Source organism: Folsomia candida, unplaced genomic scaffold (genome assembly GCF_002217175.1).
Source record: "Folsomia candida strain VU population unplaced genomic scaffold, ASM221717v1 Fcan01_Sc030, whole genome shotgun sequence".
Taxonomy (NCBI): Eukaryota; Metazoa; Arthropoda; class Collembola; order Entomobryomorpha; family Isotomidae; genus Folsomia; species Folsomia candida.
The window spans coordinates 1,840,428-1,912,516 of NW_019091222.1; the positions used below are offsets into that span (position 1 = coordinate 1,840,428).

At 35.8% G+C, this 72,089-nt stretch overlaps 5 protein-coding genes across 5 annotated transcripts; 1 reads left to right on the plus strand and 4 right to left on the minus strand.

The window, feature by feature from the left end:
* Positions 1–2,921: 2,921 nt before the first annotated feature.
* LOC110860269 (cuticle protein 2) lies at positions 2,922–5,293 on the minus strand. The gene is made up of 4 exons (XM_022109323.2): positions 5,254–5,293; positions 5,007–5,156; positions 3,443–3,625; positions 2,922–3,374 (listed from the first exon to the last, which is right to left on the minus strand). Exons 1-4 carry the CDS (start codon positions 5,263–5,265, stop codon positions 3,318–3,320), a joined length of 402 nt encoding a protein of 133 aa, XP_021965015.1. The 5' UTR covers positions 5,266–5,293; the 3' UTR covers positions 2,922–3,317.
* A 2,703-nt stretch (positions 5,294–7,996) lies between these two features.
* LOC110860270 (cuticle protein 2) lies at positions 7,997–10,368 on the plus strand. Its single transcript, XM_022109325.2, has 4 exons — positions 7,997–8,036; positions 8,134–8,283; positions 9,665–9,847; positions 9,916–10,368. The coding sequence occupies exons 1-4, from the start codon at positions 8,025–8,027 to the stop codon at positions 9,970–9,972; spliced, it is 402 nt and encodes a 133-aa protein (XP_021965017.1). The 5' UTR covers positions 7,997–8,024; the 3' UTR covers positions 9,973–10,368.
* A 5,107-nt stretch (positions 10,369–15,475) lies between these two features.
* On the minus strand, positions 15,476–22,671 carry LOC118439118. The gene is made up of 7 exons (XM_035860157.1): positions 22,218–22,671; positions 21,492–21,663; positions 20,881–20,981; positions 20,362–20,686; positions 19,021–19,210; positions 17,349–17,746; positions 15,476–16,763 (listed from the first exon to the last, which is right to left on the minus strand). Exons 1-7 carry the CDS (start codon positions 22,281–22,283, stop codon positions 15,748–15,750), a joined length of 2,268 nt encoding a protein of 755 aa, XP_035716050.1. The 5' UTR covers positions 22,284–22,671; the 3' UTR covers positions 15,476–15,747.
* Positions 22,672–35,655: 12,984 nt separating this feature from the next.
* On the minus strand, positions 35,656–38,086 carry LOC118439105. Its single transcript, XM_035860136.1, has 8 exons — positions 37,965–38,086; positions 37,230–37,857; positions 36,954–37,154; positions 36,798–36,863; positions 36,493–36,708; positions 36,133–36,368; positions 35,892–36,057; positions 35,656–35,829 (listed from the first exon to the last, which is right to left on the minus strand). The coding sequence occupies exons 2-8, from the start codon at positions 37,426–37,428 to the stop codon at positions 35,690–35,692; spliced, it is 1,224 nt and encodes a 407-aa protein (XP_035716029.1). The 5' UTR covers positions 37,429–37,857; positions 37,965–38,086; the 3' UTR covers positions 35,656–35,689.
* A 30,150-nt stretch (positions 38,087–68,236) lies between these two features.
* LOC118439109 lies at positions 68,237–71,433 on the minus strand. The gene is made up of 4 exons (XM_035860140.1): positions 71,326–71,433; positions 70,301–70,604; positions 69,548–69,715; positions 68,237–68,571 (listed from the first exon to the last, which is right to left on the minus strand). Exons 1-4 carry the CDS (start codon positions 71,389–71,391, stop codon positions 68,258–68,260), a joined length of 852 nt encoding a protein of 283 aa, XP_035716033.1. The 5' UTR covers positions 71,392–71,433; the 3' UTR covers positions 68,237–68,257.
* Positions 71,434–72,089: the final 656 nt, after the last annotated feature.

The following is a 72,089-nucleotide window of genomic DNA, read 5'->3' on the forward strand; positions in this document are numbered from 1 at the left end:
CATCTTGATCAAATACACTTCCTAATTGCGTATAAACTTGCTTCACTTTTCTTGGAAGTTACGTTGTCTTCACGTCTCAATTTATACACGTAGACCTGGATAAACTTCCAAATTCCAGATAAGCTCTTGTCGTACTCGGTTGCAAAGACGTAGTGGGCTTTGAAAACTGTGTCAATGGCTTGAGTGGTGTTTAACGCAGCTATCGGAAGGATGCGACGATCACAAATTATGAAGAAAGAATTCAAGTCCTTCGTCGTATCTCCCAGGCAAACCAGATTCGGCTGACTTTTTTCGATTTTCCAAGTGTCTAGGATTGACTGGAGTGGAGTGCCGGTCTGTAGCATAAATAATACACTAATAAATTTAAAATATGTGTGATTTTAATTTTTACCTTAAAATACGATAATAAGAGGTCCTTGGCGTCATCAGTTTTGGAACGGCTCCCCTTTCCTTTTCCTTGAGCTGTTGGGGGGATGAGGTACAAAAGACAGAGCACAGCAGCAATATTGACGTCCAAATTTCCTAATAATTTGGAAAGTTTTATGTTATAAAAATTGTTGCAATAATTTAGTTAGCAATTTCAAGACTTGAGGCTCACCTGCGCGTTCTAAAATGAATTTCTGTAATCCTGGAGATTTTGAAATTTAGGTTGCTTTTTGAACAATTTTAGGAGCTGCTGATGGCCAGAGGCGAAGGAAGTGATGAATCTTGATGCATCAGTTCGAAATCATAATTAATCTGCATTAATTGAAATTGACTAATTAATTGCCAAAATCCTTATAATTTGCAGGGATATCATGACAGGATTAAAGTAAAACTTAAATTAGAACAACTTCCTTGCAATTTAAAATTTTAACATTACTTACCAGAAAATTGCAGTTCAAAAATTTGCTATTTTGCTTTTTTGCTGTTTTCATGTTTTCTTGCTAGATTGCATAATTACTCCCTCTACCCAACCAATATCAGACGAGTGCAAATAATGTAAAATGGATATGAACTGCTAGCGATTCAATCAAAAGCATCTAAAGATATTGCAAATTTCATTTTATATCTTATACTTGTGCCAATGCCTATTCTGAAAAATGTGTACGATAAAATATCAAGATTTACCGGAACCTATGCTGAGGCTAAGAATCCTTTTTTTGTAAAAGTATTTATGTAAATAGTTTTTATTCGGATTTAATTTGAAGATTCCACTTGATTAATACCCACAGATTACTTGAGACGCTATTTAATACCATTTGAAAGTGGGTATTAAACCAAAGCACAGAGTCAACATGCAGTCCTAAGTATTTAAAACATGTCACTTGTTCGATGGCTTGTCCCCCATTCAACTTGTGTAAAATGTATCCAACGGTTGTGTAAAATTTATAAAATTTGTGAAAATTTTACCCAATTCTTGTGTCATCCTCTTTTTTAATAAACCTTGGGCAAATTTTAGTTATTTTTATTTAGAGTATACATACCTTACTTGAAGCTTTAAATTTGCTACGATAATATATATCCTCCAATCTCGTCGGGGTATTGGATATTGATCTCGGCAGACAGATGGAGACTGGGTAAATATTATTAACTTATATATAGTATACATACTGTAAAACAAATTGCACCCGATTAGGAAATCATGTACATATTTACGGTATGCAAATTAATAAAATTCCTCAACCTCATTTGTCATGACATTACTAATTTCAAAATATGGAAAACAGATTTCGCCAACTGTCATGGAAGATTCGAATCCTAGCTTCACAGGAAGGACTTGAAATATGTCTCATACTTCGGGAGGACTAACCAGATGTTGTTTCATAACTGACGGAAAGTAATTGTCCGAAAAAATTAAAATCACGAAAATTCCTGCATTTGAAAAATCTTGCAAATTATCGCGCTCAATTTGTTTTACACTATGTACTAATCCTAAATATGACAATACTGTACTATCATCTATGCTGCATACATACATGGTAAATACTAAATAAAATTGAAGTCACAAAAAAATCACCTTCCTTCTTTTTGACATTTGTGATGCGGAGGGAATTGGGATTAGAATTAGAATTAATTAATTAGAGGGAATCTCAAGTTAATGAGTTTAAAATTTAAAATTAAATAATTTAAATAATTTAGATAATTTAAAATTTATTTCGAATTAATTAATGTGTGTGTCGCAGAGTTGAAAATCACATATAAAATTAAATAGAAAAGCTGACTACCAGGGTCGTACAGATATGCCTCACTTAAGAAAAATCAAAATAAATCGTAGAAAATCGTATAAAATGGCAGAAAAATCGTGACAGGGTAAAGCAGGCTGACTACAAATAATACACTTCCTCCAGTTCATTTCCTGGAGGAGTTTCCCCAAAATAGACCCTCGTTGAGCGGGTAGGGAAAGTCGTTGGCGGAGAAAGTTGGCAGAATTGCCCTGCTCAGATATGGCGGAAATTCTCTGCCCAATTTGCTGGATGAGGGTCAACCCCTCCTCGCCCCACACTCCCGTAGTTTCCATGGCAACGGGCTCAAAAATGTAGCGGTCCAGGAGGAAGGCGTATTTCTTCTTCTTGCCTTCCTTCGGCTTTCCTGGCAGCAGCGCCCTGGTGGCGTATGGTGTCCGGGAGATGACTCGAGGCGAACGTGTCGGCGCAGGTAAAGTCCCAGACCAGGGATCTCCCTCGTGACCAGGGTAGAGCACCCTGGGGGCTCCCTTATGCAGGGTACTTCGGCCGATCGGAGAGCTCTGGCAATCACGTCGTTGGCGGTCTCGTGGCGGGACCAACGACCTGCGCTCCGGCGGCAGGATAGGCCATGATAGCAGCGAGACGTGACCATCGCCCCACACGGGCATTTATGCAACTCACAAATATCGCAGCCGAGACGGAGGGCAACCGCGAGGGAGTTAGAATTAGCATGGTAACGCTTTGTCGTGGCGGTGGGTTGCAAAAATTATTTATTTATTTTCAGGTTAGGGAAAACTTTGAGCTTTTAGTTATTATCTAACTTTCAATGCAACTTAATCTGTTAATTTTTTAAAACAATTCATCAATACAAGTAGTAACCAAATATATTAAAGAATTCCCTTAAGAATTAAGCATAAACCATCTTTTTAATTCTTGAAATATACATAAACGCTAGTAAAACGCTCTGAAGATGTAAATTTGATAACATGCGACTTAAGTAATCAAGTACAGATTTATTTAGAAATTTAAAAAAAAATCAAGAAAAAGGATATCAATACAAAGAATGAAATAAAAGAGACAAGAAACATCTTGGAAAGTTTCCATTTCCTGGAAAGTGTTGAAAACGTTGGTACAATTGGAATTCTTCATTTATTTTCCTTTCGCTAAAGTGTGGGCAGCGAAATGAGCAGCTTTGGCAGCTTGGACCTAATCGTGGTTTAAATTGACGTATTTATAAATGATGCACATTGGGATATAAAAAATTAATTAAATACTTCAGGAGTATCTTGTGGAACGAAGTGGCCAGGCTGGGATCCACCAATGTTCCACAAGGGGTCGTGGTGAACAGCGCCAGCATTCCAGAGTGGATTATTTCCAAAAAGGTATTGTGGGGATCGCTTCCCTCTGGAACGAGCTTCGGCGTGGGCAGCGAAATGTGCGGCTTTGGCGGCTTGAACCTAGTTGGGAATAATTAAAAATCATGAGGAACATGAACTTGCACGCACTGATATTGACGGGTAGTCTTAAAAGGAAGTATTTTCCCGAAAGCTGCGAACTGATCAAACTCTAGTGTTAGAAAGTTTGACATCTGTATAAACTGTTGTATACTAGGTAGGTAGGTAGGTTTTATTAATTCAAGATTGATGCGGCCGCAGCCCTTACAATCATACATAATAATTCTTAATCATATTCTTACTATTTTTTTACAGAAAAAATAAAAACGTCTAAAAAAATGTCTAATTTAGTCAGTCCATATAATGAGTCTCTCGTACTTCATTCTCTTGTGTTAAGTAGTGATAAATATGTTTTAGTTTAGTTTCATTCAGATCTACATCAAATTTTACAAAATCTTTCCTGGTTGTTGGCAAACAATTATTTAATTTACCATTCATGATGTTACGTATTAGACTATAATTTGGGCACTCACATATAAAATAGTATAAATCTTCAATGTCTGAGTTACATAAATTACACATTGTATTTCCATCATTCTTGTAAATTATATTAACTGTTGTATACTATTTTATTATTGGCAAAGAACTTTCATCTTAAAAATTTTGCTATTTTATGACTTTGTTTATTAGATATAGTAATTAAATTTGAATCTGTTTAGGGGATTTTTAATAGTATTTCTACTTGTAATAATGTCCACTAATGCTAGACTTGCCTAACGAAATACTGGAACAAAAATTATCTATTAAAATTAGTATTAACTACATACTGGTTCGGGTGCTAAATCCGATGAAATTTTAAAATGTAAATCTAGGCGGTTAAAATGCATGTTTCGGGTGTCCTGCACCTGATTTTTATGCACATTTTTGTACTAATTTGAACATAATCAAGATTTGGATGGTTATTATTAATTTCTTTGCTGGCTAAATGAGAGATTTATATAAATGTGGAATACTTATTCTCGTGGAACTAATTGTCACCATATTCGTTCTTCTTGAATAATAATAAACAAGAAGAATATTTTGCACACATAGATAATTGCAAATAAATTGTATTCCAATTTACAAAAATAAACTCATCAAAAAAAACTTGGTTGAATATTCAAGTTTAACACGTTGAAAACAAGCTCCCATTTCCCACACGTACATGCGTAAATCAAATATTTCTTGGTAGCTTCAGACAAGTTTTTTTTTAAATGAGTTTATTCCCTGACAAGGGAAGGTCCATAAATTATGTCACGCGAGAGGGGGGGGAGGGGGCCAAGGCTCCAATGATATCGTGCATATGTGACACATGTTAAACAAGGGGAGGGGGGGGGGGGGTCTAGAAAATAACGATTTTTGCGTAACATAATTTATGGATGGCCCCTAAATTGCACGTACATACCTCCGGTGTGTCCTGTGGAACCCAGTGTGGGGCAGAAGATGCTGATCTAACAGCCCACAACGGATCCTGGTGAACAGATCCAGCATTCCAGAGTGGATTATTTCCGAAAAGGAATTGGGCCTGGGAGGCGCCGACGATCATTAAGAGAATCTACAAAAAATAATTTTAATATAACCAAATTATTTGAAGTCTCACCATGCCCCAGTCATGTTATGTGAGGAAGGGTATTTAATCGAAATTAACTTACAACTGCCTTCATTGTGTTGCGTTGTGATGGATGGAATAAAACAAATGTCACTCTGGATTAATTTTGGGTGGCTTTTATACTGGACATGACGCCATGGGATTATTTAATATAAAAAATTAATTGCTTTAAGAGATTGAGGAAGAGTAATGACTGTCATTGTTTAACTGAACCCATGGCAATTCCTGGGTTAAAAAATGATCCAGTTTTTGTGCAGCGATTGGCATTTGCAGTGATGATGGGAATAATAAAGATGCGTTGTGGAGATGCCCATTGATAGAATAACTAAAGTATGTATGTAGCAGTGTTTCTGCTGTTGAATAACACCTGCACGAAATTAGTGCACGAAAATGTTTTTAAACGTTTAATAACAACCATCAAAAATCCGGAAAAGTGCATGAAAATGCACGAAACTCATTTGCGGACAAATAATATTGAAATAATCCAATTTTTCCAAGTATTTTATTAAGTGAGAAGTCGTTGTGCTATTGTTTGATATCTTCTTCATAGCTTTAGCATTTTAGTGCAAAACAATTTTTCATTTTTTAATACGAAAAATGTATATGGGCCATATGGGTAATCAATATGGGTAATTTTCGTAGCAATATATATTTAGCAATACGTAGTGGTTAATTTATCGCTATCAAAGTAATTGTAATCGTGTGTTGCTCATTTGTAAGGAAAAATTAATACGAATGGCAGTGAAATGTAAAATGTGAGAACCATGAAAACCATGAAAAACCCACAATGTCAACAGGTCAAATATACAATGATCACATTCAATATGAATTGTGATGCATTCCAGGGTCGTAAACTTTTATATCTTCATAACGAATATTATCTCCGCATTGATGTTTTGCAGGATCCCAGGCGCAATTGACGGCTTGCAAATATCTGGCCGCACAATTACCTCCGTTTCTCCCGTAACGATTCGCAGCTTGATCCGCGGCCGAATCTGGAGTGTCGTTTCCTTGCGCCCACTCGCGCAGATTGCTTATGGCAGCAGCAGTCGCGGATTGAAGAATTCCAGCACAATGCTTAACCGCTTCATAGTTCGCTTTGCAGTGGAAATACTTATCGCAGTTTTTACAGTTTGCGTCCCTCATGAGGTTGTCCCACATGTTTACGGCAGAACAGGGATTTTGACCTTTTCCTGTTGGTAGAATAAATACATTCAATAATTAAATTTTGACAATAATGTGTATCCACTTGTGGAGCTAAATACATTAGAGATGGGCAAGATCATTATCTCAGATACCAGATCAAGATCAAAGACTACAGATAATATCTTATCTTTGATCTTTAGCTGCAGGCTTTGATCTGTCTCTTGATCTTGATCTGGGGCTGTACGAACTGTTATCTTTACCTTCTCAAATTTAAAAGTTAGAAAAACTAAAAACTCTTAATGCTAGATTTTTTACAATTCATTATTTTTCAGTAGGAAGAAAGCGCACAAATCAACAATTGAAAATATTTTCTGATCACTTGTTCTTGATAAACTCCACTTCCATTCTCTTCCCCTCGCTTTGATTTTCACTCCGAAAAATAATTCATTTCAACAATTTTAAATTTAATTTTTTATAGAAAAATATTAATTATTCATTCCACATGTGACTATATGATTATTTTCATAAAAGTCCACAAAACAATACGATAAACTGCACCAGCTGAATTTGATGAATTTGTGATTGCCACCATTCAGGTCGCAACTAATATTTTTTTCTCTAAAACAAACTTCGCTTACATTTTTAAACTCGGGCTTTTCGTCATCACCCCATGATCCGCTTGAGTACCAACAATATCGAATCACAGGAGCATTTAAAATATTAATATATAATTGGATATTAGAATAACCAACGCTTTCGAAATGGAAAGCAAGTTAAGTTTTTCCATGTTTATTTGCCGTTGGCGAATTTATAAATTAACTTTTATGTAAATTTGTACTAGAAATAAGTAAAAATCTCACTTATTTAATTATAAATTAAATTAAGTATGTATAATGCGTATTAATTGCTCTTTAAGCTATAATTAATAATGTTTATTTTTTATTAGTTTGCATCAAAGCTTGTGCTTGAGCATTAAGGCGTATGCATGAGCGAGACGCCTGAATAAAATCAAAGCGAGGGGAAGAGAATGGAAGTGGAGTTTTCTCACTCCGCCTGAAAAAAGTCGGCCGTTTTTTGAACTTTGACCTCAAATATTTTGAGTAACTCTCACCATCGCACAAACTGCCTGAAGAAACGTTAGTTGTATTGGCTTGGACCACCTAATTTTAAAATTTCAGCCAAATCGGAGGGTTACACTTCACATCATCGCATTGTTAATAAAATACTTGGAAAAATTGGATTATTTCAATATTATTTGTCCGCAAATGAGTTTCGTGCATTTTCATGCACTTTTCCGGATTTTTGATGGTTGTTATTAAACGTTTAAAAACATTTTCGTGCACTAATTTCGTGCAGGTGTTATTCAACAGCAGAAACACTGCTACATACATACTTTAGTTATTCTATCAATGGGCATCTCCACAACGCATCTTTATTATTCCCATCATCACTGCAAATGCCAATCGCTGCACAAAAACTGGATCATTTTTTAACCCAGGAATTGCCATGGGTTCAGTTAAACAATGACAGTCATTACTCTTCCTCAATCTCTTAAAGCAATTAATTTTTTATATTAAATAATCCCATGGCGTCATGTCCAGTATAAAAGCCACCCAAAATTAATCCAGAGTGACATTTGTTTTATTCCATCCATCACAACGCAACACAATGAAGGCAGTTGTAAGTTAATTTCGATTAAATACCCTTCCTCACATAACATGACTGGGGCATGGTGAGACTTCAAATAATTTGGTTATATTAAAATTATTTTTTGTAGATTCTCTTAATGATCGTCGGCGCCTCCCAGGCCCAATTCCTTTTCGGAAATAATCCACTCTGGAATGCTGGATCTGTTCACCAGGATCCGTTGTGGGCTGTTAGATCAGCATCTTCTGCCCCACACTGGGTTCCACAGGACACACCGGAGGTATGTACGTGCAATTTAGGGGCCATCCATAAATTATGTTACGCAAAAATCGTTATTTTCTAGACCCCCCCCCCCCCTCCCCTTGTTTAACATGTGTCACATATGCACGATATCATTGGAGCCTTGGCCCCCTCCCCCCCCTCTCGCGTGACATAATTTATGGACCTTCCCTTGTCAGGGAATAAACTCATTTAAAAAAAAACTTGTCTGAAGCTACCAAGAAATATTTGATTTACGCATGTACGTGTGGGAAATGGGAGCTTGTTTTCAACGTGTTAAACTTGAATATTCAACCAAGTTTTTTTTGATGAGTTTATTTTTGTAAATTGGAATACAATTTATTTGCAATTATCTATGTGTGCAAAATATTCTTCTTGTTTATTATTATTCAAGAAGAACGAATATGGTGACAATTAGTTCCACGAGAATAAGTATTCCACATTTATATAAATCTCTCATTTAGCCAGCAAAGAAATTAATAATAACCATCCAAATCTTGATTATGTTCAAATTAGTACAAAAATGTGCATAAAAATCAGGTGCAGGACACCCGAAACATGCATTTTAACCGCCTAGATTTACATTTTAAAATTTCATCGGATTTAGCACCCGAACCAGTATGTAGTTAATACTAATTTTAATAGATAATTTTTGTTCCAGTATTTCGTTAGGCAAGTCTAGCATTAGTGGACATTATTACAAGTAGAAATACTATTAAAAATCCCCTAAACAGATTCAAATTTAATTACTATATCTAATAAACAAAGTCATAAAATAGCAAAATTTTTAAGATGAAAGTTCTTTGCCAATAATAAAATAGTATACAACAGTTAATATAATTTACAAGAATGATGGAAATACAATGTGTAATTTATGTAACTCAGACATTGAAGATTTATACTATTTTATATGTGAGTGCCCAAATTATAGTCTAATACGTAACATCATGAATGGTAAATTAAATAATTGTTTGCCAACAACCAGGAAAGATTTTGTAAAATTTGATGTAGATCTGAATGAAACTAAACTAAAACATATTTATCACTACTTAACACAAGAGAATGAAGTACGAGAGACTCATTATATGGACTGACTAAATTAGACATTTTTTTAGACGTTTTTATTTTTTCTGTAAAAAAATAGTAAGAATATGATTAAGAATTATTATGTATGATTGTAAGGGCTGCGGCCGCATCAATCTTGAATTAATAAAACCTACCTACCTACCTAGTATACAACAGTTTATACAGATGTCAAACTTTCTAACACTAGAGTTTGATCAGTTCGCAGCTTTCGGGAAAATACTTCCTTTTAAGACTACCCGTCAATATCAGTGCGTGCAAGTTCATGTTCCTCATGATTTTTAATTATTCCCAACTAGGTTCAAGCCGCCAAAGCCGCACATTTCGCTGCCCACGCCGAAGCTCGTTCCAGAGGGAAGCGATCCCCACAATACCTTTTTGGAAATAATCCACTCTGGAATGCTGGCGCTGTTCACCACGACCCCTTGTGGAACATTGGTGGATCCCAGCCTGGCCACTTCGTTCCACAAGATACTCCTGAAGTATTTAATTAATTTTTTATATCCCAATGTGCATCATTTATAAATACGTCAATTTAAACCACGATTAGGTCCAAGCTGCCAAAGCTGCTCATTTCGCTGCCCACACTTTAGCGAAAGGAAAATAAATGAAGAATTCCAATTGTACCAACGTTTTCAACACTTTCCAGGAAATGGAAACTTTCCAAGATGTTTCTTGTCTCTTTTATTTCATTCTTTGTATTGATATCCTTTTTCTTGATTTTTTTTTAAATTTCTAAATAAATCTGTACTTGATTACTTAAGTCGCATGTTATCAAATTTACATCTTCAGAGCGTTTTACTAGCGTTTATGTATATTTCAAGAATTAAAAAGATGGTTTATGCTTAATTCTTAAGGGAATTCTTTAATATATTTGGTTACTACTTGTATTGATGAATTGTTTTAAAAAATTAACAGATTAAGTTGCATTGAAAGTTAGATAATAACTAAAAGCTCAAAGTTTTCCCTAACCTGAAAATAAATAAATAATTTTTGCAACCCACCGCCACGACAAAGCGTTACCATGCTAATTCTAACTCCCTCGCGGTTGCCCTCCGTCTCGGCTGCGATATTTGTGAGTTGCATAAATGCCCGTGTGGGGCGATGGTCACGTCTCGCTGCTATCATGGCCTATCCTGCCGCCGGAGCGCAGGTCGTTGGTCCCGCCACGAGACCGCCAACGACGTGATTGCCAGAGCTCTCCGATCGGCCGAAGTACCCTGCATAAGGGAGCCCCCAGGGTGCTCTACCCTGGTCACGAGGGAGATCCCTGGTCTGGGACTTTACCTGCGCCGACACGTTCGCCTCGAGTCATCTCCCGGACACCATACGCCACCAGGGCGCTGCTGCCAGGAAAGCCGAAGGAAGGCAAGAAGAAGAAATACGCCTTCCTCCTGGACCGCTACATTTTTGAGCCCATTGCCATGGAAACTACGGGAGTGTGGGGCGAGGAGGGGTTGACCCTCATCCAGCAAATTGGGCAGAGAATTTCCGCCATATCTGAGCAGGGCAATTCTGCCAACTTTCTCCGCCAACGACTTTCCCTACCCGCTCAACGAGGGTCTATTTTGGGGAAACTCCTCCAGGAAATGAACTGGAGGAAGTGTATTATTTGTAGTCAGCCTGCTTTACCCTGTCACGATTTTTCTGCCATTTTATACGATTTTCTACGATTTATTTTGATTTTTCTTAAGTGAGGCATATCTGTACGACCCTGGTAGTCAGCTTTTCTATTTAATTTTATATGTGATTTTCAACTCTGCGACACACACATTAATTAATTCGAAATAAATTTTAAATTATCTAAATTATTTAAATTATTTAATTTTAAATTTTAAACTCATTAACTTGAGATTCCCTCTAATTAATTAATTCTAATTCTAATCCCAATTCCCTCCGCATCACAAATGTCAAAAAGAAGGAAGGTGATTTTTTTGTGACTTCAATTTTATTTAGTATTTACCATGTATGTATGCAGCATAGATGATAGTACAGTATTGTCATATTTAGGATTAGTACATAGTGTAAAACAAATTGAGCGCGATAATTTGCAAGATTTTTCAAATGCAGGAATTTTCGTGATTTTAATTTTTTCGGACAATTACTTTCCGTCAGTTATGAAACAACATCTGGTTAGTCCTCCCGAAGTATGAGACATATTTCAAGTCCTTCCTGTGAAGCTAGGATTCGAATCTTCCATGACAGTTGGCGAAATCTGTTTTCCATATTTTGAAATTAGTAATGTCATGACAAATGAGGTTGAGGAATTTTATTAATTTGCATACCGTAAATATGTACATGATTTCCTAATCGGGTGCAATTTGTTTTACAGTATGTATACTATATATAAGTTAATAATATTTACCCAGTCTCCATCTGTCTGCCGAGATCAATATCCAATACCCCGACGAGATTGGAGGATATATATTATCGTAGCAAATTTAAAGCTTCAAGTAAGGTATGTATACTCTAAATAAAAATAACTAAAATTTGCCCAAGGTTTATTAAAAAAGAGGATGACACAAGAATTGGGTAAAATTTTCACAAATTTTATAAATTTTACACAACCGTTGGATACATTTTACACAAGTTGAATGGGGGACAAGCCATCGAACAAGTGACATGTTTTAAATACTTAGGACTGCATGTTGACTCTGTGCTTTGGTTTAATACCCACTTTCAAATGGTATTAAATAGCGTCTCAAGTAATCTGTGGGTATTAATCAAGTGGAATCTTCAAATTAAATCCGAATAAAAACTATTTACATAAATACTTTTACAAAAAAAGGATTCTTAGCCTCAGCATAGGTTCCGGTAAATCTTGATATTTTATCGTACACATTTTTCAGAATAGGCATTGGCACAAGTATAAGATATAAAATGAAATTTGCAATATCTTTAGATGCTTTTGATTGAATCGCTAGCAGTTCATATCCATTTTACATTATTTGCACTCGTCTGATATTGGTTGGGTAGAGGGAGTAATTATGCAATCTAGCAAGAAAACATGAAAACAGCAAAAAAGCAAAATAGCAAATTTTTGAACTGCAATTTTCTGGTAAGTAATGTTAAAATTTTAAATTGCAAGGAAGTTGTTCTAATTTAAGTTTTACTTTAATCCTGTCATGATATCCCTGCAAATTATAAGGATTTTGGCAATTAATTAGTCAATTTCAATTAATGCAGATTAATTATGATTTCGAACTGATGCATCAAGATTCATCACTTCCTTCGCCTCTGGCCATCAGCAGCTCCTAAAATTGTTCAAAAAGCAACCTAAATTTCAAAATCTCCAGGATTACAGAAATTCATTTTAGAACGCGCAGGTGAGCCTCAAGTCTTGAAATTGCTAACTAAATTATTGCAACAATTTTTATAACATAAAACTTTCCAAATTATTAGGAAATTTGGACGTCAATATTGCTGCTGTGCTCTGTCTTTTGTACCTCATCCCCCCAACAGCTCAAGGAAAAGGAAAGGGGAGCCGTTCCAAAACTGATGACGCCAAGGACCTCTTATTATCGTATTTTAAGGTAAAAATTAAAATCACACATATTTTAAATTTATTAGTGTATTATTTATGCTACAGACCGGCACTCCACTCCAGTCAATCCTAGACACTTGGAAAATCGAAAAAAGTCAGCCGAATCTGGTTTGCCTGGGAGATACGACGAAGGACTTGAATTCTTTCTTCATAATTTGTGATCGTCGCATCCTTCCGATAGCTGCGTTAAACACCACTCAAGCCATTGACACAGTTTTCAAAGCCCACTACGTCTTTGCAACCGAGTACGACAAGAGCTTATCTGGAATTTGGAAGTTTATCCAGGTCTACGTGTATAAATTGAGACGTGAAGACAACGTAACTTCCAAGAAAAGTGAAGCAAGTTTATACGCAATTAGGAAGTGTATTTGATCAAGATGTTTAAGTGTCATGAGTGCTTCAAATATTTTGATACAATTTTAGCAATTAAGGATCAGTATAAATATGTCCATATTTACGGCCACGTGAATTTTAACAGTATTATTTGTCCAAGTGAATCTTGTAATACGATGATTAGTACCTGGAGCGGTCTATGGCGTCATTTGAAAGCGTTTCATAACAATTCGAGTAGTTTAGACATAATTGAAGACTGCAATATCCAATTTACTCCTACAAATCACGAAATTAATCCTACGTTTACAAATTTTGAGCACATTGGAATAAGAGAAGAAATATCGATCGATTTAGGAGTTGAATTGATTACTGATTTGCTTCATAATTTTTGTTCCTCCTTATTGGCAAATGGAGTGAATAACTCCACTGTACACTTTGTTGTAAAAGAAATAAAGTATAGTTTTTCAAATATTTTAAATTTAATTCTCAAAATTGCGAAAAAATATTGTATCCAAGACTATGAAGAATTTTCTAGTAAAATCACAGGATTATTGTCAGCATTTTCCAAAGTAAAATCCTCATATCTGCGACAAAAGCTGACAACTGTAAATAATAATGTTATTTTACCAGTAGAAATAAGTTTAGGTAGTAGAACGGAAATGCGCATCCGCGAAAATAAGCGACAAAAAGTAATAGTGCAGGACACATTTATGTATATTCCAATTTTGAAGACACTAGAACAAACAATTAGGTGCAATATTATAGACAGTTAATGATATTTTAAGCTATCCGAAAATATTTATGTAAAATTAATTGTAATTTTTGAAGATTGTAAACGCTGCTGTGACTGAGAGCGCCGAAATTTCCCGTTTAGTTGCAGAGTGCAATAAGAAAAACTGCGTCGATAAAGCGTCGTGGACAACTTTAGTTAATAAATTTGTAGCAAAGTTAACAGAGGTGAGTCGCCAAAGCATTCTTAATATTTAATAATATATTTAATTTGCCCAATTAAATTTCAGAGTTTCTCCTACAACTACCTACCAGAAACACTTAGCAGCTGTAATAATTAAGCGACTGCATTCATTCAGACACTCGAAATCAGTGGAGGGCCTGGTGAGTGAAAATTTCGCGTATTATTTAAATGTTCTCTTGTATTGAGAATTTCTAAAAGTTGTGTAATTTTAATCTGCAGGACATTTTGTTTGATGACGTCAACCGATGTGGACTCATCCAAAATCGAAGACGATTTATCGGAATTTGAAGGGTGGACGGAAGAGTGTCGAAAAAGCGGGAGTCGACTACTTAAAATTCTGGCCTAACAAGAAAATCTCAAGACCAATTCCCGAGAATTCTGAATTTAATGAGGAACTAGTCGACGAGCTCAGCTCTACTTGCGCAAAAGACGGAGTTGGGGAAATAAAGCATACGGATACGCTCGGTCATCGTAATATCTTAGGAAATGCCGGGGATAAGTCGATCTTGAAAATTTACAGAAAATTTACAGAATTTAACTTCATGGTATTTACATATTTTTGGAAATATCTTAAACTTGTTGAAGTCGATTATTGTCTAATTTAGCATTTAAATAATTTCTCTAAAATATTTAGTTCGATTTAAATTTCATAAATAAATATGTATGCATGTGTATGTATGTAACTCAATAGTTTTCATTATACTCAAAATTTATAATTATGTATGTAAGTATGTTTCAAAATGATTTTACAATAAATAAACTTGATTGAAAGATTATTGTAAAGAAAAGCAAAAAATCTGTTCTTTTCGGTGGAAATATGCACAACATTTGGTAATAATGGAGTATACGCAATGAAAAGCATTAATACCGGTTTGAATAGCTCACCGTGTACAAAGTGGTATAGTTTATTACCAGGTGGTAGACATTTTACCACATATTGTAGTAAATCTGCTATACATCACGGTATTAATTCTATCCAGAAAAGTGTTCTTTATTACCACTTCGGATTCAATCAATTTCTTTACCAGCTGGTGGTTATTATTACCGTTTCTGCAGAGTCATATACGTGTGCATTTTGGTAATGATTTGGTAATTATTTTGTTTAGAGTGTGAGGTGGTTATCGCGGATGTTAACCGCACTAATTTAAAATAATATAAATAATTTAATATAATTTTGAAATAATTATGAATTTTTTAAAATTTTTAATTTTTTGAAATAATTATGAATTTTTTAAAATTTTTAATTTTTTGAAATTCTGAACAAATTATGCAACTTTGAACACATTATGTGAAATTTTGAAAAACATTAGATGTGTGCAAATTTTTTGAAGTTTGAAAAAAAGTATCTGAAGATAACATGTGTTTGACCTGTTGGTTCAACGGCCGACCTGTATCGATGGTCACACGCTCGTCACAAATATCGTCACAACTTGACGAAAAGTGAATTTTACACGGAAATTCCTTCAGTCTGTTGAATAAGTCATGTACTATGGTCATTTTGGTATAGATGCCGGCCGAAGTATTTTCTCAAACTAAATTTTTATTTTTCCCAACGCTTTATCCAACTTGTCACACCCCAACCTTCCCCTCGGGTCAGGATCCAACAACCCATGAATCACATTCCCCCACGACCGATATTTCGCGGCAATAATATCTCTCAGAAAACGCCTCCGCTTGGCAGAACCACTAAGCTCATGCAATTTTGTTGACGTCGACCAAAAGCCAAACTTATTTTCCTGACCTTGTACCAATTTCAAAAACACTAATCCCAAACTATATTCATCCGTTTTTGTCGTGTAGCTCAACTCCCTCTTCATCTCTGGGCTCCAATAAAGTTCCGTTCCCACTTTGCCAAAATTTCCTTCCGCCTTTATCCCCACGGCGAGGCCAAGGTCCCCAATTTTCCAGGTGCATCCCTCCGCAGGGTCACTTTTGCAAAATATATTGACAGGTTTGATGTCTCGATGGATGTATCCCTTGTCATGAATATATTTCAGTCCGACCCCGACATCATGCGCGATTCCGAGTAAATGCCCATTGCTCACTTGTGACGTGACCTTTTTACCCATAAAGTCGTGTAGGGTAAAGTGGCAGAGTTCCATTTTTATAAAAATGATGCTCATTGCTGACCCCAATGGAACCGTGTCGCCCGTCATTGTGGATTCAAGATCTTCTTCGTCAAGGATTTGACACCCGTCGGCATCATCTTCCCCCCAGCAGGCAAAGTAACGCACGACGTGGTCAAAGTTCAATTTATTCAGGACCACAATTTCGTTGAACAGATTCATTGTCTCTTTCGAAGAAATTCTTGTCGCTCCCGTGCGAGGACAGGAAAACAATTTGTTTCGGACATCGACACATTTCACGGCACAGATAGGATTCACCAAATCGGTGGAATCCTCAACCTTGTAAACCTGGCCAAATGCACCTCTTCCAACTTTTGACAAAAATTTGAGAGATGGATTTGATTTACAGGGGGAGGGCAGAGAAGTATCCTTGTCATGGTTTGCCGTTATGAAGGGATAAGAACGGTATTCTCTTGTTTTGGCTGGGGAATAAAAAATACATGTCAGGAAATTCAACAATGTGGGCAAAACCCCTTCATCCTGAAGGTTTTTTAGGCTTTATGTATCTGATTGCGCCATACAGTGCGATGGTGTGATGTGTAACCCTCGGATTTGGTTGCAATTCTAAAATTATTAGGTTCAAGTCAATACAACCAACGTTTCTTGATGCAGTTTGTGCGATGGTAGGAATTTGTCAAAATATTTGAACTCAAAGTGGAACACATGGGCGATTTCTCCCTTTGAAGGGAATAGAAGTGGGGTTTGCTTCCTTAGCTTGGTAAGAATAGCCCATTTTTCTACTTTGGCCTCAAATATTTTGACAAATTCTGACCATCGCACAAACTGCCTCCAGAAACGTTGGTTGTGTTGACTTGGACCACATAATTTTCAAATTTCTACCAATTCGGAGGGATACACTTTACACCATCGCATTCTTAGTTTTGTTGCTTTTCAAGATTATGTAAGATCAAAACCCAGCATGGGGTTGAAGAATTGCCATCAAAACCACTAAACTCCCCGGCACATTAAACCCGGTTTGAATTGAAACACGTCATTTTTAACCATACCTGAAACAGATTGCCTCCGTGCCGCGAGCTTTTTTCGGATCAAAAATAAAATGGAGGATGTAATCAAGGCTGCGACTATTAAACCGGGCGCGATGTACAAAATCATATTATCGTCCGGAGCAGGTGATTCTCTATTAGATGAATCCGTTGTGACATCCATCACGTTGAAAAAATATAGCTCATCCTCGCCACCTTCACAATCCACCACGCCGTCCTGGAATTTCTCAATAGGAATGCATTTATCGCCACAGTCAAATTGCCCTGCTTCACAATTGTACTGTTGAGCACAGAATATTTCATTTTCGTCATTTCCCCCAACACAATCCACCACCCGGTTGCAAAGTCTCGTGAGTGGGATACAGTCTCCATTCCCACATGCGAAGTTATTTGGACCGCAACTAAATTCATTACAATGCCAGAGATTTATTATGAATTTTAGATTGTAGTTAGGGCATCCAGAATCGGAAGATTTTTGAAAAACCGGTTTTCGATTAGTTCGGTTTTTCAAATCTTGATAAAACCGGTTTTCGATTAATCGGATTTTAAAACATTTTTAGCAAACCGGTTTTCGATTCTCTGCCAAACCGGCTTTAAACCAGTGTTTCAAATCGGTTTTAGAGCAAGTTTGAAAAAGTTTTCAAATATATTAAGGCAAAATTTAATACGAAATTAAAATTACATATATATTTGGGGATCAAATGTAGTATAATAATTAATTCTTATCTGAACAATGAGAAATATTAAGTATTAGCTCCGAAACAGTTTGTTTTATTAAAAACGGGTTTTGCGAGCGTGTTAAACCGTTCTATTACAAAACCGGGTTCCGGTTTAGTTCGAAAACCAGTTTTATAAAATCGGTTTTCCCGATTTTGGATGCCCTAATTGTAATAAATCAGTGTTGTATAACTACTCAAAAAAGTAGTTGAACTACAACTACGACTACTTTGATTTCATGTAGTTGAAATCTAACTACATTTCTAACTACATCGTTTAGCGTTAGTAGTTAACTACCAACTACTTTTTAACTACTTTCAACTACTTTTAACTACTTTTTAACTACTTTCATTCAACTATCTTTTTAACTACTTTCATTCAAATATCTTTTAACTCCTACCTTCGCCATCCTGTCGAAATCATTAAAATAAGAAAGTTATTTACAACATATTTTTACTTCGGATTTATTCAAGTCGAGTTATGTTTCTAGTCTCTAGGATTATTTTAAAGACCGAATTACACTTTAAAACTGCAAGTGCCTCAAACAAATCATCCAACCTTTTGTTTCTTCTTGGTGTCATTATTAGTCCCGAATAGCTAAATATCCGTTCCACCGGAGCCGAAGAAGGAATTCCTGTGTTGTACCGACGGAACAACTTCGTGAAAAAAAGATGGTATGCGAGATACCTGTTCCTTTATTCTACACTTTAATACTCCAAAGTGGATGGGGATAATGGAGAAAAAGTAGTTAAAAAGTAGTTGAAAAGTAGTTGAAGTTTATTTGGTCAACTATACCATCCGAAAAAGTAGTTGAACTACTTTTTTTCAACTACTTTACACAAGTAGTTGAATCTTAACTACAACTACATTTTGCAAAAAAAATGTATTTAACTATTAGTTAACTATAAAATGTAGTCAACTACTACAACACTGTAATAAATTTCCTTGTTTTTAATACCGATCACTGTCCCGCAACCAGGCTAGCGTATCGTCCGTCCAAAGCAAAAAGTAGTACACGTCACCAGGGTGACATTTTCCATACTTGTTGGTCCTAACATAATTATTGGGATGCCCCAAAAGATAGTATCTTCCGGCTATATTAGTGGCAGGCCCAAAGTCTCGCCAAACGCATTTCATTACAGCATTACCTAAAATAGCAGGAATTCAGGGTAGTTGAAAAGCTTAAGAGAAATCATTAGGGACTCCCAACTTTGTACAAAAATCACTTTTGAGTAAGAATTATTCAATTCAACAATGAGATCCACCACTGATTTTAGAATTTGGAATCCAGTATTTTAAGATGTTACTATGGCCAGTGTGTGTTGATTACACGAAATTTTTTGGCGGGAGAATTACCCCGGAGGGCCTTATGGATTTATAACATGGTGTACATAGTGCACATTGGGCACAGATTTCTCTGCAACGGGTGGATGGATCCGTACAAAATTTGTTGGTGGTAATCTATATCTAAGTACCTCCAACACTTTTGGGTGTTTTTCAGAAATTTGAATTTTGAAATTTGTAAAAAAAATATTTCGAAAATTCTAAAAAACTAGAATTTTTTTGTTTCGATCTACGAATTCCATTTGTGGTTACATTGAATAATGGTGATTAAATGTTTGTCAAACATTACCAGTTTGTAACCATAGAGGCTATTTTTACTGGAGCAGTATTAAATAGTCCAGTTTTATCATATTTTATCAAATTTAATCACCATTATTCAAATGGAATTCGTAGATCGAAACAAAAAAATTCTAGTTTTTTAGAATATTCGAAATATTCTTTTACAAATTTCAAAATTCGAATTTCTGAAAAAAACCAAAAAGGGGTGGAGGTACTTAGATATAGATTACCACCAACAAATTTTGTTCGGATCCATCCACCCGTTCCAGAGAAATCTGTGTCCCAATGTGCACTATGTACACCAACTTATAAATCTATAAGGCCCCCCGGGGTAATTCCCCCGCCCAAAAAATCATGCAATCAACACACACTGACCATAGTAACATCTTAAAATACTGGACTCTAAATTCTAAAATCAGTGGTGGATCTCGTTGTTGAGTTGAATAATTCTTACTCTTTTTCACTCTTTTCTCTAACCACTTTTTTCAATTCCTCACGCGATTTCGTTCTCTTTTGGCCCAAAAATAATATTATCTTCACCTTGATTTTATTTTTAAGCAAAAATATTGGAAAACATTTCGAAATCGTACCCACAATTGAGAAAAATGCGTTTTGTGAAAGAGCGAAGAAAGCGATTTTTTACAGAGTTGGAACTCCTTATTGCATCGAGTCAAACCTTCATCCACACTGGCGCAGAACCTGTTTTCGTGAACTTTACTGCTTTCGAATCCCTCCCACTGACCAAGACATTCATACTGTGGCTGAACAGTAAGATTTTGGTAAACCACGACATCTTTCACATAACCCTTCTGCCAACCAGCATATAAGACAGAGCGATGACTGCTCTCAAATATTTCAGCTTGATTGAAACGTTCTGCAGAGAGAGGGAGACAAAGTGGTTGAATATTTTCGGAAATTTTTATGGGATGTTTGAGGTGGTACAAGACTTCATTGGTCCCGTGTCGCTCCGTAAATTTGGGATGGATTGATATATGGCTGATCTAGACGGAGTAAATATATATATTATTAACCATGAAATGGTTTGGTTGAATATTTAGATAGTTTGACTAGGAATGGGAATCAGACCCGACGGATTAATCCTAGTATTTACTAAAGCATTGAGCAATCCGATCCGATCCGACCATTTAAACCCGGATGGGATTACCCATTCCTAGTTTTGACTTATTTCATTTACAGGGATAACAGTCCTGGTAACACCCAACACGGCTTGGTAATTTCGGAACGGGAATATCGTCAAATGATTGTCCGTGTTAGGAGCAACAATCCCCAGTGTACCTTCGGATTGGATTCAAGATATTAACAATGTAAGAATCAAACGATTTAATACATAAGTATGTCATTGAGGGCCTTCTAATTAAGATAGACATATACTATGAAATAGTATTTTGTCCGCGCTCTAACGATTTTCGAGTTTGATGGCTTAAAATTTTGTGTACATGAAGAATTCGAAATAAAATTGGTAGAGTACGCCAGCAGTTTTTGTGATACTAATCAAAATGTGCGAATTTTGACTTTTGTCCCAATATAGAGCTTCTTAATTAGCCACATTTCTAATTAATTCGTAATTGATAATTAGAAGGAAAACATTTTGTCTACTTAACTGTAATTAGCAATTAATCTCAGGTTGCTAATTAAGCGATGCGATTAACTAATTAATTAGAATATTGACCAATTAATTTGTGATTTTCTAATTAATTAGTAATTAAATTTAACTTAACAAAACCCGGTCGGATAATTATGACTCTAACTGCATGTTTTTGTGAATAAATAAAAAAGACGACATACTAGACATTACAATCGTTGGAGAGATGATACTTCCCGAAATATTGGTTTCAATCTCCCGTCCCTCATCATCCGTCACCCTTATAGTGGCCGACCAAGGAAGTGAAACCCTCTGCCGCTGGCCACTAAGGGATTTTTGGTTAAAAGTGAATTTTTCACATGTCGTGTCTAAATACTAAAAAATGCATAAACAATTAGTAACAGAGGGCGGATATGTACATCCATGCGTAAGTTCTGCAAAATATGGGTGTAATAAATGTGCTTAAAAACTGGAAAATATGCACATAAAAATGACGGTATTCATTACGAGTTCGTATGTTCGCATCACAACATAACTTTTTCCAAATTGCTAATTTTGCAATGTGAATACACTTAGCAAATGAGAGTTCATAGAATTTGGTGTAAGGAATTTTCAAAATTTCAAAAGGCGAAACTTTGGTAACTAATGGAGACTTATGGACTTTTCCCATTGTAAAATTTTCCATTTGTGAAAAATATTTTGCTAACTAAATACTATCCCTGGAGATGTGCAAGTTCGCAAAACAATTTTCAGGCAAAAATTTTTTACAAACTTGCGAACTTTATTTTTTTGATAATTATGCTAACTCGAAATAAATACCCTCAATGTTTTTCAACTGAAATTTTCTACTACATTTATGAAAAAATAATTTTTAGGAAATCTTACATATTTTCTGAATTATGAAAAATATTTTGACACAAAAAACTTACCTGTGACCTAGTTAGCCCCATCAAACAAGTGACCAAATAGATGAAGAGCGCATGCCCACGCCTCATTTCTCGTGAACTTACGTATTCCTCATGGATATTAAATCCGAACCGTCTCAATAATTCAATCCAAATGCGAATCCCACTTTCACCATGAGAAATATTATACTCCAAACGCAGATTCCGATTGTCCCTACTCGTTAGCAGAGTATCCTTTGAGAAACTAAATTTGTGCCAGTAGTGCAACCATGGCTTAAAATGGAATAGCTATCAGCAAAAAATATGTGGTTGGGATACTTTCACTTTCTGGGAGTCCCCATATTTAAAACGAATGGATATGCTTGGCGAAACAATCGTTACTGAATGTTCAATGAAATTTATTTCATTGTGTAATGAAATTTACACAAGGTTGAGCAAAAAAGAGGATGACACAACAATTGGGCAAAATTTCCACAACGGTTGGACAAATTTTGTTCAAACCGTTGCATAAATTTCGCACAAGGTGGACAAATTTTGCACAACGGTTGTATAAATTTTACCTAATTGTTGTGTCATCCTCCTTTTTACTCAACCTTGGGTAAATTTAGCACAACTCTTATTTAGTGTGTATAAAAATGCCAATGTTGTACGGTAGCGAAGGTGATTTCAAGCAGCGTGCTGTGTACTTGGGTGAAGGCAGAACATACTTATCCATGTTATAATTACGGAATGAACATGTTGTGCGGAATAATAATAGCGACGCAAATTTTCTACACGAGTATGTACATGTTTTGTGTACATGTATGGACACAAACAAAATATGCAGGTATGCAGAATAGGGTTGCCGCGGGTAGCGAAAATACTACCCGACCCGCTACCTGTATGTGCATACGTAGTGATACTTGGAAATTCATGTCGCCAATGAAAATTCTCAAATTTCATGATCAAGCAGAAAATTTAACTAGCATTGATCTAAGTTGTATTTTACGGGATTTTGTTTCAATCTGCCTTAAAATTCTACAAAAACCTCTCAAAAACCCGCAGAAACCCAAGTAAGCATTAGCCATCAAAGAAAATGAGTTCAAGAATTACTTTGGTGAGTGGAAAATTTCATGAATAATATTCAATGTTGCTAATGTACAAGATAGTGTTAGTTGTGGGTGATATAATTAGTGGATTATTTTCTGTTATAGGGAGAAAAGTTGCGGTGGACGCCTCCATGAGTTTGTATCAGTTTTTGATTGCCGTGCGTCAGGAGGGGGCCCAGCTGACGTCTGCAGATGGGGAAACTACGTCCCACCTCATGGGATTCTTTTACAGGTATTTATTTTTATATACTTTTCAATTACGGAATTGAAAGGTGTATCTTCTAATAAATCCCAATGCCATAAAAAAAGGCCTCGTAAATTAATCAGTAATTATTTTTACAGAACGATTCGGATGGTGGAGAATGGAATCAAATCCGTCTACGTTTTTGATGGGAAGCCAAAAACTCCAAAAACCACAACCACAAAAACCCGGGCTGACAATACCTGCTCTGGATTTCGTATAGTTTACTGAATCTGGAGTTAAAAGTAAGTGTCCGGACTTTTCAAAGAAGCGAAAATTATTTTTAACAACGAACAACCACACATAGTGCACATTCATATAAGTGTATGTTCGTATATGCCCCTTTATTATTTTGAGCAGCATACAAACTATACGAGTATTTAAATTCGTATGGATTTTATTATTCAGATTTAGGTATGTGGCATACTAATCAATTATGAGCATAGGGCGGATATGTATGTACTTAAATTTCTCAAACTATGTGAATGTAATATTTACTTAAAAATCTCGAAAATATGCACATGTTTTTCAACTGAAATTTCCTACTTTAGATATAGTTTAGATTTAAGAAGATTAGAATTTTAACTCTCGTAGAATAGAATTATTTCAGAATTGCAGTTAAATCTTTATTTAACGACGAATAATGCGACTCCAGTTCGATTTCGAGATTTTCTAGTCCAATTTTTGGCTTAAAAAATTGGATTTCCCAAAAAAAAAGAAATTCAAACATTGTTTACATTTTTATATATTTTAAGCTTTCCGTACATATCACATATTTTCATATATGTGTTAACGGCTTTTCGAACATGTACATATTTTCCTCTATATTTCGAGAATTTTTCAAAAGATAAATATTTCAGTAGATATTTCCAAGTTTTTTATGTAAAAATATTTGTCTTCATTCAGAAATTAAGGTTTGGGGCCGTCCATAAATTACGTCAGGCAAGAGGGGAGGAGGGGGGGTCTAAGGCTCCCATGATATGGTGCCTATGTTACACATGGTAAAGGGAGGGAGGTGGGTCTAGAAAATCTCGATTTTTGCGTTACGTAATTTATGGACGGTCCCTTTCCTCAAAATTGTATTTCATAAAATTGGTACAAAACTTATGTTGAAAACATTTTATGTGCACATTTTGTATCAGTTTTTTAAGCACATATTACATAAATATTTAATTTGCGGTAGTTATATACGCACAAACATAGCCGTCCTCTGATCATGTCTCATCATTGAATTTATCTTGTTTAAAATTTATTCGTCTCCTTCGTCGAATCTTCTTTCTCACTCGCCTTGGGGTGGCTCGTGATTGACAATCAATTATTCTTATTATTCTATTTTAATCGTGGTTGTGGTTAGGTAGTCAATGTACTTGCGTAAGGACTGACGTCCAGTTTCCCAGAAATGCACCTTCAGAATTCTGCCATTACTCACTTCCACACATGCATATTGATTGATTTATTTATTTACTACGAGACACCCCATATCTGGGTTCTTACGTCACATATGTACATACAAGTGCACTCTTAAGAATGGGAGGGTGGTTCATAAATTATGTCACGGTGAGTATGGGGTGAGGGTTCCAGGTATCCGTGACAAAATGGGACACATTGGGAGCAGGGTTTTACCGTGGGTAAAATAGGGTGGGGAAAATGGGTTTTAGACACCCACCCCCTCTCCCCGCTCTCGAGTCACATAATTTATGCACCGTCCCTAACTAGAATACTAACTTATTCATAAGAAAACCTGCCTCGACCTCAACCAAACGTTATTAAGAAAGACCATGGAGAGATTCAGTGAAATGATAAAGTAACGGTATTCTGCTTACTATGAGGTGTGAGGTGGTTATCGCCAATGTGAGCCGGACTAATTTTAAATTGTTCAGACTCAAAAATAAGGCCACCCGTATTTTTTCCTGAATGGGCATTTTTACGCCCGTGGCGGAATTTAAAAAAATGTCAGCCAAAATCCGGATTTTTAAAAACGCTCTAACTTTTCGAATTTTAGCCCGATTTCAAAAAATGAATACAATTTGTGCTCAGAATTACTTCCGTGAAAAAATAAAAATTCATTTTGAAAAATTTTTTAAATTTAATATTTTCATGACGTTTCTGAGTTTTTAGAAATAAAAAAAACAATATTTTATTGAAAATTATAAGTTTTCAAAAAATGAATTTTTATATTTCCAGGGGAGTGATTCTGAGCACAATTTGTATTCAATTTTTGAAATCGGGCTAAAATTCGAAAAGCTAGAGCATTTTTAAAAAATCCGGATTTTGGCTGATTTTTTTTTGAAAATTTCGCCAAGGGCGTAAAAATGCCCACTCAGAAAAACGAAAAAATACGGGTTGGCTTATTTCTGATCATGAGCAATTTAAGATTAGTCCAGTTCACATTGGCGATAACCACCTGACACCTCTCCGTTGTTAGAATTTCATGCCAGGGTGAGGAATATTCATACAAGTATTGCGTAAAATATACTTTTTAAACATGGAATTTGAAAATATTCCTATACAAATTTGGACATAAAATTCTAAAATTCGAATCAGATGAGGATTTCAAGTATAATTATCATTGCAAATTGTCCAAATTGTGCTGAAGGTTTCCAATCCGGTTACCAAAATCGTTCACACATATCCACTGTTGGGTACATGTGATTGGAAAAATTGAACATGCGCAATTTTTCAGTGTTATGCATCCTATAAAGAAACTTATTTATACCTTATTTGCATATATTTATCATCAGATATGCATGCAATCGTATCTTAAAGTTACATTAGTCACTCATAAATATTCCAAGCTTTTCAGCTCAAAGTGCAACCTTCCACCAGAAGGCAAAGGTGAGAAGAAATTTTTTGAAATGTCTTTCTAACTAAGGGGCCGTACATAAAGGTTGTGATCGATTTTCGAGGAATTTTGACCCTTACCCCCCACGTATAAATGTACTCCATGACATAATTAACATGGGAAGAGTTGCCCAACTCAGAACGATCACACGCTTTCTGCCCAGTCGCTAAAACTTTGCAACCTACAAAACAACCTCGTAATTATTTTTTTTTTACAAATTTATGTGTCTCATAACTTTCATGCTTTTAAGACCGTTTTAATGACATCAATCTCAACCTTACTCACTCACTTCTTGCAAACGTCCTATGCCCTGGCTACACTAGCGTCGTATTTTTTGCAGAGTTAGCTCTAGAGTTGAAATATAATTTAACGCTGAATAAAGCTACATTGCATTTTGTACCGTTGTAATTTTCAGGGTACCAAATCAGAGTTATTTCCCAGAGGTTAACTTTTAAAACTTTACCATCCCAAGAATTATTTAGTTAAAATAAAAGTGTCGAGAAAGAATTGAACCCAACTTCCGACATGGATTTAACAATAATTAGCTAGAAAATTATTCAAACTTCAACCCGAACTGTACTTGACTATGTCGATGCAAAAAAGGTAGAACATCGGCCAATGCTAATAAAACTGAAAGGCCAACTGGCCGACCTCCCCATAAGTAATAACATGCAAAGTTTCGTAATTAATTGTACATTCAGTTGTTGATGGATTTTCAAAATGGCGTACATTTTGGAAACCTTGGACCCTTGGGCGAAATATTCATTTTCAAATTTTTGAAATACGGCCCCACCCCCTCGAAATCACTAGGTCAAACCACGTGAACTACTTATTTATCGAATGTGAAAATTCTACGACAGACATGGGCGCAAATTTTTGTTGTGAAAATGTTTGAAATAGTCACGTTGTCATACTCATTGTCAGAGTCTATTAGGCTGCACCCCCTGCTTTTAAGCCATTGTTGGGTTGGTCCTAAAGTAAGTTCGAAGAATTGAATACCAAAACATTTTCTCCCGGCATTGTTCCCAAATTAAATAAATGTCCCTATTCCAAATAATATTGCCCACGACCCCTCACCTGAACAACAACCAAAAGTGTCCAAAATAAGTAAGTTAAGCCTTTTATGTTAAATATGACTGATGGAATTGTAATTGCATTAATGTCATGTAACTTACTTTACAACTTATATGTTGTTTAAAATTTTACATACGGCCGTCTTTAAGGCGGGCTTATAAGCTAGTATTACATATTGTTGTTTGTAGTCGCATTGGGGTATATGTATGAAGTGTTTATGTACGACGTTGTGCATATAAATCACATATATGTATCAAAATTGTTAAAATGAGTGCATAATGTTGAAGAATAATAATTTGTTCAAAAGTTGACTGGGTTAAATAAATGAAACGTTTAAAAGTTTTTGCATTTTCAAGCACCAAGAAATAATTATTTCAAAAATGTTTCAATTTATGAAAACCTTGTGTGGTAAAAAAACACATTTAACCCATACTTGTCGGCCTTAATGCATACGTTTAATAGTATGTATTCATTTCGCTTTTTTATGCAAAATGCATTGACCCCTTACAAAATAATAACTTGTTGCCTATGCTATTTCAAAGGCAACAATGTTTATTGCAAACTCGTGTCGATCATATAAAATTAATAAATGGATTAACCCTCTTGCAGCCCGTCGGCGTTTCTGTCTCTTACATGTTTCTGTAGTCATGATGACAATCAGACTTGTAAAACATTTAAGCATGCATTAACTCACAATGCGGTGACGCCAGCGGACTCGCTTCGATTTTGACGAAACCAGGATAATTTTGTAGCCTTACATAGACAAATAATTAAACACGTGTTTCAGGATTTTTTATAACGCTCAGTTTAAACGAGTAATTCCGCTCCGCTCAGTAATTAATTTCTTTTGGAATTGCGTCGTCGCGTCGGGCTAAGAAAAAAGATATATGACACACTCTAAATAAATTTGATTAAAATTTACTCAATTTTGAGTTAAATTGCCACTAATGCAACTAAGGAGTAAAATTTACCCTGACAAAGGTAAAATTTACTCAAGGTTAAAATTTTACTCAAGAGTTGTGGAGGTGACAATTTTACTCAACTTTATTGACAGTGCATGTAATTCACCATAATTTAGGTGCTGAGAACTCCTCCCCCGGACTGTATGGTTTACAAATTTCGAATGTTCTGTCATTCCTAGCCAACAGGGAAAATTTTCATGGACAAGAAAATTCTAAAACAAGTAATGAACTGGTTGTAATTTTTGAGTATGCTGGTCCAACTTTCAGCGCCGGCCGGGGCACACCCCCGAGCTCCAGGTAGTGTGGTTGGGGCAAAATGAGATGTAACATAAATTTAATCTGTAGATGAGTTAAATTAGGTGTTACCGAATGTTATGGGAGTGATAGAAATGGAGAAACCTGGATTAATTTATAACTTTTAATTAATCCAGATTTCGTCAGTCCTCGAATCACTCTGTGATTAATTTTCTTTATTTTGTATCGCATTCTCAGAATTCTTGCGCTACTTCCACCAAAGTTACGAATTTTCGTAAATTTGGTGGAAAAGTAGTTAGGATTAGGCCAAAAAAAAATTGAGTCTGGAGAGCAAGCTCAATATCATCTATCCACATTTATCATTTAACCACAAATATACACAATTTAGCGTGATGCAACAGAAGAAATAAAAATGGAAACCCTTCGAAAAATGAGGTTACTTCTACTTTTATTGGTAGTTAAACAAAATTTCCTATATTCCACTAATTTACTCAACTTATTCGTCTCCCCATATCCAAAGCTTTAACTAACTCTATTCTTGAATATGCTGTTTCATAAGAAATTCCAAACTCCTACGTATAGTAAAGCAATAATTATTTAAATGATGATGATTGCACCGGATATCAAACTTTCTCGTAATTTACAAAAGTTAAATCCTGTCTAATTGACATAATTTGTCCATAATTTGGATTGGAAAGCCTGCCAAAAACCACGCAACAGCTGAAAAGCTCGATTTATTCTGAAAACCTAGAATCGTACGTACTAATTATTCGTTTTCAATCCCTAAAGACTGCATAGCCATCTACAAACACTTAATTTTGCATTAGGTGGACGCAACAAAATATCCTTAATATTGCCATATTGTTGTAGAATTTAGAATACACTATGCTTAATCGCATACAACTTACCCAATATTTGCTCCAAATCGCTGCAATATTAATCCTTAGAATCCTCTCTGTTCATACAGAGAGGAATGATCAGAAGATCGTAGACTTAATCAAGATTAAACTAACGGATTATTTTACCCCACTTGAGAATTGTACCATAATCACGTACACCACAAAACATCTAGACATAAGAGCAAATAATTTTGCCCCAATTATCTTAACTATTTATGATCAAAACACTAGTTCGACAACAGGCGGTATAATTTGCCAACGGTTTTCTCTCCAAAGGCGACGAAATCTATCTTCATTCTGTTGGGCCACATTCTACCCGAAAAAGGCGGCGGATTTGACAAGAAAGATCTATATTTCATGCAACTACCTTCCTACATTGGGGCAAATTGGCCTTCACAATATTTTATTTTCGTGACAACAATTCCCCGCGATGTTCAAGAACATCTAAGAAGCTTAGTCGTTTCACTAAGCCTGGTTTTACGCGAAGTTCTAATAGTTGATGTGAAATCCTTATTCAAAGATGGTCCCTTGCTTCAGATGAATTATCATAACATCTAATACATTAAGAAACCTGTGCGTGGGCTTGAAAAATCGCACGAATGGTACCAGATAAACTGTTTGCCATCCGACTGTGTCAACCAAATAAGTTCCCTAAGTAAAAATGTTTCCAATCTCAGCAAATATTTTTGGGGTATGCAACTAACCTTTAGCCGCAAAATAAACGATATACGTAAACTATTTGATGTCCGACGTGTTCCAAATTCCCGCCATGGATATCATCGAATTGCGAACATAACATCTTTTGACGGCTTTCTTGCCTTCTGGAATTTACAAGACGTGCTGACCTATGACCTAAGCAAAGTTTTGCTCCGTCATCGCATCCCACCCATTTTGCGGCTACCGCAACATCTGGGCCAACAACGGAATTACTAAAACTTTATCTACTTGCGGAAAGGTAGCGTTGGTCGATACGAAAGAAAATATTGTCAGAATTACCAGATTCCTTAACGATAATCCAGGCAAAATCAGATACGTCAAAGGTGATGGCGATTCCTTTTTTGCTTCCATTCATGGCTGGACGATGCCTCCAGTTCGAGAGAATTACGCTGAGAAACGTCTCAAGGTGATGATAACTTCGGGAATTTTCTCACACTGGGAGTTTTTGTACAAACTGTGGAAACCTAAAAAGCTACTAGATGACTATGCAAATTGGACACATCCGAGAAACACGGCTCTTTCACAGTTGGATTTTAACTCTAAAATCACGAAGACTTTTTACATGTGTGGACTTTGTTTGATTATCAGTACCGCTGAATTAATCGGAGAATGTGTAAGATATAAATACAGACATGTCGTTACAGTAAATCAGCAACTATAGAAATGCAATATCGCAATATTTTAGTAACGGATTGTATCGAATACATTAAATATACTTGTAGCTACACTTTTAAGAATTTCATTACCAAGATTACCGGGTGGAGTATCTATGTGATAATACTGCTCTGATAACTGTTTTTACCGTACGGTACGGTAACTGCTTTAAAACTTACTCACCTGCGATTGGTTAATTATAGCCAGGTACAATTTTGCCTAGTAAAACAAAAACTCTTTATTAGTAATAAATACCAATATGTTATGCTATCATTACTGCATTTAATAAATGTTTATTACTGCTTGGTATCTTAGTAATACAATTTTGCATTACTATCATTACTGCCTTCAGGAATATGCATTATTATTGTGGTAATGATTTCAATAAATTCGATGGGCATTCATGAGCAATAATTTAATGAATTTCAACATTTTTTATATATATTTTGACAAGTTAATTTATGATCCAAATAACTAATCAAGCAATTTCATATACATATATATAAACATACAGGAACATGAATTGTACAGGTTATGCCTTAAAACCAAATGCAAAGTGGCATTTGTACAATACGTTCTTCACATTCATGAGTAATTAAACTATTTACATCTATTACTTCGTAAAGATCACTTTTATGTGTTACACCACAAGAAAAATAATGCCTATCAAAATGTTCTAGAGTTTTAATTGTGTTTAATTGTAAAGTAAATTAAAGTACATTTAATTGTAAATGTTCTACATAACATATTTTCTCCTTTTTATTTCCCAAACTGTAGCAAAAAATAGTAATTATAACCTTTAAATAATAAATTTCTCAAATATTAAGTATATAATTTGCAAAAAGTATGTAATTAATTATGCGCTACCTACATATAATAGACAGTTAACGCACCGACATATCACATAGGGATTAACGACTTATGACTTAACTCCGGCCCGATAATCCTTATGTCAGACGTAACTCGGACCCAAATAAGTCATGCATTATTCAGGTGCGATATGTTGGCATATCGTGTCTCAACCTTGCCCCGTCTCAAAATTCAGTGAATTTTTTTATAAAAGCAATTAGGTTGGGACAACAACAATTCCACTTCCACCTTCAACAAGATCTCCCTCTCATTTTTGAAAGTCGGAGGTGGTGGTGCGGAAAAGGGGAAAAAGAGATGACCTTTGTGTCTTACGTCAACTGCGCAAACTGTTGACATAAAGCTTATGCTTAAGACTTATCCTGGACGATAAGTTATATGTCGGAATGCGATATGTGATTTGCGCTAACTGCCTAATGAAAACTTGAACTGTGTTATTTGAGTCCTGGGTTTCCAACAAAACCAAAGTTTACAGAATACCTTACTCCTGCAGTCATGTGGAGGAATTTCCTTGTAAAAATAATTTTTATCAATATGCGACGATATTTCTAGCGGAGGGCTGAGGAGGTTGAGATTTCAATACGTGCGCCACCCCGTATCTTAATTTTTGCATTATAAAAAACGCTGTATAAACCGGAGCTCGGACAAAAAATAATATTCATCCGAACCTTGTCTAAAAGATGGAAAAATAAATATCCTGAGCTGACTTTCCTCTGGTAATTACACATTTGTACATATTTATGATTCGAGGCATTATAATTAAAGACATTTTTACACGCATTCCTTACATATATAAAAACGTCTTTACTTTTAATTCCTTTTTTCATAGTCTCTCCTTTCCAATTATTTCTTCAATATGTTACGGATCAAAAGATAAGAATCGCTAGAAATACCAATCCCACCACCGCGACACTAACACCAACCGTCAATGAGGTCCAACTTGACCAAGATTGTTTGCACAGTCTCATCACAATTGTTGTCGTAAATGCGGCCCAAAACGCAGAGCAGAAAGATACCAAACGCGTGTCGCATTTCGCCTCCGGGGTTTCGCGAATTGTGACGGCAGTGGGAGTGTCCGAAGCCGGATGTGGTTCGATTTTACCTTGGCCTAAATTATGTTAAGATACAACCAAACATAAAATAATCCGATAACAAAGCTAAGGCGCCGTTCATAAATTACGTAACGCTGGCTGACACGAGCAGGATAGAGAAAAAATCCTATCTTGCCCATGCTAGCCAGCGTTACGTGATTTATGGACGGCGCCTAACTACCAGCCTAATGTATATTTAGCTCTATGTATTACCACCATGGTAATAAATTCGTTGCCGGCTTGTAGTACTTGAATTTATGGGGGAAGTCAAGTGTCAAATGCGTATTGGGGTCTCATATTCTTTTTGTACCGGGTGTATTTAAATTGATTTTTGCATTTTTCACAATTTATTATCTCAATTTTTGAAGGGGGGGGGGTGGTTGCATATAGGGTAATAGATTTACCACCAGACGTTAACACATGCATTGCCATTACTGTTAAGTAATATATGTACATATAGTCACCGCCTGATAATTTTTATTGCAAAATTATTTTATGCGTACCCAAGTAGAAGAATGATATTGTTACAATGTGATAATCAACGTGTTGGATCACAGTGAATGATGGCCGCTTTTTTCATTTTTTCAAACATTGAAATTGTAAAAGTGCTCATGTTGAGGCAATGTGGTTTGAATGTGATTGCAACGTTAGGATGATATTAATATTGTCGAATTTTACATGCTTTGCACATGCCATTGATGTTAAATAAATGATGCACATTCACATTTAATTCACACCCAAATTTATTATTTCAACAATTAATGATCGTTTATTATTACAAATATCAATACGTCTATGAAAACTTTTCATACAATATTAGTGTGAATTATTATGTACATACTATGTATATTATTTATGTGCACAATTACAATTAATTGATTTAAATTATACACTTTTAAGACTGCAAAATGGTAGGCATAAATATTCATTCGAGGAATCGGACAATGGTAATAGCACGACTTTATGATAAAGGTCAGATTTCTTAATTCGTCTAGACCTAGGAGACAAATTTCGAACCACATATATACATAGCTTTGAGCTTTCACAGGGATTTGTGAAATAATCAGATTTATTACAGAAAACTGTAATTTCCACTTCGTCAGAATCTTTATTAGATTCTGTTACAATAACAATTTCCCCAGATAAAGCAAATCCCCTGTCCTTTGGTTTTGTCGAAATATGCAATTCTCTACATTTAGATTTGGTTAACAAATTAGACTGCTCTACCTCATATATTCTACGAATTACTTGTGCGAGCTCGTGTTTTTTTCCTCTGCCCATTTTTTTGAGAAGTTGCATGTAGTTCTCAAACTCAAAAGCATTAATTTTTTCTAGGGACCCAAATTTTTTAGCGTCATCTGCTAAATGAATTAACGAATGTACGTTATATACTACAAATTCGGGCCTGTATAACTCGCTAGCTTTTTCAACGAAGGAATTTAACATTTCTCCTGCGTAATTATACCAATCTCTATTATCAGATAATAATATCCTAACCGCAACAGATAACTGTAAAAAATGTTCGTATTTTTCCTGAGACAAAATTCCTTTTAGAACCAGTGGACCTAGGTATAAGAGAAATGTCCTATATTCAGTTGCCTTCCAATAATCGACTTCCACCAGCGACCGTGGCTTGCGATTAAACTCTGACGGTATAAAATTTTTACAGGCAATTAAACGTTCAGAAATCTGTGCAATATTTTGCCTTCCAATTCGCAAAGGAATTGGTCCACTTCTCCAGCAAGATATTAATTTTCTAGTTACACCCAGGCACACTAAGTGCATGTAGTCAAGGACAAAGCTACTAACCATTCCTATTTCTAATTTGGATAAAATGGATTCCTTAACCTGATGATTGTGGTACATATTTCTTCTAAAATCTTGGTCATTTCTTAGAGGGGCGTCCAATTCGCTAAACACTACTCTCCCCAGCCATTGACCTTTCTGAGTGCATCTATCACAACCATAATAACCATTAAATGCAACACAGTTTTTAACAAAATTTCTAGCGGGCGCATCCGCAACTATGCATTTAATGGAAATTTTTCGCACCAAGCCATTAATTTCAACCCCATTGGCGAGCAGCAGTGTGAGCTCTTCAACTAGCGGACCAAGAAGTTGATCAGATTTTTCTGGTTTACAAAATAAACTAAAATACAAGCCAACGAGAAAAGGTTTGCCATTATTTAAAATATCGCCACTTGCCAAAATAGGCCAAAACTGTTTTTTGCTGGAGCGACTGATTGGGAGACCGTCAATTCCTATTTTTAATTCAATTGTTTCAAAATTATCGGTAAACCCAGCAATTTTACTTAATCTCTGCAATTGTCGCTCTAATCCAAAATGATAATACTGCCCACCATCAATTAAATCTATTTTATATTTTGTAGGGGTTTTCATTAATGTTTTGTAAGACTCTGGAAGATTCCCACCAGGAATATTAGCACTTAATAGTTTTAGTAAATCGTCTACTGCCACACCATTTATTTTGTGTTTTGCCACCCATTTCACTAAACCTGATTTAAAATCTTGGTCCGCATCGTTAACTTCATCACTGTCATACTCACTAGAACTATTAATGGCTTCCTTCTCTAATCCATAACTATATTGAGCCCCATCATTATAAACGGTTGTATTATCTGGTAACAAATTGTCTAATACCGAATTGTCCGAAAGCTCAACCGTACCTACCGAGATTTCATCTAGTGCATCAACTTCAAGCACGAGATTTTCATAACTTTTTTGAATAATTCTACGCTTATTTCTACTTGACGACATTTCCTATATTATTTTAAACAAAGATAATCTAATCGGTGGAATCTTGAGAAATAGAAGCCGCTGCTTTCCTTGGCCTCGAGTACCGGAAGAAGTCCATCACTATTTCACGAATGGCAAACTCAGTTTTTTCCACTTCTGCAGGGAGTCTCTTATTTTTCTTTGTTGCAGCTGAAAATTAATTTCAGGAATATTCAAATTGATTTTCATATGTTTGTAATTAATTGACGAACCTGTGATGCAATTAACAATATGTTTGTAGATATTAAATGGTTTTTTGTTCTTTCCTAGACCAGTGTAGCTCAAATCTATGGCGAGATCTTCGCTAACAATTCTCTGTAAAATTCGCTTGACTGTTTCGCCGAGACTTTTACCTCCAATGTCAATTAGATAAAGTACCTAAACGCATAAAAAATTAATTAGCTAAAACATGAATTATTTTGGCATTGTTGTATGTATAGTACTTCATCTTACAAATAATTTCCGTTCATCGTCTATAGCCAATTGCGACTCGAGTTGTTCAAGGGCGTCCACACTTTCAAGGGGAAAGATTGGCAATGACGAGAAGTCAGGCTCTTCCGTTTCCGTGTTCAAGTCAAGTCCTACTCCGATTCTATTCTGATTGTTGAGAATTAAGTCCAACTTTTCCAGTATTGATTTTTGTCCAGTTTTTATTGCTGCCAAATGTTTGAGCACAACTTTGTTAAAACCTGAGTAACAAGTTTGTTAAAAAAATTAATCAACTGGCTTAGTATAGTTATCATAATACCTTATAAAACTACATCATACTATTTTAATCACAATTATACATTTAATATATTTACATATTATTACCTTGTGTCTGCAACCCCAAATTTGCCGATGGTGATGGTACCGGTGATGAATAAATAGGATGGGAGCCGAAATTTACGGATTGGTCATCTTGGTTTACATTTGTATCGTTAGGAATAATAGCTAAATTTAACTGTCCATCACCTGAAGGTGTGGCATTCATATACAAAATTTGGCTTCCTGACGAATCTGTCTCAACATTTGATATGGCTGAACGTTCTAGACAAATCAAAGTAGTTTATAATTTAATTGTGAATATAATTGCAATAAGTATCTGTCTAGTTAAAAAAAACTAACCAACAACTCACCCTCATTATTTCCTGACAAAACGAGGCCCTGGTCAATTTGTGCACGAGTCACGTCTGCTAAGTCGCCTGAAGTTGTTTCAAATAACACATTATTATTTGTGCGCTCAATTAGACAAAAATATGTTATCAATTTTTTGGCAAAATAATTTAGTTTACCAAGTTTAAATAAAGTTTGTGGCACAGAATTAATCACAGATTTAGTAATTTTCTTCGCTTTTATTGGTGGTCCCTCGTCATCTGTCGAATCTGAACTGGACTCTGGTCGCCGGTGGGTGGACCGTTTTGTAGAAAAATTAATATCCAAATCGGATGTGTTTTCGGCTAAAACGGCTGCTTGCTGGGCGGCTTCAAAAGTTTCTATCAAAAAACACCAGAGTTTAAAAATTAACCTAGAATAAAATTATATACTATTTAAAATAGCTAAAAATTTACCAAAATGTCCCAATATTCTGCACGCACATTTTCCCCAACTTCGATCAGGCTTAACTTGTTCTCGTCGTATTTTAGTCAAATTCGTTGACAAGCAACGAGTAGGCCAATAACACTGAGTTTTCGAGATAAGCCACGTTTGCGGAATAACGTCCACTGTTTTTGGGTTATCAGTAGGGAATTCAACAACTAAAAAATTCATTTTGGACAAGACGAAAAATGAACAGTCAAAGTGAATGAGAATCAAGAAAGAAGAGCATGCCAGCCGGATAAATCATTCGCGCTCCTTTGTAGCTTGTGATTTCAATGTGAAACAAACATGCATTAAACGTTCAGTCGATGTTGTCCTACTGTTATCAAAAATGACGCTCGCGCATTCAGTCAACGTTGTGTGAAGGTGATGAATCCCAACAAAAGTTATCTCAACGTGATTTCAATATTGAAAATAAAGTGTGATTTTTAATGGCTCATTTTACGTTGCATTAACATTGCCGACCAATGACATGCCATCTTCTAATCACACTCACTAGGTTTCAACATAGGCATTGTTGAAATCACATTGTTACAATATAGCTCATCTACTTGGGTATATACCGTTCTGCGATGGTTCCATCTTCACTGATGATTAATCCTGCAAAGTTTCAGATTATAATATTTTGGTAATTTATTTATGTAGTATAGAAATAATTACGTTACGGAAATATCCTGATTCTGTATTAAATAAATACATATACTTACCAATTACAACGCGATAAAGGTAATTAATTTTTTTCCAGACAATTGCGAGTAACTTATTTAAGGGGTTGAAATGCTACATTTTTTGTATCTGTAAATACATTTCTCCCGATACGCCCAGCTGTAGTGAGTGGAAACTTGTGAAGCACATACGCACTTCAAATCTATCGCATGAGTATATACACGGTGAGAATCATGATTCTCGCCGTGAGTATATATCATTAGATGCATACCCACATATTCTTCCGCATGTTGCTTTCACTTAAGTCCCTTGATCGATCTATGCAATTCTCAGCCAGGACACTCGCAACTTTGGTCGGGAAACGAATCCGATAGACATCCATGAAATGCATCGAAATACTGATCGAATTTACAAATTATGTTCTGCATAATTTATTTATTGGATTTTTTTTACGAATGTCCATATACATTTGCTCCCGGGTGTAAAATTTAAGGGAATTGGCTGGATTTTATGCATAGAATGGGCTGGATTTTATGCAGAGAATTAAATGGATTTTATGCAGAGAATTGGCTGGATCTTTTACAGAAAAGTTTATGCAGAAACATTTTGTGCACAACATATGCATAATTATGCATAATTGTGCTAAACCTTTCTGCAGAATATACAGGTTAGAACTTTTATGCAGAATCGTTCACACTTTTTCTGCACAAACCATTGTTCCGGTCTGTTGTGTAGAATTATGTAAAATTCGACTTACGATTTTCATACGGGCTAGAAGATACTAGAAAGTTTTAATTAAATTGGTAGGTCCTTACATGCAATTGGTTTCATTGCACTGCATTGGCGATCAATGAATTGTATGGAATATTAACATATTCACGAAGGAATGACAATACTTGGATTGAAACATTTAGAAAACGAAGTAAGTTGCTTAGAGTTAGAAATTTTAGTCAGGAAACTATGATTGCAAATATTTAAGGATACGGTGTGGTATTGCTCATTCCCATCTTATTTTAGGTCGTGCATCTAACCTAACCTAGGTTACAGAATTGAACGTTTTCCAGGGAGAGGATATGATAATACTTGATTGTATTTTAAGAGCAGGCTATAATTGTATGATATTTCCTCAATTTGTGTTTCCTGGTACATATGTGCAAAATTTTAAAATACAAAATGTTTTTAAATAACTGGACGGTTATCGCAGTTTTTGCATATATACATATTTGCTACATACGACATGCATAGTGCTTATTTTGAGTAAGTAACACGATTCTCGCTTCATTTCTAGGTATTAGAACATATCGAGAAAAGTGAGAAACGGCGAAAAATATCCAGGGAGCGTGCATAAATCACGTGATAGATTTTCAAGCTCGTACAAGCTCATTCCCTATCCCGGAGTTGCAGCCACGCGGAGCTGATACCGCAACTCTATGCACACAGCACAAGATTTGATCAGGGTTTGCTGGGGTAGGCGGCTCAAGTGATGATAATTTAGCCGAGCGGAAATTTGGACGCAATTTTTAAATAAATGAAAAATCAATATTTCTGAATAAAATTTTCCACTTATTCCGCCTAATATTGTGTTCTTGCGTGCTAGGCTAGTCTATTTTGCAAGAAAATGCCCAAATTATCTACCCTCTCCGAAACATGAAAATTATTATCCCATTTACACACGTGTAACTCCTTGCGAAATGGAGTCGTGAGAATTTACAAATTGGTAAAATTTTCCAAACCAACTTTTTTCTTTCGGGTTTTTTGGATGATTTAGACTCGTCTACATTGTAGAAGCAATATTTAATTGAAATTCAGAAAAAACATACATTTTTATGCATAAATTGGTAAAGTTACCCAAGAAAGTTTTATTATAAAAAACAATGAAAATGGTCAGTTTTTATATTATTTATACTTGATTATGTATTCTGGTATTTAACATGCATGCACTCAAAATAAAGTAATTATACATCAAAATATTAAAAACAATTAAAAAATTGTTTGCGCTACCACGTGGTGGGGGTAGGTATGGTTTACATATACACATGTATGTAATTAAATAGTGTGTGATAAACTGGCAACAATTAATAAAGTGTGTACGACACAATAAATATATATCACACCTCCACCAAAATAATTATGATAATCGGAATCGGAAACAATGATTAAAATTGTGGATATTAAAAAATATGAAATTATTTTATGAAAAATAGTACTTTTTTGTACTTTCATAATAATAGTCATAATTGATTTGCTATAATAATGCGTAAATTGTTTTATTATCAAGCTAAACAAAATTCCTGGTTTTACAATTCCAAAAACTAAAAAAACATATTTATTAATTTGTAATTAAATTTTGAGTAGTTGAATATTTTGAATTTTACCATAATACATATCAAAAAACCATTCAGATAATAAAGCACGTAAAACAAATGGATTTGCATGTGGAGTTAAGATGGGTTTAGGAATATGTATGTACATGCTTATTAAGCTTGAGCTCTGCAACCGCGGAATTGCAGCCTAGCGGAGTTGATACCGCGACTAGTGGTGATGTATTGAGCTTGAGCGCACAAAAGGATTTCCTACCCCGCAGTTGCAGTTGCAGCCTCACGGAGTGGATACCGCAACCACGGATCCATTGTTAAGCTCGAGCGTACAAGCTCATTCCCTATCCCGGAGTTGCAGCCACGCGGAGCTGATACCGCAACTCTATGCACACAGCACAAGATTTGATCAGGGTTAAATTCACCATTTCGTCGGAATTACATGCACAAAACAAATCATCACTCTTTCATTTCCATACCTGAAGGTGAGGTTGAGATCAGCCGAGGCTCGGAACATGAACATGTTGGAGTGCATTTTTATCTCCGTCACGGCCGAGGGTGGGAAAGAATGGCCGACGGCGACGAGACCAGTGGCCGCGGAAGCGTGGGGACAAAGGGACAATGTCCCCACGGTAATTTTGTCGTGGGGACATGGAATGTATTTGTCCCCACGGTTTAGATAATTTGAAAGGCAACATTTCAACATAATTCATAAAATTCATAACTTGTGCCATTCATTTTGGAACAATGAGCTCGATTTGCTATTTTTAAACTTAGTTTTTTAAACTTTTAATGTAAGTTTTGCATCTTTAAAAAATACAGATATTTTTAACAAGATTTATTAAGTTGGAAAATAAGTATGTCCCCACGGCCCAAATTATCTTCCGCGGCCACTGGACGAGACCCAAGTTTTGAATCCCGATCCCGTCACCTCCGCCGTCGCCACCGGTCACGACGGGCTTCAGTTTCAGGTAGCCGCTGCAGTGGATGAAATGAAATTGATGTAAATAAATAGCAGATTTTTTTAACAATTTGCATAGTACTTTAACTTTGTGACATGTCTTTCTCCACGCATCACAGTGGTCCGGATTAGCTCTTTTACTTGCCAAAACCTATAACTCTCGAACAATAGATTTTTTCGAATTCTGTTTCTGGAAATCAACGTATGACGTTTCAAAGAGTTAAAATGTGCAACTTTCATTGAAAACCACTCCCTCAAGGGGGTGTGGTGAAGGGTCACTAATTATTTTATCACATTACCCCATTAAGTGGGGTATCATTTTGAAGCTCTCATCAAGGCCCACATAATTTCGAATAACATTATATTATGATTGGCACACCCATCGCCAGGGGGTGTGGTCAATATACAAATTTGAAATTTTTATTTCGATGCACGTGAAGATGTAATTTCATCGAATGACAATATTCGGTAGTTTTCATAACTATTTCTGTCCTCTGATATCATTAACAGTGAAAATACGGCCAAAATTAATAATTTCGAAATGCCTCCTCAAGTGGCCACCACTTTATAAAATTCCTCCCTTCGTAAAAATTTTTTAGAGGGGTTTGTTCTACACTGTTCCCTTTCCAAAACCATGTGTAACATATTTCGAAGTAATCGTGTTATTTGCAACACTCGAAAATTTCATACAGGGCCATGATTGCAGCACTTCAGATATTTTGCTTATGCCATTTTCTTTTGCATAAATTCTAATATCTTTGTCTATATATGATGGTGGCAGCTGGTGGCAGCAGTTTTTGTAGATAAGATATGGGGGATTAAAAATACATTTACGGTTCATCGAAATACCACAGGACTAGACAGGATTATCAACTTGAAGTTTTTCCAATTTAGCCCAATGTTATAAGGTAAGTTTAGGTGTACGCCACGCCATAACCAGTAGAACAATTCAAACAAAACTTTCCAAAATTGAACATCTATGCCAAAGGTACAGAGCAGGGTACTTTGGTTTCGAATCGGTGACCATAGGTTTTGGCCAAGAATTTCAGTATTCCGGACCACAGTGCGCATGAGAGATTAAGTGAGCAACTGCTTTTGGACGTGACTTTCACCGGTTTATTTCCTGACCCTAGCTGATTTTGTTTTTCTAGTTTGGCACACGCCGAAGGACAATGTGTCACAAGTAGGGTCACGTGTCGTGTAGTTAACAAGTCCCATTATAACGTTTACGGTTTATATCAACAATTAAAATAAAGATTATCTTTAAATTATAAATTGTATCATCAAGTGACCAAACCTTATAGCATTTTTCGTAAAAAGTAAAAGTGTACTTAAAGAAACTAGTTATTCGAGGGTTAAAATTTAGCTAATTTTTTAAAATTTTCATTAATTTCACTAGAAAATGTTCATGATTTCAATCTCACCTTATATCCAGCCGTAGTTAAGCCTGCATTTCTTTTTGCGAGGACACATTTCATTCGGAGGAAAAATGCTCGTTCGATTTTACTCCCTACGAAACCTCGCCATTATATGTGTGTAAAAGTGGAGGTCCGTACATAAAGAATTTCATGGATTAGGTTGTTTATAGAGAATCATTCCCATGTAAGGAACACGAGCTCACAATCATCCAAACCATTTGCGCAGGTCCCCCCTAATCTGAGTTTAAAAAATAAACCAAAAGGTACAATTATCTCTAGAACAGAGAGCAGTTTGGTTTAGAGAGGAACATCCCGTGGTTAAAATTGCATGCGATTTAATGATGGCCCACCTGGAGTAGCTTGTGTACATATGTGTGTAGCAAAAGTAATATGGAATGGGCAGGTAAGATAAAAGATGAGAATCTGTCTGTTCTCCAAGCTGTCCGTGTCTGCAGTCTCACATTTCCCAAAATCCACATTTTCATGCTACTTACTTGGGTTTCCCTTGTGAATCACAAGTTGTGATGGATGGATGATTGGGCAAAATTGGGAATATGAGATTTTGCGAGACGTCCATTCGTCTCTTTTGCATGTGGAGGGCCACGCTTCGTTCTAAGCTTGCAAATTCTGCCTTGTTTTTCTTGTCATTCATAAATCTATAGTAGTATTTTAGTATTTATAACTTTTTTCATATTTTGGTAAACCCAACAACAAATCTATGTATGTACGACACGCATTTTGTATTTATTTCAACGATTTTTGCCGAAATAAATCAAGATTCATCTTCTTCTGACAGTAATTCCAATTTGTTTATGACACAGTAATTGAGTCAGATTTGAGCCAGTTGGTAATAAATTAGCAAGAGACGTGCACGATTGATGATCAATTTTTCCAATTTGGAAAAATTGCGATGAAAAAGTGATGAGGTAATTGGAGCGTGCAGGTGGGTAGTAATGTGCCATTTGTGGGAAATTTTTTGTCATAAATTGAATATCGGGATTAGTTTTGTATGAATGGATGGATGCAATTTTAGGGTTTAATTATTTGCGGAATTTTTTTTGAAGGGATGAATTTTCAGGTACACTCTTAATAAAATCGTTACCAGATTATTACCAGACTGTACACGTATATAACTCTACCGGTAAAGAATTATTACTGGTTAGTAATAAGCATCGTTACCAATAGTGGTAATAATTTATTACTGCCCGGTAACAAATTAATACCATAATGGTAAAACGGTTTATTACTACCCGGATAAAATTTTTACCGTCACAGTAATAGTGGCTTTTACCATGCAGTAAGAAATAGGAAAACGGTTCAAATTTTATAATAATTAAGAAATTTATTTCACACGTGTATAAAATGATAAAGTTAAACATTACTTAATTCATAATTCTATAAATTAAAAAAAATGACTAACACTGTTGCACCAAACTTTAAAAGGGCTGCTGCTGGTGTGTTTACATTGTCATCAAGATATCCTGCAATTAAAAATGGCAATTCAAAATTCTGTGTATTTGTAAATATACGTATTATAAATGTTACTTATTTTGTGTTCATTTAATTACCTGATAATAGTATATACTACACAGAATTAGGAGTTGATGACGTTGCCGGAGTCGCCTTGTCGTCACTAATTAAAAAATAGAACGACTTATGTAAACTTACAAATTAATTAAATTACAAATTATTGACGATTATTCGCTTATTGTAACGAAAGATACAGCCAATTTAGGACTGGTCAGGCTCCCTTGTCACCCAAAGAGATGGAAGTTGTTCGGACTAAATTCTCTGGAATAAAGAACAACGGAATAATTAATTATAAATCCAACTAGTTACAACAACAAGTTATAACAAGTTATTTCTTAAAACATCACCCTTTGAATTCCTTAAAATCCTTTTGGGGAATTATATATTTACGTCTTCTAAATTAATTCGAGACTATACAAAGTGTTTATTCACGTTCCATGGAGTGAAGACTGCTGTTCACTTGCACGTTGAGTGTGAGTAAAAACGAATGCGATTCCAATCTGACTTCTTACCAAGTTGTAAGAAATTGTAACTGAGCAGTTATAAATCTTTACCAGATGTGAAGAATGAATGTTACCAATGCGTGACGTTGAGTCTTTACCGCCTAGTAATAATTTTGGTAATGATGTTCATTACTGCAGCGTAAAAGACACTTTTACCAAGAGCTTGGTAAAGATCATCATTAGGATTTTATTACCAGTTTGCTAAGAGTGTAAAAATTATACATTTAAATTGGAATTTTCTTCATTTAGATAGCTCCAGACTTTTTAATAAGGATTGATTTGCAGGGAAAACTGAGATTATTGAGATTCAGTAATCTTTTTACAAACAAACGTACAAAATTTTAATAGGATTCTGCAATTTAATTTTGAGATTCTTCGCCAAAGTGTCTCCCGCAATTCGTCAAAGTTTAACTTCTTCAAAGACAAATTTTCCAAGAAAGGGGCCACGCTCTGCAAAAAGAGATGCTGTAATAATTGTAAAATAATTTCCAAAATGGAGTTGTTTTCAGCTGGCTTTGAAGCGAACAACTTTTGTTTCCACCTGCACTCTTAGAGAACTGGTAATAAATCATTAACGGCCGGAGTACATATGTGACTCTACTGGCATCGGTAATAACGGGAATTACCGTTCAGTAATGTTGTGGTAACGAAAAATTTATCACTCAGGAACAAGCTACTACAGTCCGGTAATAAGTTTATTACCAAGTCAATACCAGCACGGAGTATCTATGTGACTCTACCAGATTTTTAACAGTGGTTTTTGATCCGACAAGTTTTGCACGAACTGCGACGATATTGTTTTCATGAAAATTTCATGACATTCATTTTCTAAGTCCGGAGGCCTGCAATAACCCTGGAATTATTTGACTACAGCTTTGTCGTATGTGAAAGGAAATTACATACAAAAATTTAGTAATAAATTTATATATATAATTTTTTGCCGCGTAATTGCCAAGGCGAAAAATACGCTGAACTTGACTTGCCAATTATGCGACCACATACCGCACACTGTAAATAATCTGGTGATAAACATTACAGAAAAGCAAGAGTGCGTGACTCTACCAAAGTGGTAATGATAACCTGCACCGTGTGGTAATAGCTTGGTAATAAAGTTTTATCATCATGGTACCAAATTTTTACTACCTGGTAAAATATTATTACCAAATTTATTACCGAGAGATCATTACCTACGTGACTTTACGGGATTATTAAGAGTGTAGCCAGTAATGAACGTGCTTTTATTTGAGGTTTTCCTCGAAAATACCACGTATTTACATGCTTCAAACAGCGAATCCGAGTATTTGGCCATTTGCTAACTTCACATTCGCAGATATTTAGGAGTTTTTGGTTGGCGTGAAAATGACCAGACTTTTCGGGATACTGTTATCATTGCAAAATTTGGTCAGCGCATGGGAAATTTTAGTCGCGAATAATGTCAGTCCACCCACCATCACGCAGACTTGGCCGGAGTCGGGTAGAAATGAGACCCATTTCGGAGACTACCCGTACGGAAGTGAGTGGAAACTGCGTCCGGAATTTGGCCCCGGGCTGACCTACTTGTCCAGCGGGAGCTGCACCTACTGTGAGGCGAAGGTCGCGTGCAAAGAACAGTATCCGATACAGTTCACGGTGGAAGCATACAGGGTGAGGGGATACACTCTAAATGAAAACAACTAAAATTTACTCTAGGTTGAGTAAAAAAGAGGATGACACAACTGAAAGGTAAAATTTACCCAACGGATGGGTATATTTTGCACAACGGTTGGGTAAATTTTACTTTTCGATTGTGTCATCCTCTTTTTTACTCAACCTTGAGTAAATTTTAGTTATTTTTATTTAGAGTGTATCTACACTCTTAGAAATGGGAGTACGACTATAACCAAGAAATAAACGTACGCGACACTACCGTCGTGGTTGTAAATTTGTCATCCAGTGGTTACAATTGTCACCGACTAATTATAAAGTTTCCCCGACTTTGTATTAAATTCTGCCCTGAGAAAATAAATTTATAACCAGTTGGTGACAAATTAATAACCACGGTGAAAGAGTCATATACGTTTACTCTTTGATTATAATCGTAACGCAATTTCTAAGAGTGTAGCAACAATAATTGGTTTTAAAATTTGCGCATACTTTAATGCTACTAGAAATTTTGTTAATACACATATTAGGAAATGTACAAAGTTATGTCACGAAGTTTGTTATGAGAAAGCGTAGAAGTAATTATGATTAGATTAATTTTTTGGCCCAAAAATAAAATTTTCTTAACCTTTATTTTGCTTTAAAGGAAAAATGTTGGAAAAAATTTCGAAATCGCACGTGGGATTGGGAAAAAAGCGTTTTGTGAGAAAGCGAAAAAAAACGATTTTTTTTACAAAGTTGGAACTCCTTAATGACCATCATAAATTTAAAAATACTGGGGGACCTCAGACACACGAAAAAATCGTCGCTTAAAATTTGGCTTCGTTTTTTTACCTTTTGATAAGCGAGCTCTGGGGCAAGCAAACAGAAACTCAACTCAGAAGTGGGGTTAAGGTCGGTTAGCAATCGGAACAAAATTTTGAAACATTCATAATTTTGGCCATGTTATCGATAAGCGAAAAATGAAGCGAAATTCTAAGCGACAATTTTTTTGTGTGTCTGGGGCTACCATTAAACTTTGCATCTTGATGATAATCACAAATTTAAATTTTAGCCCAAACGGTTGCAACACAGATACCAACAGAGATACCACGAAGGGAATTTTAATCATTGTGGTCATACAAAGCACGAATAAACCAATTCAGTATAAATTAACTGACCGACTACAGCAAAAATTCAATCGTCGGATTACACAATCATAACATTCCCAGGAGTAGTTGGTAGGTTGGCCAACCTACGACATTCAACCTTATTTTTCATTATTTTTGAGTTTGTGTACGTCGATCATAAATTGTATTTATATAAGTCTTATTCCTTGAAAGAGCATGTAGTTATCCCAGTCATCTCGCAAACAAAAAAATCCATAGCCGAATCGACATATCGTCGGACTAATTCTACAACAACCTAAGTGCAGTTTCTGCTTAATTCGAAATCCACCTAAGTGCAGTCGATAGTTAATCCTAAAACCACCTAAGTGCAGTCAACAATTAATTCTAAATCCACCAAAGTGCACAAAAAAACAAGGAAAATAACCTCATCGCAATTTCGAAATATTATACATTTAATTACTTATGGAATATCATGCTATTAACTTAAACATGGAAGTTAACAGCATTTTGTTTTGAAATTGCAGTGACGTTATTTTCCTTGTGTTTTATTATGCACTAAGGTGGATTTATAATTAATTGTTGACTGCACTTAGGTGGTTTTAGAATTAAACAGAGACTGCACTTAGGTGGTTGTAGAATTAGTCTGGCGATATGTAATATTTGATCCACGTCTACTCAAGCTAATAAGTAATTCATGGTTCCAAGTTATATTGTATTAATCAATTTGCAACGAATGTGAATGCATAAGACTGTTGTTAAAAATTCAAAAAGGTCCTTATATTTAAAGATAAGTGAATTATGTCAAGATAATTATTCCAAAAAATTCATGTAGTTCATCTAGCTAGGCAACCTTTCTGGTATGGATTCGAAATACACTCCTATTGCCATAAGGTATATAATTACCATAATGTATATAATTTTATGAAAACATAATTTTGTTCTCAGTCTGTCTTAGGAGGGGTGACCTTCTACATGTCATCAACAGATCTTGATGCCCTTCGGATATGTTGGAGTTCCCCATGAGTCTACGAAAACCCTGAAATGGTTTGATGCCATGGCCCCATTTGCGCCCGCTACACCCATTTGAAGCCGCGCGCAATGCTAATCTAGCTGCACTAAAAAATTCGCCAAAAATCCAATTTTGCTCGGATTTTGATTAAATTTACATTTTTATGATCCCAGATACTTGTGTGACGCTGTCCACTAGCAATTTAAACTTTTTTGAAATTTTGAATTTTTTCGAATAATTCACCAGCAACAGAAAGTCCAAAAATTTCGAAAATTTCAAAAAAGTTAAGTTACTACTAGACATCGTCACAGAAGTATCTGGGATCACAAAAATGTAAATTTGATCAAAATCCGAGCAAAATTGGATTTTTGGCGAATCTTTTAGTGCGTCTAGTTTAGCACTAGGCTCGCCTTCAAAGGGTTGTGGCGGGGGAAAATGGGGCCATGGCATCAAACCACTTCAGGGTTTTTGTAGACTCATGGGGTACTCCAACATATCCAAAGGGCATCAAGATCTGTTGATGACATGCAGAGGGTCTCCCCTCCTTAGTTACTTGAAGTAACTTACCTCATAGGAAACCCTGATACAAAATGGCTCAACTAAATTCTCATCAACTCGCCCAAGAATTTTTTGGGGTGTTTCTAGCTTATTCTAGAATAATCGAAAGTTCCCTAATTTTTGGAAAATGTCCACTAACATGGGAAACCAAAAAGGCTAGATTCGTTTTAGATTTGAGGTTTTGGCCGTACTACAAATTTTGGTGTCAGGTTTTATTCATTGCCGTGACCGTGTGCGCCCCGATTTCTCTTGTTTTGCTCAGATATCTGATAAATTGGTTAACCTTCCCTGCAAAATTGTTTGAAGAGAATGTCCCATTTCCAGTAATTAGTTTATACATATTCGCAATAATACTTGGGTGTGGACTTTTAGTTGTTTTAATTCCACTCATACTTATCTGGGAGAAATTTATGATTCCTGAAATCGAAAATTCCCTGCATATGTTCATCAAGCTGTCACTGGGTAAGATATGCACGTTAACTATTAAAAAAAATCTATTTTAAAAAATACATTTTTGTCAAGCGATAGCTACCAATGTAGGATCATTTTTTGATAAGACCTGCAAGACCTTGACATTTTGACACAGTTGAGACTTTCTCATTAAACGGAAATATATTGTTCCTCAATGTTGTTCTCTGAATTCCTTATGAACAAATTCGTAAAATAATATCCTTGCTAGCACATACCAGTGCTCGTTTTTCTGCCGATTTGCCCTATTTAGCGGCAGCAATCAATGTTAAAAATCTGTTCTGACCGGATGACCGATGTAACTGGTACTGTTATGCCGATACTGTTTTTGAGCAGACAGATACCGGTATTGGCATCAATCCATCGATACGGATTAAATCGATACTTGGCCGGTACAAAAACGGTATCAGTTAACTGTAGCAGTTACATCGGTACCAATCAGAGCAGATTTTTAGCATCGACAGGTGCTTATAAAAGAAGCAAATCGGTAGAAAAACCAGCACTGGAATGTGCTCATAGGGTGTAACCGCGAAAAAATTACCGTTTGGTAAAAACATGCAAGTCACAAAGCTCATGGTATTTAAAATTTACCGAGAATGTAAATTATTTATCCAGCTTGTCCCAAAGAAGAGAATGGATCCCGGATAACTACTTCAATCAATAAAATCTTCTCAGGAATCTTAAAATTTTACAAGATTTTGGCCATCGGGTTTATAGGAATTACAGTCATCTATCAATTCGACCCCTTGTACTACATTTTCAAGCAGACGCTAATTTCGCCTCGACACCCGCTAGTTGTATTACTTCGTATTACATCAATGCTTGCATTAAGGAGGAGAGTACGCCAACCTGATAATGACAGATCTTGATGTCCTTTGGATATATGGTAGTACCCCCTCTGAAAGTAAAAAGTGTGAAGCGGTTTGATGCCATGGCCCAATTTACGCCCGTCACACCCCTTTGAAGGCGCGCCCGATGCCAAACTAACTGCACTAAAAAATTCGCCAAAAATCCAATTTTGTTCGGATTTTCATAATAGTTACATATTTATGATCCCAAATAGTTGCTTTATCATATCTGATATCAATCTGAACTTTTTTGGAATTTTGAACTTTTTCAAGCCATGCCCTTTTCAGGAAATATTCGAAAATATTGAAAATTTCTGAAAAGTTAATTTTGCTTTTGGGGTACTACCATATATCCAAAGGACATCAAGATCTGTCATTATCAGGTTGGCGTACTCTCCTCCTAAGTACGGAAATATGTCGTTTAATAGTGGTGCTTTTTAGTTTTGAGGTATTGGCTATTAACTCTACGAGAAGGGAAATGTTGAGAAGTATTTCGACAAATAGCAATCTTCAAGGGTATAATTTTTATCGACGATTTGGAGTACTTTATGCGTGTCGGCGAATCCCGATAGGATATTGGGTGACCTATATATTCGCAATTGGATTTATCTTACAGGTCTCTGAATCCAGAAAAAAACATCATGAATCCTGACTCTTGATCGTAGAACGACTTGCCTGATCAGTATTTTTCGAAATTTTGACACAAACTAACTAGGAAATTTCGTAGTTTCTCAAGTTTTATATATAATTTCGTAGAATTATGCATGTGTACGGGTTTGCCGATGGTTATCTTGATTTCGAATGAATGTATACATCTTCGCAAAAAAATTACGCTGTTTTGTTACCGCTGGAATTAGGTAACTTCACTACAAATTTCTAAAAATACTAGTAAGGCAACTCGTTTTACGAAAAAGAAGGATAATTATTTAATCCCATCTAATCATTTTAACCATTACGATAGGTTATATTCAACTACGGGACAATTGAATTATTCAATTTACTGTCCCTCGAGATGTATTTCGCTGTTCCGCTCGTCGCCCTAATTTTGGCAGTCTTCTACCAACAACTAGTTCAAAACGTGGCACAAATATATGAAGATTTCAATGATATACTATATCTTATGCGTCGGAAATGTACTTCAAGGAAGGGAATACGACATAGGAGCTTGATGGGTGCATCCATCCTAGGACTTGAAGTAATACTACCGGGTGGTTGTTCAACTTTAGTGAAACGTAGTTTCAAATTTGAATATTTGTTTAATGTAATGGACCGCACTATTTGGCTTGTTATGGCAGCTCCCATACGGTCTTTTATTATTCAGTAAGCGTGTTGATGTTGAAAACGTTGTAAAACGTAGGGAAATCTTAAATATTCCTTAGATTCCGTGTTCATGAAATTGTTTGTGACGTAATATATACCAGCACCAGTTCCAGGAAAAAATCAAAGACAGATTCCAACCTTTTCTCCAGATTTCTGGAAATGTAACAATGACAGGGGAACTGTTTTTGGTGATTAGTACATTTGACATCAAGAGCATGAGTTAGATTAGGCTAACGACCAAATAAAAATTTTCACATTTTAAGACATTGATCTTCTCATGTTTCTCTAGTGATGTTCTTTTAAGGGAAGCCCGAAAGAAAAACCATTTGCGCAGTTTGGAGCACAAATCCATAGTTTCCTCGGAAAAAATGATTTTTAGGGAACTTTTCATTTTTCCTCTGAAACTATTCGTTTCTGGAAACGTAGCCCACAAATTTTCGACTAAGGCTTTCCCAAAACCATCTTTAAGGACCTTCAAACTTAAAATCGGAAACATCGTAAGAGTAATCAAATTTGTGTATATGTACATACTTAATTATTTGTGTATATGTACATACTTAATTATTTGTGTATATGTACATACTTAATTATTTGTGTATATGTACATACTTAATTATTTCGTAAACTCTATTGTAGCACCCAGGGTTCTAAGGTCCAAATCTCAGTGCTCTGTTATACAGGGTGTTAATAAAGTCCGATCCCATTTTTCCTGTAAAAAAGTGAAGGCTAGTATAAAAAAAAACTACCCGTGATACTTACAAAAAATGTTCGACATATTTACCTTAGTATTTGGTCTTGTTACCATTTACTTTAACCATGCCCTCAACTCTTTGTTTAAGGCTCTGTGCTAATTTTTCCAATGTGCCTCTGGAAATCGAATTCCATACATCTTGAACTTTTTTTTACTAGCTCTTCCCTCGTCCGGGGTTGTGGCTCTTTGTATACATTTTCCTTAAGTATGGACCACTGGTTCTTCAGGGGATTCAAATCTGGGCCGTTAGCGGCCCACACCCCCTTGCTCCAGACCGTTGAAACTTGCGTCTTGATGAGACTCAAACTCGCTTTTGCTGTATGGGCTATAGCACCATCCTGCATGAAAACTATTTTTCTTTCATTCGGAAATATTTCCTTGTTCCCCATGCTATCGAAATAGATAGGTAATATTTTTTCCATATAATGCTTTGCATTGACTGATTGGCCTTTTGGTATGATATGTAGAGGGGTCACGCAACGTGCACAAAATCCACCCGCTACCATAACTTTAAGCCCGAATTTTGGGATCGCTCTTGATGGTACATCCGATTTGTTTTCTGTCCTGTAACGAACATTTTGTTGGTTCAATTTTGGATATAGTTCAATAATAGATTCGTCAGTCCAAAGGATGTGACTGCGCAATTCTTCACCAAGTCTTTTTTCACTCAAATGGGCACTTTTCTGAAGGAGTTCTTCAAATTTCAGACGGTCATCGATATATTTTTGTGACATGAGAGGTTTTTTTGGTTAGTTTGTAAGCTGTGTGACCCCACTTCGTAGTTTTCACAAATTTTTGCACGGTCACACAGTTAATTTGCTTCTTCTTCTCTTTATAGCGTTTTGAGTCATTTAACTCCCTTGCTCAATTACGTAATGAACTACCGGTTTTCTTGCAAAGTCTGTTTTTAATCATTCTTTTTGTGGTAGGTGACACCTTTCTGGGTCGCCCTGGTCGCTTTTTGTCGTGGACAAAATTTTTATTCTTCCATTTCCAAACAGTTCTGCGGCTGCAGCCCAATTTTTGCACAATTTCTGTAGGTTTAAGCCCCTGCTGATGCAATGTTTGTATCTCAACTCTAAGATGCTCATGACTTACACGTTTAGTTGTTCCTCCCATGGTAAAAATTTGAAATAAATAACTTCACTGGTTCAAAAGTTCCAGCTGAATTTGTAACAACCGCGCTCCAAAAAATTAATGGGATCGGACTTTATTAACACCCTTTATATTCATAGTTTGAGCATATGTAAATATATAACTTCATTCCACACATACTAAAAACCTCAAAGCTAGACATCGATTGGTAGATTGATTGATAGTCATTATCCCTTGATCAACAATTTAATGACAGGTTTACATAAACTAACACTAAAATAATTAGTAAATGATTTAACTTAACTGTTTAAAGTGACCGTACGTTTACAGATACATATTCAGTAATAATAACACAATCTCACGATTAGATTACTTTTAATTTAATCATAATTACTTCTACGCTTTCTCATAACAAACTACGTGACATAACTTTGTACATTTCCTAATACGTGTATTAACAAAATTTCTTGTAGCATTATAGTGTCGAAAGTGTTCAATATTATAGTTAAGTAATTCTCCCGTTTCTTCGTTTCATTCAACAGTCAAAGCCAGCAGGATCAAAAATTTCGGCTGACTTGGTCTCGAACTCGGGCTAAAAAAGAAAGTGATCCAATTAAGTCAAAACCCTTTATAATTATGACAAATCTTGTCCTTGTTCAAGATAATATATTTGCATACTTTTGCCACAATCGGGCTCATGATGTCCCGAATCTCTACAAGAAATTTAGCCAGCGCAGTCAGTAAGAATATTACACATAAAATAAAAAAAGCCTTCACTGACACAACTGACACCGTCGTAGATTTTTTTGGTTGATCCTTGACTCTTCTTTCTCGAAAAAGACCACCCGCATCTCGGATTCTTTGTAAGACATAGTCGCATCCTAATCAATTTTCTAGTTGCTATGGTTCCCCACCTTCCATTTACACCAATGGAAGTGGGACAGCGATTTGCGATACACTGGTGAAACAAAGTTGTTGTGAAAACTATCAAGGGTAATAAGACGGAAAGGCTAACTATCCCCCTTTCCATCTATGACAAGACGTCTCCCAGAAACCTTAATTACTTCAGTATTTAACTCTACCTCTACACTCTTAAGAAAATCAGTAAAGGCGGTATTGATATGTGACTCTACCGCCTTGGTATTGATTTGGTAATAAATTTAAAAAATTAATACCATATGGTACAAAATTTAATACTACGTAGTAATAAAATGATTACCGCATAGTATTATTTCATTACCGAATCTATACCAGGGTGGTACAACCGTTTAATACCAAAGTGGTAGAGTCACATATCAATACCGCTAATTTTTTTCAATACCGTTTTGCTAAGAGTGTACAGTCTAGTCCATTAGAGCAAATGTATCCTCCACCGGAAAAGTAATGTTGGAATAGTTCAATAGCTTAGATTGCGCAACGTAAGATAGAAATTTCTACATAGATTCAAAATCCTTAGGAAGTTATTACTAAATCAAGACTAGCACGGAGTATCTATGTGACTCTACCAGATTTTTAACAGTGTACATGCTCTTTTAGGGAACAAGACTTATATAAATACAATTTATAATCCATACCAGAAAGGTTGCCTAGCTAAATGACTACATGAATTTTTTGGAATAATTATCTTGACATAATTGACTTATCTTCAAAAAAAGGACCTTTTTGAATTTTTAATAACAGAGTCTTATGAATTAACATCCGAATATGGTTAATATTGCATAACTTGGAACCATGAATTACTTATTAGCTTGACTGGATCAAATATTGCATAAGCAGATTCGGCTATGGATTTTTTTCTTTGCGAGCTGACTGGGATAACTACATGCTCTTTTAAGGAACAAGACTTATATAAATACAATTTATGATCGACGCATACAAACTCAAAAATGAGGAAAAATAAGGTTGAATTGTCGTAGGTTTGCCAACCTACCAACTACTCCTGAAAATGATTGTATTTTTGTTGTAGTCTGTCAGTTAATTTTTACTCCATAGGTTTATTACATTATATTACATTATATTACATAATATTACTCCATAGGTTTACCTATTCGTTCTGTGCACTCTTAGAAAACTGGTATTAAATCATTACCGGCCGGAGTACATATGTGACTCTACCGGCATCGGTAATAACGGGAATTACCGTTCAGTAATGTTTCGATAATGAAAACTTTACCACTCAGAAACAAGTTACTACCAATCCGGTAGGAAGTTGTTACCAAATCAATACCAGCACGGAGTATCTATGTGACTCTACCAGATTTTTAACAGTATGTATGACCACAATGATTACAATTCCCTTCGTGGTATTCTTATCTGTGTTGCAACCGTTTGGGCTAAAAGTTAAATTTGTGATTATCATCAAGTGATTATCATCAAGTTAATGGGAATGGCTTGACCTATCGACTTCTTGCAAAGCAAACTCGGCTGGGCGGGAATTAGATCTGTAAAATTGCAAAGGAAATATTTGTAATAATATGTTTGAATGTGTACTCTGTGTACACCCTTAGAAATAATTTTACTTTTTTGAAAAGTAAGTGCGCTTTTTACTAAATATGAAGTAAGGTTCGTACTCCGCATCAAGTAAGCGTTACTCTGGATTTAGTAAACTTTGCTTCATTTGGAGTAAGAAGTGCACTTATGTAATTTTCAAAAAAGAAAAAATATTTCTAAGAGTGTACATATTATGCGCGGAGGTTTGCTGCCCATATAGAGGCAGCATTCCAATCGCGCGGGGAACCATGTGGACCTATTGAAGAAGTATCAATGCACTCGCATGCGAGTATTGTGTCGGAGCGTATCTCGATTCCCCAGCTACAAAGCTGGCGAATCTGCCGGACCTTAGAGAGCCCAGCATATCCTTGCAAGGATACTCCCATAATTCCTCCATCCTTTAAGTAGAGCGAAGGAATATTGTCAATCAGAATGGCACTGTAACGCCTATTGTTAACTTATGGTTTCTACTTTCTCTTTGCCATTAACTTTCACTATACTTTCCAATTACTTTCCCACTGGAAATCTTAACTTAAAGTGAAAACCAGTACTTTCACCTGCTTTCACTATTTACTTGTCCTTAATGCGGCAAAATTAAAATTACAAGATTTAGAATAGTACCGAGCACGTTTGAAAACAACTAATTCAAGAAATCTTAATTTTTTTGCTCATATTAAAATGACGTCAAATAAATTATAGCTGATAGTCTTTAAGCAACTGTTTAAAAAACGGCGATATATAAGATTTGTTAATAACTCGAAGCTGAGAACCACACGTCATAATCATGCATCAATCTAAATTTAAAAAAAACCTGCTTTTTAAATTTATGAAGCTACTCCTTCGCTATTTATTAAAGGGCCGAAACCCCTTTGCGGAAATGTCTTGTCTGTCTGTATCCACGATAACTTTATAACAGATTCGAATTTTGACATCGGTTTTCGCCAAATTTTTTCTAATTTTTGAAGCACGAATGAATTCGAAGATGGGCGTGCTAGGTCATGGCGCCACGGTGACGAGAGAGAGGGTGGAAGATATCGAATTTTTTATTTCGACCATTTTGGACGTAGTTTGAGGCACGTTTTTCAAAAATCGACATAATTCTGATGTGTCAGGACCGTAGACAACGCCAAAGTCGAAAATGTCGAATTGTTTAGCTTCACCGTTTTAGACGTAGTTTGGCGCACGAATTTCAATAATCTCGTGCATTTCGATGTATCATGACCTCGTGAGCGGGTTGGACGGTGTCATAGGTCGAAAAATTGACTTTTGTCATGTAGGGTGTCTATTGAAATGTATGTCGTGTACGTTGGAGGCAATTACGTGTTTTCACGCCATTGCTACGACTCGTCTGCAACGGTTTATTATAAAGTTAAGGGATGCACCGAGTAGTGAAAATCACGCCGAGTCGGCCAAGTACTCGGTGCATTACTAATTAAGTTTCAATGTCCAATTAAATATTGAAATCAAATCAGTTGAAAAAAATTAGGTGAAAATTACTTTCACTTTGCCTTAAAAATAGAATCGAAATGTACTTTTAAAAGTAACATGAAAGTTCTCGCAAAATGAAAGTAAAAGTTGAGTTAAAATACCCCAAACGGTAAAGTAAAAGCAATGCAAATTCTTGGGTATTACCGTAGCATTGCCGTTGAAGTTAATATTTACAAAATGGAAAGTAAAATGGAAAAGTAACGGCAAAAGTAGTGGTTAATCCCGAGTTAACATTAGGCGTAAGTGGGACAGTCCCTAAATATATGAGCAATTGACTCGTCCCCTTCCCCGCACTTTTCGCAAATAGGAGGTTCAACTATGCCAATCTGATATTTACAGATGCCCAATCAAAGTGCAGTGTACGATGATGGCAAAAGTTGTTAGTTTAATGTCATTTCTCTTGGGCCAAGTAATTTCCCACTGAGACTCTCGTAAGGTATTGGCAGGACCAACTTTGAGATGTTTGAATATGGTATTTACGAAAATTTAACTGGTGGGGGACATATCGAAATGTTGTTTGAAATACGAATTAAACTTTAGTTGTCGCCAGAATTTGAATATTTTGTAGGATGTATGCATTTTTAAATGATTCATGTATTTTGATAATCTCATTTTTATGCAACCTTAAAATTTGTATAATTGAATGAAATGAGAATTGAGCAGAGCATTATGTATGAAGCGCGATTTGCATTCTGGTAGTTGGCTCAGCAGGAGCAAGGCACCCAAAACCCAACCTTTCATTAGTGATAAAATATTTTACCCAAATTTTCTATTGTATAAGTTGTGGGTTTCAACCTTAAAAATATATGTAAGTGAAGTTATTGTGAAATGAACCTTAGCGTGAGTGACATTAGAGTGTCTCTCGAGTCTATGAAAGGACCAGCAACAGCTCACAACTAGGGAGAACACTTTTAATTTAGGCAAAGTCCACGTCAGTTTAGCTTATGATTTTTTGTAACAAAAACTACAAAAATCTACACGGGTGTCATTTGTACCAGTGAAGGCTATTTTTTATTCTATGTGTAATATTCTTACTGACTGCACTGGCTAAATTTCTTGTAGAAATTCGGGATATCTTGAGACCGATTGAAGCAAAAGTATGCAAATATATTATCTTGAGCAAGGACCAGATTTGTCAGTATTCTTCATAATTATAAAGGGTTTTGATTTAATTGGATCATTTCATTTTCTGGCCCGAGCGCGAGACCAAGTCAGCTGAAATTTTCCATCTTGCTGGCTTTGACTCTTGAAAGAAACGAAGAAACGGGACAATTACTTAACTATAATATTGAACACTTTAGATACTTTAATGCTACAAGAAATTTTGTTAATTTTTAACATTTATTGCTGCCGATAAATAGGGCAAATCGGCAGAAAAACGAGCACTGGTATGTGCTAGCAAGGACATTATTTTACGAATTTTTTCATAAGGAATTCAGAGAATAACATTGAGGAACAATATATTTCCGTTTACTGAGAAAGTCTCAACTGTGCACAATGCCAAGGTCTTGCAGGTCTTATCAAAAAATGATGCTACAGTTTTAGCTATCGCTTGACAAAAATGTAACATCAGATTTTTTAAAATAGTTAACGTGCATATCTTACCCAGTGACAGCTTGATGAACATATGCAGAGAATTTTCGAATTCAGGAATCATTAATTTCTCCCAGCCAAGTAGGAGTGGAATTAAAATCACTAAAAGTCCACACCCAAGTATTATTGCGAATATGTAATAACTAATTACTGGAAAGGGGACATTCTCTTTAAACAATTTTGCAGGGAAGGTTAACCGATTTATCAGATACCTAAGCAAAACAATAGAAGTCGTAACGAAGATTTCAATCAGAATTCGGATCCCGGAACATAATACGACTTCGCTTCGCCTTCCGAATGCAACTTTTGTGAAAGCGGGTGATTGATCTCAGTTAAATTCGAAACACAAGACGTGCTAGGTCACACTGGTTGAAGAGTAACTTTAATAATTATAATGCGACAAATAAATAGCACGCGGTAATAAGTTTGCATCAGGAATCAAGTTGCAATTGTGTGTACTTTGTGATTGACTTATGAAAAAACATTGTGTTTTTGGCCTACTGGTCGGTCCCTATTCAGGAGAATGTTTAGACAAAAACATTGGTTTTAATTAGTTGGTCCAACTACACATGTAGTTTAAGAATTTAGTAAGCCTTAAGTTACACTCCACACTATAAATAAATCATCAATTTTTTAGTTTGATTTCTAAAATCATCATAGCCATTCTGTTATTTCGAACAATTTTCTGTTGATCCCTTTGCTTTAATTAACTTGTAATTTGCCGAGTGAATAAAAATCTTAATTATTTGTGACGTATTTTTGTATCAATTTCATCGTTTGTTTTGGGGTCGGTTCTGATTACCATTCCCGAATACTTGTTTTTTATCAATCTCTACTCGTTTTGAAACAACTTATGTTGTTTCAGAAAAAAATAATCAAATCCTAATCGGGACGGATTCTGAATTGATTTCGTTCAGTATTTGGTCGTCCTTCGGTTCTGATTACCATACTCGAGTACTTATTTTTTATCAATCCCTAATCGTGTTGAAACAACTCATGTAATTTCAGAAAAAACATGAGTTGTTTCAACACGAGTAGAGATTGATAAAAAATAAGTACTCGAGTATGGTAATCAGAACCGAAGGACGACCAAATACTGAACGAAATCAATTCAGAATCCGTCCCGATTAGGATTTGATTCTGCAAGCGAATCGGAACAGAATGCGAAAACAGTATGAAATCCGAATTCTGTTTCGGTTCGGCTTGCGAAGTCGCTCCGAATACGTTTCGAGAATTCGTTACGAGCACAACTGGAGCGACAAATCCATCGTTCGATCAGAATGTGTTCCACGAACTCGTTCAGAATTCGTACCGAAGGCGGCTGGCACGTCGGGTAACTACATGCTCTTTTAAGGAATAAGACTTATATAAATATAATTTATGACGGACGCTCACAAACTCAAAAATGAGGAAAAATAAGGTTGAATTGTCGTAGGTTGACCAACCTACCAACTACTCCTGGAAATGTAATGATTGTGTAAACCGATGATTGAATTTTTGCCGTAGTCGGTCAGTTAATTTCTACCCAATTGGTTTATTCGTGCTTTGTATGATCACAATGACTACAATTCCCTTCGTGGTATCCCTATCCGTGTTGCAACCGTTTGGGCTAAAAGTTAAATTTGTGATTGTGATCAATATGCAAAGTTAATGGGGCCTCAGACACACGAAAAAATCGTCGCTTAGAATTTCGCTTCATTTTTAGCTTATCGATAACATGGCCAAATGAATCTTTCAAAATTTTGTTCCAATTGCTAAGCGACGTTAATCCCACTTCTGAGTTGAGTTTCTGTTCGCTTGCCCCAGAGCTCGCTTGTCAAGAGGTAAGCGAAAAACGAAGCGAAATTTTAAGCGACGATTTTTTCGTTTGTCTAAGGTCCCCCAGTATTTTTTAATGCATGATGGTCATTAAGGAGTTCCAACTTTGTAAAAAATTCGGTTTTTTCGCTTTTTGCCCAATCCCTCGTGCAATTTCGAATTTTTGCAAATATTTTTGCTTAAAAACAAAATAAAGCTTCAGAAAATTTTATTTTTGGGCCAAAAGAGGGAAAAAAGAACAAAATCGCATGCAGGATTGAAAAAAAGTGTTTTGAGAAAAGAACTAAAAAGCTTAAATATTCTTATATTTGTTTCGGTTTATGTATATACACATGTAGCTATATGGGTTGCGGCAATCGTTTGAAGAAATAAAATTGAATTGAACTTTGATTGATTAATACGTGATTAAAATGATATTATATGATTACAATGTTCATAACTGTGCAAAATGAAAATTTCTGCGGCTAAATAATTTACGCAAGGTATGAGTAACTAAGCGACATACATATTTGCTGTTATCAATTATTCATATTTTCTTCGTTAAAGAATATAAAGCAGCTTATTTTTATTTCACAAGAAGTTTAACTGCATATGTATTTGTTTGCACAGATCCAGATGTCAATTAATTTAAACCTGCATTTAACTTTTTGTTGAGCCTCATAAATTTTACCAAATTTGTCCGCAGTAAAGAGAAACGAATTAAGGGCATGATTAATGTAAATTTCCTAAAAACTAATTACCACTGCCATTTTGTTTTTGTCCATTTTGAGGGTTTTCAAATGTTGAAAGGACGAATCGTGACGAAGTAAATCAACCTCCTGTACTGTACAAGTTCAAACAGGCGGAATAGGGCACAAATCTATATAAGGTACCGAACACACTGGACAAAACAACGTTGTTTAGATTCTGCTTTTTACCGCAGAATAGCTTCCTCGCGAAAAGCAGTGCAGTCCATGTGTTTGTCACTCTTTCCAAATAATTTAGAAAATAATTCATTTCAATTCCGCTCACCGTGGTGCTCAGTGAATTAAGAAACTCGATATTCATCGATTTCGGCATCGATTTCGGATTTTAACCTAACCTAACCAAGTGAAGCCTTTACCACCCAGGACGCATATTTGTGCTTTCCATACATGTAGCTCATCCAGTGGAAGAACTGTTTCGAAGCAGTGACCGTACTCGAGATGAAATAAATTGCTATGAAGTAAATCGGAAATATTTTGGCTCAGCTTTAGAAAATTGTGAAAATAACTATGACCAACTTGAGGTAAGCGGAGAGTTTGGGTTGGAATATTTGCATATACTCGAAGGTAACATTCACCATTTTAACAGGACTGATGCTAAATATCCCATCTACATGCAACCTGGCCAACCTGGTTGAACACATGCCAAAAATGATCAATTCAGTTTGTCATTTGATTGACATTTATTTTATGCCGCCCTAACTTTATCTGTTGGTCGAAAAAGGCTTAAAAAATGAATTTTGTTTAAAAGTTTATGGCGCATTAATGCCAACTAATCTTACACTCATGGACACTAATAAGTTGTAAATTGTGCTTTGTGCTTCATATTTAATTGTATTGATTGACACTCAATTCAGACATACATTGCAACTTCTGGTATGAATAACAAATTGTTTTCTACAAGCAATCGACTGCGCGTTGTACAAACATCCCAGTACCGTCAAATAATATTACTGTCAAATAAAGATGAAGATTTTCCGCGTCAAGAGAATATATGTCATAATTGTCATATTTGTCATATATGTAATATTTGTAAAGATGAAGCTTGTTTGTGTCAAGCGAATATATGTCATGTATGTCATATTTGTCAATTTGACCGTCTAATTTGTCACGATTCCAATATGTCCGACATTTATGACAAATATGACGGACAAATTGGACACATTGGACAAATATGACAAATATGACATTGTGTCTCAATATTCCATATTCATGTGGAAAGTAATAATTTAGTTTTGGGATACCTCATTGTCAAGAAACTAAACGTTTCGTACATAACTTGATTTAATTTGATTAATTAAACAAGTAACACTTTTTAAAATCGTGCCATGAAGTTCGTAGGGCAAAAGTTTGCGGGTTCTAAGAGACAGGCGGACAAACGTAGGACATCTAGCTCACAATGCCTATCAATGTTATTCTTATGCACAGATTTTTTTCAGAAGATCAGGCATTTTGCAGCAAAATTGGATTTGTTTAAATTTTGATTGCAAATGAAAGATTAATAGTTGTACCTCTACAGACACGTACGTAATTAAAGGAAAAATTTGATTTCTTGTCAAATTATAGGAGAGAAATGAGATTTTTATATTTTATGCAAAATAAATGTCAATTTTTCTGACAAATGTTCATTTGACAATTCAAAATGTCATAAATGTCCAATTTGTCCGACATTTAAATACATGACAAATTGGACATTTATGACATTTTGAATCTGTCATGATTGTCATCTTTGTCATATATGTCACAAATTTAAATGTCTGACAAACTTGACATTTAGGTCATGTCAATATGTCAATTCGTCAATGACATGTCATAACGGCGCATCCCTACTGTCACATACGGTTAGAAATCTGGTATACATAGTAAAAAAGACCTGACTCTCTTAATTCGACTTGCGACCCTTTCAACCTCCAAATCGTGCCCTCGAAATAATCTTTTGAAAACTGGCCATTTGTTTAATTTCATGTTAATTGTTGAGTATGAACGACAGCTGAGACGTAGTTTTTCGTCAACCCAACGGTTAATGAACCATGCTAAGTTGTTGCGCATAAATTTATTGTCCGTTTACTCGATAACATTTGTGTATACATAACCGATAGGATTGTTGATTTGTTTGAAGTGTGAATAAACGATATGCTTAAGTTCCTCAAAACCCATTAACCAATCCGCTTATGGATGATAATGATGAGATGTCGATGCCGACGATGACCGGGTGACGTGATGGTGCTGGTATGGAATAAGAGGTGGATTTCCAAAATGAATCTCAAGACGGAAGTTCAGGTTGTTCTCCTCCAGAGTTTTTATTACACTCTAAATAATTTGGAGACAAATTGTCACCCCCTGGAGGTACTATGGTGCACCATTTTCCGGTAATGATTTAGGAGATAATTTGTCACCAATGGGAAATATGGCAAAAATTCCTGTGTCAAACACGCGTGACGTCGTCATTTACAAAATTCAATTCTTTTGTGTAAACAAAATCCTGTATTCAGATAAAAATATTCATTTTTTTAAGTAACGACGTCACGTGTTTTTGGTACACGAGTTTTTGACTTATTTCCCAATGGTGACAAATCATTTCCGAAATCATTACCAAGAAATAGAGCACCATAGTACCTCCGCGGGTGACGATTTGCCTCAAAATTATTTACAGTGTACCACTGAGCGTGAGATACAAATGAAATACATATTTAACGGAGAGCACACCGTACTTTACAAATGCGGAGAGGAGCTAGTAGCTCGCATGAGATTACGCAGACAGCTGCCGTCACCATAGGTACATGCATTTGTAGTCACGCAGATATTGATTTCCGGTATAAAAGTAGCTACCGCTAAGAATTAAACTTACACGCTCGCTAAAAAATTTGCTGCAGATAGGGTAAAACATTAATACCTAGGTATTACTACGTCGTATTATGTATTTGTTACTATATTTTTTATCATGTACTGCCTTTGTAAAAATTTGCTCCTTTCTGGGCCCGAAGAAGCCGAGAAAAAAGATTAATAAATCAAATCAATAAATCAATTACCATATTCTTCGAGGCATATTACTATGAGGTTCAACGAAACGGCATTCGAGGCAGAATATACTGCTTCCGTAGAGATATGTACGGGCTAGAAAAATACCATTGTATAAACTTTGAAAGAACAAAAAAAACTCAAATTTTTCAGGTGTAGGCATTACCAAGTTCAACGTAGGAAGCTATGACGGTTACCAATACAATATAGACACCGCAATTTCAGTAATATTATGATGAAATTGCGGATCTGTTTTCTACGCTTATTTTCCACTATTGGTGCAAAATTATGGCAAAACTATATAAATATTTCCTTTGTCGGCTTATGGCGACGTCCATTAATTACGTAACGCAAAATAATGAAAAAATGTGCTTCCCTGCTTCAACGTCACGCTGCCATAACGCAAATCTAACTAATGCTTCCTTTTGGTGAACGTAACGTAACGCAACATGAAGGTGCTTCAGCTACAACATTAGTTAATTTATTCCCACTAAATTGTGCTTTTCATTGCATCCATTAACTCTATTTCTAGTATCCGCTAATTTAAAGGAGGATAAATTATATTAGGAACCATCAATTGAGCCGACTAAGGTGCGTCGTCATTAGCCCATGGGCTTGAAAAACGGCGATCTGCAGGCAGGGCATTGTATATGCTGTGGTTGGAAGGCTCCATCGAGAAATCAGAATATATTTCTCCTTCTACTTCATCCTCCTGAACCCAGTCGCAATGTTCTTCAGTCTCAGAACCTTCAATACTTTGTTTCCAAATTAACATTAACTCCCGTTGCCGCCGGGCAGCTACACGAACGGGTTGTATACGTCTTGGTGCAATCAGGCTGGCTGGCTGACAGAGCAGAATAATTCTGCATTTCTTCTATAGATCAAATTTCACTAAAAATCTCATTTTGCATTTTGCAAATGATGTTAAGAGCTGATTTTTGGGGAGAATGTCGCCATTCCGAGTGTTCGCGTTAAATTTGTGATTCTGCCAGAATTATAACGGTGTTTGTGTAAATATTTTTCATTCATGAATTAAGACATCTTAGGGCCCGTTCATATATTACGTCATCAAAAAACCTGATTTTTCGACCCCCCCCCCTTTGTCAACAATCGTCATCATTTGCTTTACCCCCTCCTCCCACCCTAATGTCGACGTAAACTTTATTTCAAACTGGGGAAACGAGTGAAAATTTTTAAAGAAACCAAAGAAGAAATAGAAGAGTTAAATTTTTGTGTCGAAGTCGGGGAAGAATTTCGCTCGATGCAGCAAATCTAATTTTGCTCCAACAAAAAAGTTGACGTCAACATACCCAAACCCCTCACTCCCTCGCTGCTCGAGCAAATCGTCAACATTTGCTCGACCCTATCCCCACGTCGTCCTTAATACCTTCTGTGTACAGTTGATTAAATGGATACAAAACCCAATAGGTTGGGGCGGGGATTAAATCTCTAAACAATTGTATAATATTTTTATTATTTGTTGGTTTACACTACGTGGTAACAATGTTCTCTGAGGTCTTGGTAACAGGTGGAAGGAATAAATTGTTGGTTTGATTGTGAGCGCGGTGTAAAATCCCAAAATTGTCCCACTGTGAAACATTCGACCATTGGAGATAAGGAACATTTCCAAACTTTTTTACTGCATATACCAGGATTTTGTAGGCATTTAGACCTAAAACTTCTCCGAAAGAGGTATGCTTGAACTGGTTTTCAATTTTTATCCAAACTATGTCGTTTGGTTGGGGTAAAGCTATATTTGCAGATAAGTAATACTCAAACTTAATAAAACTGATTTTGCAATTTGGAATTCGGATTTTACACATGGAGGTTCATAAGGAGAGCGAAACGTACGCAGTGAAATTAGAATGACTGGGTGAAAGTAAGAATTAACATGTTGGAGTAAAGTGTTGCTGATTTTGTGGTAAAAAATCTGGACTTCACAATAGGACGAAAGGTATGCTGATATAATCTGAACTTGTGCATAAGATATTCTGGTATAACTGACGCGGGAAAAATATCATGAACACTTTTACCCTTGTCGGGCCCGATAGGTACATTGTAATTTCTACTCGTCTTAGACAGATTGTTAATAATTTGTGATTTTACGTGGATGACATCAGTAATACGTCTGAATATTTATCTGCGGACAATTTACAGCAATAGACAGCAATACATTGATAATCAATTTTTACATATTTTGCACGTGTAGTGGGAGTCACATTTGGTGTACATTAAGGGGTGAATCCTCTTTATAAGATTGATACGTCCGTTCGTCCGTCTGTCCACGCGATAACTCAAGAGCGGTTTAACATATTGACTTTAAATTTGGAATATAAATACCTTATGATTGTAATCTGTGCATAGTGTGTGACAGACCGTGAAAATAAAAATAAAGCGAAAATTGGTAAACAAATACGAGGCAATCAGGAAATTTAATCGAAGGCGTAATAAATTTTAAATTTCTTTTGTATTTAAATAGATATGTAAGCATGAATAAAAAATTTCTTTCGGTACTGAAAATATTCAAAATCTGATTGAACAAAGAGACAGTTAACAGTTAAAATGATAACGTAGTCGAGAATTTCCTGACAAACACTGCTTTGAGGTTGTTGTAGCTGGAAATGATTCGACGCGATGTGATATGACTAGAAATAAATTTAATATTCTTTCTTTACAAAAGTCGATATATAAATTTAGAACCACGAACAATTTCTAAATTGCGTGTTTGTATTTCATCCGGATTGTCTATCAGCTCAACGAGAAATCAACAACGGAAGAATTCCAAGCTCTAAAAAGTGACCGCACGAGGGTATGACTCCCATTCCCTTTTTTTCCGCATGGATACAATAACTAACAAGGGAGCCCGGAGTATTGCAACTCATGGATTCCTTTCCAGATGTTCTTAATGTACTGATAATTTAGTGAAACTGAATCTTTAGCGTTTTCTCCAAATTTTCGGAGAGAACTGGGCCACAACGTGCACCTAGGGCTGCCAAATCCGGATACTCCGAATTCGAAAATTTCCGGATTTTTCGGATTTCGGATACTTTGAAATCCGGATTTCATTTAGAAACGGATTTCCCTAACTTAAAGATTCATATTTTTTTCGGATGTGAAGATACAAATCTTTGCGAGAATTGTGAATTTAAACAAAATTAGCATGCTATTCATTCCAAATCATTATTAGTTAGTTTACCATATCCGTCATCAAAAACCCACTTTTCCGAAGTTCAAATTGTTTTCAGTTTATGAACTGAGAAAAATGTCCAGATATTACCTGCATCGTCAGAAAATTTTGAAAAGAGTGAAACTTCTAAAAACGCGGAGATTGCAATTGAATTTGATAATTCAACTATTTGACATCTATATGATTCGTTAAAATATCAAGGAAATAAATAATAACAATAAATAATTCAAGTCCGGATTTAAATCCGGATTTGGGTCGAAAGAAAAACGGATAATCCGAAATCCGGATTTGAAAATTCGGAACGGATTCATCAGCCCTGCGTGCACCCAAATCGGTAAAATTATAAATCAAATAATGATACTAATCAATGAAATAATAATGAAACACGGTTGTCGAAAATTTTAAATTGTTTCAATTTATTAAACATTTTACCCAATTTGTTGACCTGAATGAAATAAGTTTGTAACTGCATTATTTCCCACAACTGTCGGGCGCCCATGGGACTTCGGGTAAATCATCGATTTTGAGCCCTCGCGTGAAATTGGTGGTCCCCTGCGCACCCTCGTCGAGATATCGAATGTTATCCATGTCTGCAAATTCCAGGGTAAGGTTCGTCATTCCGAGTTGGTTTGTCCAACTCATCATCCAAAAATCAGAGTCCCACTCGGCAATGGAGAACGTTGACTCGGACACTTGAACCAGCCAGGCCAGCCCCCATTTTCCATATTCCCAGTACAGTTGTGGGACTCCGGCAGAGTTGTTTTTGAAGGAAATGGTCATCTCACCTGATTAATTGAAAAAGATGTCATTGGTTAGTATATGCAGGGAGAAAATTCAGACCTGGGATAATATGGATTTTAATCTGTAATCAGACAGTGAGGTTTTTTAAAAATTAATCCTAATCAGGGTAAGGAAAACCCCGGGGTTTTGCTATTGAAAACCCATACCCAGGGGTTTTACTTGGGTTTTGCGGATAGTCGGGGTTTTTTAAGGGTAAACTGAGTCAGTGTCGCATGTATTAAGGTTTAACAAAAATCTACTTTTTCACCAATTGCGCAACAATTCTGCTTGTTAATTTATTTGAATAAATAATTAATTTGTAGAATTGATAGCAGTGCCCTGTTATCACACTTTATTAAATTCGAAAACCCCGAATACCCGTGGGTATTGCTCATTTTTGATACCCCAAAACCCACCAATACCCGCAATACCTCAAAAACCCGGGTAGCATTCCCTGATCCTAATCCATACTCCCAATTTTTCTGCAATTGGAATTAATCCGGGAATAATTCCTTTAGATGTCATTAATCCATAATCTTGATTATGTATTCACGATTAATCCGCAATCTGGATTACCCGGTTCACTTCATTTCATCACACTGTGTAACTTGACGTCTCAAGTTCTCACAGCTGTGTCCTGCCATCTACCATTTGAAGAGTCAACATGTTCTCGCCGCCTCGTCCTTTATCAAGTGACATTGGGGTTTTAAATATTTTAATGTGCAACCACGTATTTTAAGTTTGTTGTGCTAGATATAGTTTAAAGAAATCATTAATCACAAAATTAATTAGGATTACTACTCCATAAGTCCTGCAAGTTTTATAATTTATGGATTAATCCAGACATGAATTAATCTCACGAAAATAATTTAATTACAACGCACATTCTTTTGTGGTTAATCCATAATCCTTAATCCACCCTTAAAAATTATTAGTCCCCCAGCTCTGGGTAAATTTGACGTTTGTTTTTAATTTATTTACCATTGAACCCACTTCCATAGGTACCGACGGCTTCGTCCGGTGAAATTCTTGCTGGGCTATTCGTCTCCTGATTTCCGGTCGGAATCCGTGACAAAACTGCCAACGGTGTCAAGTCGATTGGAGCAGCGGTATATCCATCAAAGCTGCCCACACCCTGCGCAACTGCCCCTGGTTACATATTTATTGTGCAATTTCATTACACACATGTGTTATCTTTGGCACGAAATTATTTAATGGAACACCTCCCGGGTGAAAATCACGTGTTGAATTTGACATAATTCTGCACATGTGGCGGGTTTGTGCAAAAAAATGTGAACAATTCTGCATAAAACTTCTGACCGGTATATTCTACAGAAAGTTTTAGAACAATTATGCATAATTCTGCATACTTTGTGGACAAGTTGTTTCTGCATAAAATGCAGCCAATTCTATGCATAAAATCCCTTAAATTTTTCACCCGGGGTGCTTACTACACTGCGAAAAAAAGTTGAGTGAAATTGCCACCAGGACAACTATTGAGTAAAATTTACCCCGCCAAAGGTAAAATTTACCCCGCCAAAGGTAAAATTTACTCAAGGTTGAGCAAAAATCTCGCAAAGCTGGATAAATTTTCACTTTTGTTGGGCAACTTTTACTCAATAGTGGTCTTGGTGGCAATTTCACTGAAACCTGAGTAAATTTTACTCAAATTTTTTTAGAGTGTAAGAAATGTGTGTTAGTAAGTACAAATGCTAGTTTTTTATATCTACATACCCCGCAATATTTCAAAAAGCTCGGCCTGAATCCAGGAGTTGGGCATGGATGTCGCGTACAAAGTGCCAGGACCGCTCATGGCCATAAACACTCCAAGTCCTAGGTCAGGATACAAGGTCATAAGACTTTCAAAAGGGGGAAGATACCCGCCATGCCCGATTCGTAACCAGCCATCGTAAACTCCAATGTCCAGACAGAGGCCGTAGGCAAGGTTCAGGTTTATAGTTGAGTCGGGATTGTTTTCAGATTTTAAGGTGCCAGAAGGCGTCAGAGACGACGGTGCGTATAACCAGTTCATTACTTCCTAAAATTCATATAATCATGATTTATAAGCATAAAAATGTCGTATTAAAGTACACACTCTAAAAAAATTTGAGTAAAATTTACTCAAGCTTGAGTGAAATTGCCACCAGGACAACTATTGAGTAAAAGTTGTCTAACAAAACTGAAAATTTATCCAACTTTGAGAGATTTTTGCTCAACCTTGAGTAAATTTTACCTTTGGCGGGGTAAATTTTACTCAATAGTTGTCCTGGTGGCAATTTCACTCAACTGTTTTTGCAGTGCACTTTTAGAAATGGGGTTACGATTATAGCCAAAACGTAAACGTATGTGACGCTATCGCCGTGGTTTGTCATCAAGTGGTTACAATTTTCTCCGACTAATTATAACGTTACAACGACTTGGTATTAAATTGTCACCAGAGCTAATAAATTTATAACCAGTTGGTGACAAACTCATAACCACGGCGGTTGAGTCGTATACGTTTACTTTTTGGTTATAATCGTAACCCCATTTCTAAGAGTGTACTTAAGTACAATTGATTATACAATCTTAGAAATAATTTTACTTTTTTGAAAAGTAAATGCACTCTTTACTCCATATGAAGTAAGGTTTAGTGCACATCAAGTAAGCGTTACTCTGGATTTAGTAAACTTTATTTCAAATGGAGTAAAAAGTGCATTTACTTTTCAAAAAAGTAAAATTATTTCTATGAGTGTAAGATTGCTGGCCATATTGTTTACCGCAGGAACAATTTGGTTGTCCCCAACTTTTCCGAGGTTTAAATGAAACTGCATATATTTGGTCATATCGGTCGCCGAGCTCAAAATCCCACCGGCCGCATTGACAAGGACGACACCCCTGTTGCAATTAACGATAAGTTAAATTATGATGATACAAACAATTCGTCCAGTATGATGTACTCTAAATCCACGTAGGATTGAACTTTTACAGAAATTGAGAATTCTGAGGAACCACGCCGCTGCCAGTCTCAAACTTCTTGATTGAGAGATTGAGACTGACGTGGCATAGTTTCTCAGAATTCTCAATTCAGAGTACTAACTTCATCAGTTCTGGATTGTAACGATTAAGGACGCCATCTTTCCAGTAGTAGGGCACCGCCCGGTGCATCATATTATTGTGATCGTCACTTTCTTTGACCCAGGTCGTGTTCGTCATTCCAATGGAGTCAAGTAGGTCGGAAAGCTATATGCATCAGACAAGTGGACGTAGGGAGTTACATGTCAGTGTCAACGGAATAAATGTCATGTCATGTGATAAATCAATTTCTTGTCATAGATGTCACAGCATAAAAATTTATGACATTTATGACAACTATGAGTGACATTTATGACATTTCCATATCCATAATCAGGATTAGGGATTACTAATCCAGATTAATCGAAATCCTGATTACTCTATTTATGATTAATCCTCAATCTGGATTACTTGATTCATTGGTTACGAATTAGCATACAAAAAAATTAGAAATGTTACCATGTCTTCA

Excerpts from the sequence above, each read along its gene's own strand:
- LOC110860269 (XM_022109323.2), bottom strand. Across the intron at positions 3,626-5,006 it reads TTCCACAGGACACACCGGAG|GTTCAAGCCGCCAAAGCCGC; the intron begins GTATGTACGTGC and ends ATTCCCAACTAG. Across the intron at positions 3,375-3,442 it reads TTCCACAAGATACTCCTGAA|GTCCAAGCTGCCAAAGCTGC; the intron begins GTATTTAATTAA and ends AACCACGATTAG.
- LOC110860270 (XM_022109325.2), top strand. Across the intron at positions 8,284-9,664 it reads TTCCACAGGACACACCGGAG|GTTCAAGCCGCCAAAGCCGC; the intron begins GTATGTACGTGC and ends ATTCCCAACTAG. Across the intron at positions 9,848-9,915 it reads TTCCACAAGATACTCCTGAA|GTCCAAGCTGCCAAAGCTGC; the intron begins GTATTTAATTAA and ends AACCACGATTAG.
- LOC118439118 (XM_035860157.1), bottom strand. The coding sequence starts at position 22,283 with ATGAGGCGTGGGCATGCGCTCTTCATCTATTTGGTCACTTGTTTGATG. Across the intron at positions 20,687-20,880 it reads TTACCAGGACTGTTATCCCT|ATCAGCCATATATCAATCCA; the intron begins GTAAATGAAATA and ends TACTCCGTCTAG. Across the intron at positions 19,211-20,361 it reads CTGCGCCAGTGTGGATGAAG|GTAATGCTGTAATGAAATGC; the intron begins GTTTGACTCGAT and ends CTGCTATTTTAG.
- LOC118439105 (XM_035860136.1), bottom strand. The coding sequence starts at position 37,428 with ATGAATTTTTTAGTTGTTGAATTCCCTACTGATAACCCAAAAACAGTG. Across the intron at positions 36,709-36,797 it reads TTTGTCAGGAAATAATGAGG|AACGTTCAGCCATATCAAAT; the intron begins GTGAGTTGTTGG and ends TGATTTGTCTAG. Across the intron at positions 36,369-36,492 it reads TTTGGGGTTGCAGACACAAG|GTTTTAACAAAGTTGTGCTC; the intron begins GTAATAATATGT and ends CTTGTTACTCAG.
- LOC118439109 (XM_035860140.1), bottom strand. The coding sequence starts at position 71,391 with ATGACCAAATATATGCAGTTTCATTTAAACCTCGGAAAAGTTGGGGAC. Across the intron at positions 69,716-70,300 it reads GCTTTTTGAAATATTGCGGG|GGGCAGTTGCGCAGGGTGTG; the intron begins GTATGTAGATAT and ends ATATGTAACCAG. Across the intron at positions 68,572-69,547 it reads CTATGGAAGTGGGTTCAATG|GTGAGATGACCATTTCCTTC; the intron begins GTAAATAAATTA and ends TCAATTAATCAG.